This window comes from Eulemur rufifrons, chromosome 16 (genome assembly GCF_041146395.1).
Source record: "Eulemur rufifrons isolate Redbay chromosome 16, OSU_ERuf_1, whole genome shotgun sequence".
NCBI classification, from domain to species: Eukaryota; Metazoa; Chordata; class Mammalia; order Primates; family Lemuridae; genus Eulemur; species Eulemur rufifrons.
This window is the reverse complement of record NC_090998.1, coordinates 90,843,818-90,913,473: the sequence shown is the minus strand read 5'-3', so window position 1 is coordinate 90,913,473 and position 69,656 is coordinate 90,843,818. Positions and strand designations below refer to the sequence as shown.

The following is a 69,656-nucleotide window of genomic DNA, read 5'->3' as shown; positions in this document are numbered from 1 at the left end:
CGGGCGTGGGGGCAGGGCGGTGAAATCAAACTCCAGCGTTATGTGACATACAAGTTCCTTCTTGAGTGCCACATAGGTAATTTGTTATACATCAGAGCTTATAAGCCAGATCGGAGCTCCAGTTCCGTAGCTTTAAGATGAGAGGCTGAGCAGAGAAGAAAGGTGGGGGAAACACCCTCACTCGCTCTGGCCGAGAAGATATTTAGCTCTTAAAAATATAACCACTGATCTTCTAATTGAAATATAAGTGAGTTTTGCTAAGAAAAAAGAGGCCAGAGAGACTGAGACAGCAAGTGATGGAAAGAGATCTCAGACTGGAGCAGGTTGTTTGTTTTAATTGGAGACACAGGGAGAGGCAGTTTGAGGTCATGGTTTGTACACAGTTCTGGACCAAGTGCTCCCTCCAACATGCAGTAATGAAACATAAAGACAGGAGGAAGTTCAGTGCCTGAGAGCGTGGGCGCCTCCCCGAGGCCTCCCCAGGCCTCTGTGTGCTCATCACGAGCACGCAGGAAACAGGAACAGTCTCAGTAAGACCCTGCAGGGATTCGCATTTCTCCAGACACATGTTTTCAGCAGACACTAATAGAGGGAAAGCGGAGAGGTCTGGGCCTGGCATCATCAGAGATGACAGCTCTGGGGCTGTGGTTTTCTGAATTACTTCCAAATGCTTTTGAACTGGGAATTTTTTTTTTTTTTCTTTTTTGAGATAGAGTCTCACTCTGTCGTCCTATCTAGAGTGCAGTGGTTTCATCATAGCTCACAGCAACCTCAAACTCCTGGGCTCAAGCAATCCTCCTGCCTCAGCCTCCTGAGTAGCTGGGACTACAGGCGCATGCCACGAAGCCCAGATAATTTTTCTATTTTTTTAAATTTCAGAATACTACAGGGGTAAACATTTTGGTTACATGTATTGCTTTTGTACAGTTTGCGTCAATGTTATAAGTGTGCCCATCACCCAGTGTGCATTGTACCTGTTAGGTGTGAGTTTACCCAACCCTTCCTCTCCCCTCCCACCTGCTTGATTTCCGTTGAGTTTTACTTCCATATGTGCATATAAGTGTTGATGGATTAGTTGCAGTTTGATAGTGAGTATATGTGGTGTTTGTTTTTCCATTCTTGTGGTACTTCACTTAGAAGAATGGTCTAACATTGCTATTTTTTGTGGGGTTGGGGTCTCACTCTTGCTCAGGCTGGTCTTGAACCTCTGAACTCAAAAAATCCTCCTGCCTCAGCCTCCCAGAGTGCTAGGATTATAGGAGTGAGCCACTGCGCCTGGCCTTGAACTGGGACTTTTTAAAAATCAGGTTTCTTATCCAAAATGATCTACATTTTTTTGTGTGTGTTCTTAGCATAGTAGCTATAACAAGATAGTAAACTTAAGGCCTTTAGTACTCCAGAACTGATTCTCGATAAAATCATCAGTAAGGTCAAGTATGTTCATGGATGCCATGTCCTTAATGGTTATTAGAAGGCATCTTTCAAGATACACTGATTAATTTTGAGGATAACAGCAAGGAAATGCTAGTTGCTGTAACAAATCCTCAAATATCAGTGGCTTAACCCCAAAGACATGTGTTTCTCACCCACATAACTGACCACCAATGTGAATGTTTGTGGATGGGGGGGTCTTTCCTCCACACAGTGATCCAGGGATCCATGCCCCTTCCGTCTGCTGCCTGGGCTACCCCAAGGCTCCATCATTATTGCCTGCCTCTCAGGGGGAAGGGAGGAGGTGGAGAAAGAGTATCTACTTCTTAACTGCCTTGGCAGTATGCAAGGATGACTCAATATTCAAAAATCAATTAGTGCAATCCACCATATCAACAGGCTAAAGAAGAAAATCATATGATCACATCAGTTGATGCAGAAAAAGCTTTTGACAAAATTCAACACCCACTTATGATTAAAAAAAAAAAAACTCTTAGCAGCAAACTGGGAATAGAAGAGAATTTCAACTTGATAAAGAGCAGCTATGAAAAAAAAAATCCACAGCAAATAGGCTGGTCGCAGTGGCTCACGCCTATAATCCTAGCACTCTGGGAGACCGAGGCGGGAGAATCACTTGAGCTCAAGAGTTTGAGACCAGCAAGAGCTAGACCTCTACTAAAAGTCTCTACTAAAAATAGAAAAATAAGCTGGGCATTGTGTAGTGCCCCTGTAGTCCCAGCTACTCGGGAGTTTGAGGCAGGACAATTGCTTGAGCCCCAGAGTTTGAGGTTGCAGTGAGCTATGATGATGCTATGGCACTACCCAGGGTGACAGAGTGAGACTCTGTCTCAAAAAAAAAAAAAAAAAAAATACAGCTAATAATCCGATAAATTTTGATATGTTGTGTTTTCCTTTTCAGTCAGTTCAAAATATTTTCCAATTTCCCTTTTGATTTCTTTTTCAGGTATGTTATTTAATTTCCAAATATTCAGGCATTTTCAGAGATCTTTCTGTTGTCAATTTCTAGTTTAATTCCATTGTAAGAGAGCATACTTGGAATGACTTGAATCCTTTTTAATGTACTGAGACTTGATTAATGGTTCAGAATATTGTCTATCTTGGTAAATGTTCTGTGTGAACTTGAGAAGGATGTATATTCTGTTGTTGGGTAAAGTGTTTTATAAAAGTCAGTTGGTCAAGGTGGTTGATAATGTTATTCAAATCTTCTGTATACTTACTGGTTTTCCGTCTAGTCTATCAATTATTGAAAGCAGGGTAATGAACTCTTCAATTATGATTGTCAACTTATCTATTTCTCTTTGCAGTTCTATAAGTTTTTGCTTCAAACATTTTGAAGCTGTGTTATTAGGTTGCATAAACATTTAGGATTGTTATGTCCTCTTGAAGAATTGACATCTTTATCATTGTTAAATTACCTTCTTTTCCCCTGATAGTATCTTTTGCTATAAAATCTCCAGCTTTTTTTTTTTTTGCATTAGTAATAGCATTGTACATCTTTTTACATCCTTTTACTTTTAACCTATTTTTGTCTTTATATTTGGAGTGTATTTCTTATAGACAGCATACTGGATCTTGCTTTTTAAAATCCAATCTGACAATCTCTGCCTTTAAATTTGGATATTTAGACCATTTATATTTAATATGACGATTGATATGGTAGTTTTAAATCTATCTTTTTGTTACTCATTTTCTATTTGTCCTATCTGTTCTTTGTTTTCCTTTTCCTCTTTTTCTGCGTAATTGAATATTTTTTAATAATTCTCTTATATCTCATTTGAGGGCTTATTAGTTATCTTATTATTTTAACATTGTTTTAGGGTTTATAGTATATAAACATCAATTAATCACAGTCTACCTTTAAGTGATAATATACTACTTCATATAAAGTATAAGAACCTTACAGTAGTGGATTTCCATTTCTCCCCTCCCATCTATTAAAAAAAACCCATGAATTCCAAGCATTACCTACACTTTCAGTCCAGTACTGCAGGGTTTATTCTAGCTTTCCCCCTCTTTGTCTCTCCCTTCTCTGACTCCCGTTATTTTAAATCCCTTGGTCTTTGACACCAATCTCCCCACCATGCAGCTGCCATTCACTGCAAGTGCGGAACCTGATCCCACCCGCCACAGCCTGACTTGGCTCCCTGGTCCCCCAACCTACCTTGTTCAGCTGCACCTAGTAGCTTTTGGTGAAGAAAGGGAGGAAGAGGCCAATACATGTTTTATAAAGCGGGGAAGGAAAGAGAAAGAGACGCAATAGTCTTTGAGAATTTTCTTGTTTTCTAGTATAACAAGGTATTCTCAGTTTGTTTTTCCTATTTTTTTGTTGTTTTTCGGACCTGGAGTCAGTCAAGGAGCCCTGGTTGCTTTTAGGGAAAAACGGTAGTTGAAAACCATGATCTGAGAGCTAAGTAAGTTCTTCGCTACTGGTTGGTTATTAGTTTCTAGGCTCTAGACAGAGCTGGGAACTACTTTTTTTTAAAGAGAAAATGTACAATGAGTTCATACTTGTATTTCCACTAAAATTTAGGATGATAGGGTTTTTACTTATCTTCGATTTTATGTTTACTTTTTTCTCTCATGCTGAAAATCTTGGTTCCTAAGAATATTAACATCATTACTATTTGTTTTATCCATATATAGAATTATATGTAATATATAATATGCATTATATTAGTATATATAATACACATGTTTAATTTATGTTATGTATTTCAGAACAGTATCAATATTCTTCCAAACAATATTATTACCAAAAACAATTAAGATTTCTTTGCCTTTTCTTTTTTAGAGACAGAGTCTCACTCTGTCGGCCAGGCTGGAGGGCAGTGGCGTGGATCACAGCTCACTGTAACCTCAAACTCCCGAGCCCAGGTGATCCTCCCTCTTCTGCCCCCCAAAGTGCTGGGATTGCACTTGTGAGCCACCACACCTGACCTGCCCTTTTTCTTTTTTTTAATCTTTAGGGTATCTCACCTGGGATGTTGGTCAAGTTACTTTCTCTTGAAATAGCTCCCATCTGAGTCGTTGAGCCACTAGCTTTACACACAGCTACATCTATTTGTTTCATTGTGCTTTTGTTTTTTAGGGAATATTTTCATTTCAATTTAGTTTTGGTTTAGAATTAAATAAAACATTTACATGGTTCCAAAGTCAAAATTGAAAAATTGAGAAATCTGGTTCTGTTCCTATCTTCTCCATGCTGTTTCCTCTCTCCCCATCTGAGTGATCTTATTTTTTAGATTTTCTTTTTTTTTTTTTCCAATAGAAACAAATACATTTGCATCCTCGGACCACTTCCCTTCTTAGATGCTGGCACACTGCACACACCTCTCTCCTGCAGACTCTCGCTCTGACGTGCAGCTCTTATGTGACTCCACAAAGTTGCAGAGGACGCAGGCTCACTGTGAAGGGGTCACGTTGAGAGCCTGGTAAATAGGTTTACAGTCTTCCATTTTCTGAGCATTTTGAATCGCCCTCGTGTATACCGAATGGTCATCATTGGTCATTAATTGAGTGTTGCCACGAGCCGGTCATTGTACTATTTTATATACTACATATTGCTGTTCAACAAATTACCCCAAACCCACACCTTGCCTATCGCACAGGTTCTGTGGGCCAGGAGTCCGGGTGCAGCCCAGCAGTTCCTCCGGCTGTGGGTCTCTCACCAGGCTGCAATCCAGGTGTCAGCCAGGGCTGCTGTTCCTTCATGCCTTGGCTGGGGAAGGACCTCCTTCCAGTCCCCACGCGTGTTTTGTCTGCCCTCAGTTCCTTGCCACATGGGCTCTCCGCACGGCCCCTCACAATACAGTACTAGAGTGAGCAAGTGACAGGAGCGAGAGGCCGGCAAGTCTCAGTCTTTGTGACCTAATCTCAGAAGCGCCCCCATGGGTTCTGCCGCACTCTGCACTCTGTTGGGTATCGGCGGGCGGTACGTCCGGCCCACCCACGGGGGGCGGTGTGTCCCAGGAGGCGGGGTCCTGGGAGCTGTTTTGGAAGCGGCCTACTACGCATGCTTTTCCTCACTTACCAATCCTAACAGCCCATGTTACAGATGAGAAAGTGGAAGCACAGAGAGCGGGCAAGTCCCCAGGGTCCCAGAGTGGGCAAGTCCCCGGGGTCGCAGAGCGGGCAAGCGCAGGGCTGGACGTCTACCGGGCAGCCTGGCCTGTGCTCTCAGCCCCAGCAGGGAGTCCTGTGGAGTGACAGGTGGCAGGCGGGGTCCTGGGCGATGCAGCTGGGCCCAGCACATGCTCAAGCGTCCCAGCACTCCCTAGACTGAGTATCAGCACTGCCACATAGGGCCACACTTCACTTACATGAAAACCAAACTTCACACCAAGCACCGTCAAGGGGAAAAGCCATTAGGAAAAGCCAGGTGAGGGCAGAAATGGGCCCCCACTCAGCATGGCTCGGCCTGCCGGCCCTCTGACCTTTGGTGCTGATGTGGCAGTGCCCAGTGCCCGCCTGACATCGGCTCCGTGACGGCACGGCCTGCTGTCCGCCCTGCCCAGGCAGGGCCTGGCCGCAGAAGGCAAATGTTCACGGCAGCTGGTCAGGAGGGTCCCCAACCCTGCCTCAGGCAGCCCCAGAGCCGCACTTCAAAAGCACAGATCTGACCACGTGTTTGGCGACTCCCGCCCCCCCTGGGGCCCAGTCTGAGGTCCCTCCGGCTCCCCAATCTCCCGGCAGCCCCAATTCTTGCCCAGCCTGGGCCTCCCCTGCCCCTCGGCTCTGCTTGACTTCTGCCCACTGGCAGCCCACTCTGCACCCCCCAGGCAGTGGGGGCCCTTGGGGCCCAGACTCTGTCTTATTGAGTTCTATGTCTGTGGGACTGGAGTCCCCAGCGTGGAGCTGAGCTCCCAGAGCATCATCTGGAACAGAGAGTGGAGGGAAGAGGGACATTCGCTACTGTGGGCGGGCAGGGGAGAGTCACCCTCATCCTCTGAAGGTAGACAGAGGCTTGAGGGGTGGAAGAGGCTGTGCTGAAGCCCCCAGGCTGTGAGGCCCCGAAGTGAGGGGACCCGACACAGTCCTGGATTTTTCTGTAGATCTGGAAATAGGCTCTGGGGTACAATGCCTGGCACCCTGAAAAAGAAACGCTCTGCAAATTATTAGTAATGATCCTGTAGATGCTCACAGCACAGGTTCTGCTGTGGAGGAAAGCTGCTTGAATAAAAATATCTCAGAATTCCCCCCACCGGATTATATATCTCAAAATACCTGACTCAGCTTAGCTCTGACTCACGTCTGCATTTTTCTGTGACTTATGTTCAGTCTTGGATTTCCATCTGTCCCTCTGTCAGCATCAGGGTGCAGAGATCAAAGTTGGATGTCATTTTCTGGAGCTGTAATTTCTGAGTTAATCCAAAAAGACAAAACCCTGCCCTTCCAGAGTATACCCTGAAGAGACGCACGGTGTTTAAAATTTTCTATTTACATTAAATTTTCTTTTTTATTCTTCTTCTTCTTCTCCTTTTTTTTTTCTTGAAATGAGGCCTCGCTGTGTTGTCCAGGCTAGACTGGAACTCCTGGGCTCAAGCGACCCTCCTGCCTCAGCCTCTTCTAGCTGGGACTCCAGCTTACATTAAATTCCCAGTTGCAATTGTAGTCACTTTTTTCAAATCTTTTGCAAATCCCTGTCATGTGCCGGATACTGTTCTGGCAGTGAACAAAAGAGACAACAATCCCAGCACGTTCCAGTGGGGGAGACAGACAGACGGACAACCGGTCAATATATGGTGTGTCAGATGGCAACACCTGCTGTGGAGGAAACACAGCAGGAAGGGAGGGGGATGCCAGGTGGGGAGGGGTAGGCTGCAATTTAAACAGTGGCCAGGGATGGTTCTGAGTTGGGGTGAGGGCTGGACCAGAAGGTAAAATGAGGCGTAGACCTGAAAGAGCTGGGAGGCATTCCAGACACAGGGGAGATGCAAGGGCCCTGGGGCAGGGATGTGTGGAAGGTCCCAACACAGTGAGGAGGGCAGTGTGTGAAGGCAGGGCGTGCCTGTGGGCTTGGACTTGGGGTCTGAGGAGCCCACTGGGCCTGGAGGGGAGAGTCTGAATAGGACTCTGGATGGAGCAACCCAGGGTCGGGTGAGGTCTGGGCCAGGGGTGCAGGGTGGAAGCCCCAGCCCTCTCGTGGGATTTACAGCCACAAGAGCAGTTGAGATGGTCACGGGAATGGATGCAGACAGAGAGGAGAAGGGAGTTGGAACTTGTCCTTGTTTAGCAGTTGAGGTGACAGCAACCAGCAAAGGATGCTGAAGAGGAGCAGCCAGGGAGAGAGGAGAGAGCTGGCGGCCAGGACCTGGCACTCCATCGCAGGAGGGAACCCTGTGTTAATGGGGTGGCCCACGGCCAAGTGGGGCTTGGCCTGGGACAGGTGGATGGATTACAACTCAGTTCACAGGACTTTGGCAAGCACACTCCAGGGACAGGAGGAGGTGAAAGCTGACCCAGGAGGGGGAAGTGACCCAGCCAGAGCAGGTAGTCTTTTGAAGGGCTTTGCCAAGTGGAGGATCAGAGAAATGGCATGAATATTGGAAATCGAACTGGGCCAAAGGAGGTTTTTTTGGGGGTTTTGTTGTGATTTTTAAGAAGGGAGAAATTGCAATGTATTTGCACATTTGTACACTGCTGGAAATGACCCAGTGGAGCGGGGAAAGCTGGAATTGGCAAGGAGCAGTGGGGTATGGCACCAGGGTGGAGGCCCAAGGTGGGCACAGTCATTGTAGGAGGCAGGTGACGTGAGGAATCTTACTGAGTTCCGCCTAGATGCCACATTGTTGTGGCCCTGGGGATAGCAGGATGTGAATAAGTGAAAACTCCCTGCTCACACGGAGCTTCTAGTGCAGTGCGGGAGACGGACCCAGCACGAGACAAATAAAGATAATAAAAGCTGGGGCACCGAGTGCCAACGAGGGACAGAGGCAGAGTGGGGAGATGGAGAGTTTGGGGAGGAGGCCCTTTTAGACGGGGGGCCGGGAGAGGCCTCCCTAAGAAGGTAACATTCTAGTAAAGCCGGGCAAAGTTGAGAGCAAGGATGGCACAGACCCAGCTCCGGGCCCGGCAGCACCAGGACTGGGAGAAAAAGCAGCCCCACTCAAGAAGCCTGCAGGGGACACTGAGACAGGCCAGATGCAGTTTCAGCTGACAGGAGCCAGTCACTGGCTGGCCGCTACCGCTCCCTGCCCTGGCCTGGCAGCCTACAGCATGAGGCAGAAACAGTGGCCGCAGCCAGGCCTGGGGAAGTGGCGCCCGGCCACGCGGGCACGGCCACGTCACAGCTTTCACGGTTTATGCTTTGGCACAAAGGTGAATATCACCAGGCTGGGCTCGTCATTAGAAGTCATTTTTTAAATTATTTTTTCTTCTGATTTTAATAGAATTTAAAACAATTTTGTGGGCCCACAGTGCCCCTCACGCGCAGTGCCTGCCGAGCCTAACATGGATGTGGGCCCTGCCTCCGGGGTTGTGTCAGGAAACGCCTGCTTCTTCCCCTGCAGGAGCAGCAGTTGTCTTTCCCCACGGGCACCTGCACACCCCCCCAGGGCCTCCTCCCTGCCCCTCTGCTGGGGAGGACAGCCCAGCACAGGAGCCAACTGTGTGGGTGGCAGCTGATGCTGACTGTCCTGTGTTTTCTGTGATGGTTCATTTTATGCATCAACTTGACTGGGCTGCAGGGTGCCCAGATATTTGGTTAAACGTTACTCTGGGTGTGTCTGCGAGGGTGTTTCTGGATGGGGTGAGCATTTGAATTGAGGTAGACTGAGTCAGGCAGATGGTGCTCCCCAGTGTGGGAGCCGCCTTAGTCTCCTCCTCAAGGACCAGTCAGGCGTGAGAACCCCCCTTGGTGAAGATGCTGCGCCTTCACCTTTAGAAATTCCCTCTGCTGTTACGTGCAGGCAGGACAGAAGTAAAATGATGTTTCATGCAAAGAAACAAGAGGCTATAAGGAGGATTTTCTTGTAAGTCTTATTTTGGCCATTACAATCGATTCGCAATCATTTGGGATTTGATCATCCAGTTTGGGGACCACTGAGGCCTTTTTTGAGATGTTTTGATCCACCTTTTCATTCTTGGCACATCCTGATATTAATGGAAATAGAAGGAAATGAAACTGAAACAGCAGCTTTACCTTCCTCTGTTACCTCCCAAGGAGGCGGCCCGGGTGTCCCTGCGCTGGGGACAGGGCCGAGAGCGGGTCGTGCCTCTGCACGTCTCCCCAACCAAACATCTTAGCAAGTCTGACTTAGGGACCACTAGGAACCTGATTGGGATCAAAAATCCCCCTCCTGGCATTGCCCAAGAGAAGCGGAAACTTGTGTTCACACACAGACCTGTAATGCATGTTAGAGCAGCTTTATTCATAACACCCCAGCCTGGAAACGGCCTGCGTCCTTCACCTGCTCAGTGGGTAAATAACCCCTAGTCCGTCCACACAGTGGAGCACGACTCAGGATTGAGTCACACAGCAGCACGGATGGACCTCGAAAGGGAAGGGAAGAGTCCAGACTCAAAAGGCTCCCAGCCATGTCACTCCCCTTCGGTGACACTCTGGAGAGGCAAAAGGGGAGCAGAGCAGTGGTTGCCAGGGGCAGCACAGGGGAATTTGGGGGCGATGGGATTTCTGCATCTTGGCTGGGGTAGTGGTTTACACAACTCTATGCGCTTGTCAAAACCAAAACAGAGAACTGTACACCAAAAGGAGTGAATTTTACTGTATGTAAATTTAAAAATGTATTTTTTTAAGTAAAAAAAGAAAAATCTCTCATTAGCTCCAAATAAAGGAAGAAGAAACTTGTGATACATTCAATTTTAGTGATGTTAAGACAAATCCAATTTCATCATTTTAAACTTTTTTCATAAAGGGGCCCCTCCCCCAGCGAGGTGAGCGGCGAGGCCCACGTGGCTCTCACCTCAGCGTGGGATCGTGTCCCCACTGCACAGGGGAGGCTCCGACAGGTGAAGTAGCCACTTCCAAGTTGAAAGGAAGGCGAGGGAGCAGAGGTCTGGGCCCGTCTGCAGAGCCCAGAGGGCGTTGTGAGATGACAGGTAAACACTCTCTTCTGTTTCCCAGACTTCTCAGAAAGTCACATGGCTTTACAGTAAAGAGTCACTTTATTTCCCTCCTGCTACTCTTAGCTTGTGAAAGCGTTGCTCCCAGCATGGCTTCACTTGCTCCCCTCCTCTGAAGGAGGGTCCACGGTCTTTCTAACACTCTTGTTTAGTTTCTTTACCCGGTGCACCCATTTTCTGGGGCTGCCATAAAAGAGTAACATGAACTGGGGGGCCTGAGACAAGAGAATTTTATTTCCCCGCCATTCTGGAGGCGGAAGTCCAAACTCAGGGGTCAGCGGGGCTGTGGCTCCTCCGCAGGCCCCGGGGAGGAACCTTCCTTGCCTCCCCGAGCTTGCAGGGGCCACAGCATTCCTTGGCTTATGGCCTCGTTACTCCAGTCTCTACCTCTGCCCTTGCATGATCTCCTTTCCTCTCTGTGTGTGTCCTCTCCTCTTCTTACAAGGACACCGGCCATTGGTCCCTAAAGCCAAGATGATTTTGTCCTAAGTTGAAAGGACCTGATTATATTTGCCAAGACCCTGTTTCCAAATGAGGTTGCATCCACAGGAGTGGTGCGTGGGAGAGGTTAGTACTTGAACGGATCTTTTGGGAACACAGTTCAAACCTCACATCCAGCAAGACTGTCCTAGCAAGGCAGGGCAGGCTGGGCGTGGTGCTCGCGGGTAACCCTGCCACCTCCGCCGTCCTCTGCTGTCACCCTAGACCTGGCAGAGCTGCCCCCAGCTCCCTGCATCGCCTGTCGCCAGTTCTGGGGAGGGTTTGGGGGCGGTGAGCTGGAGCTGCCACTTGGCAGCAGAGAGTGACGAATTCACAGCTCCTAATAAAGCCCGTCACTCCTCCCTCCTTCCCCTGCCCAGCAATGTCCCCAGCGGTGTCCGTGGTGAAACAAACTGACAGGGAGAAGTGGGAGGGAGGGGATTATGGGTTTAGAAAAGTCCTGACAAAAATGCACCTTTTTATGATGGGGGTGGTCCTGCCAGGCCTTGCTGGCCCCACCCCCCACCACCACCCCCAGGCACAGCCTCTTGACCTTCCTGTGGGGACACCTCTCCTCTGGAGGTCATTTAGCTGGGCAGGGTTGTCTCCACCCCCAGCTCTCTGTCCCCACAGCCGGCACCCCTCCTTCCCCCCACAGGCAGCGAAAGATCTCCCCACCGGCCCCTCTCCTGGCTCCGCCCCCTGCCGGGCTCAGGCTGGAGCTGCTGCCCCCTGGGCCAGCTGCCCACAGGCAAAGCGCATCTCCCGCCCTCGGTCTGCAGGGATGACCAGATGCCTTCCGGTGAAAAGGGCAAGATGCTGAGCCTCGGATTTAGGACGCCCTGTTTCTGGAAAAACAAACAAGTGCAGAGTCTCCCGGCTGTGTGCTGTGCTTTGTGTGTTTGCAGAGTGAGAAGAGACAGAAAGGTTACAGGTGAGCCTGCAGGAGTGGACACGTCTCTGCCAGAGGGACTGGGGGTGGGGTGTTTAGCCTTTTCTTTACAGATTTTTGGGTTATTGCACTTTCTGAACTCTGATCCGTGCTCTGACCCCGTGCAACCCTCCCTGGTCCTTGGATTCTGCCCTGTTCCACCTCTCTTTGCCCCTGGGGCTTCAGGGTTTTCATCCTGAGTTCTGGTTCAGGGTCCACTCCCGGCACCCTGAGGTCCCCACATGGGTGCCCTTGGCCGGCCTGTGAACCAGTGACTCGTGAACTTGGGGGAGGCACAGCTTCTCAGATCCCCGGCTCCTTCTCTTCCACGCGGTTCTTGTGAATGAAGCTCAAGGAAGAAGATGGTTGAAAAACTGCTTTGCAAAACTAGGATTCGCTACCAAATGAGAAAGCTTATTACTAGAGACACGGGCGGAACACTCAGCCAGCATCCACTCAGTCTCCCTTACTGTCAGGAAGGCTGGGGCGGCTGCGGATCCCAGGATGGCTGGAACAAGACGCCACCTGCCACCACCTTCTCAGAGGTCTGACCCGCCCCACCCCACCCTTCCTGTCCAACCTCCAGGGGCCACCAGGTGTCCCCCAGTGAGAGCAGGTTGGCCTGCTCCCACTGACCCTCTGCCAAGAGCGTCCGCAGACCCCTCATCCCTCAGGGTGACTCTGGCAGAGCGGAGGGAGTGGGGCGCGGGGGCTGTGGGTGACAAAGGGGCTGGCAGACAGCAGAGTGTCCACCCACTGTCAGGTTCAGGGCCACACTGATATGTGGCCAGGGAGCATCACATAGAATTCTGCAAGATTCAGGACATCCCTCAATCCCACATTTTCAGAAAATGGATGAAAAGCTGATCCAACAGCGCTTTCGCTCAATGCCAGGATGAAGGGGAGCTGGATCCTGCACCTCCAAGTTGAAGGCAAAGTGCGGGCTGGAGTTCTCCGGGGCTGGAGGTGGAGCCTCCTGTCATCCATCCAGCCTGGCAGCGAGTGAAAGGGGACCCCTGGTTTCTCCTCCTGGGAGCGGCTGTCGGCTGCCAAGAGCACGGGGTGTGCAGGGCAGGCTCGGGCCAGACGGCAGGGGCTCTGGAGGCCTGGCTTGGGTACAAGCAGGTGTGGGTTGCAGCCCAAAACCAGGCTCCTGGGGCCATCCCGGCAGAACCCTAAATGACAGAATTCCCCGGACAAAGCTGCCTCATTAGTGAGAACAACCCCGTACATCCCTAGGGCCTCTCTCAGTTCTCAGGGCACTTTCGTTGGGGGTGAAATTCAAACTATTCCCACCTTACTGATGAGGACAGGGAAGCTCAGAGGACCCACAGGACTTGCCCAAGGTCCCACGGTTAGGAAGAGGTGGGTCTGGGCCTTGAACCCAGTTCTCTCGACAACAAGTACAGACTCAGGTTCCTGTGAGGCAGAGGCTACCCACCTGGAATGGGTGTGTCAGAGGCGGGGCCTCCTGCGTGAGAGAAAATACTAGCAGGAGTTTGGCTGCAGCATCCCCTTTAGGCCATTTTATCTGGAACAGGCAAGAAGTGGTCCTCATCTCCACCTGCCTGTACGTGCCTACGTGCCTGCTAAGTCAGTGCCATTCAGCAAAACGAAATTCTTTTTTTTTTTTTTTGCCGCTGAATTGCAATAAGCAATTGCAACATGTTCACACGATCCTATGTTCCTGAAAGGTTTGCAAAGCGGAGACATTTCAACCTCAGTTAAGTCTCTTTCTGTTCAGATTCTCTCCTCCCACCTCCCACCCAGTTGGAGGGTGTGGGACTGGCTGTGGGTGCTTTGGGAGCAGGTGATGTGGAGATGCCGTTAGCTTAGGATCACGGAATGTTTCATGTGGCTCACGATACGTCACGTGTGGCTCGGTTATCGCTGGCTGTCGAGGGTACCGATGGCTTCCAGGAACACTCCCACCCATGAAGGAAGAAGAATGAATCCAATGAACACGATGGAAAAAGATTTAAATTTCTTGCTGATTTGGCATGAAATATTTACATCAACAAAGACAACATAAAACTCAAAGTAGGTCCCTGTGATGGAAGCATCAAAGCCACACTTGGTGACGAGGGAGGGCCAGCCAAGGAGCGTTTAAGGTTCTTCCCCCATGAGAAGACCTGACATGCCCTGAACTGTGACTGCTCCTATGTGAAAGAAATTTGATCGAGGTTCTCTTCTCTCTACAGAATATGGCACTGCAAGACCCTGTTGTACAAAGAGGCGATCAGAGTCGGGAAACGCACGGGCGTGTTACAGACGTGGCCAAGCAGTTAACACAAAACCCTCGGCTGCGTTTCTGAGTTGCTCTGTGTTTGTGGTACTTACCGCACTTTAAAATTTAGAACATGTGACTTGTCATTAGAACGGGAGCTGATATTCACTGCCGTGCCTAATTTTGGTTTTGTAATTGTGTTTCGCTTTTTTTCCAACGACAGCCCCCTTAAAACCTGTAAGCCCCAGACCCCACCAGACCTCGCTGTGTGCCAGTGACCAACTTCCTCTGTGCTTTAAACAGCCGGTTTATGAAGAAGAAAGGGGCTCGGGAGCCAGAGCCACCTGGGTCCGAATCCTGCTTCCCCTCACCTGGGATCTCGGGTGCCGTGATTGTCTCAGCCCCGAGCTCCTCACAGGGGAGCCGTGAGAACACATGTGTAAAGTGCTCTGGAGGCCTCCTGAGTCCTTAACAGATGTCATTTTGTGCTGGTCGGACCCTATCTGGGCACCAGGGGATACAGGCTGGAGGATCCTCCACGGGGAAGGGTCTGGAAGCCACGTGGAGGGGATGAACAGGACCAGGGATGTCGTGGCCTGGAGGAGAGGCTGGGGGGCCGTGAACCCCCACCCTCACCTGCCTGGGAAGACAGACCTGCTCGGGACACGGGGAGAAAGGCCTGGGGCTCAAAACTCCAAGGGGACGATCGTCCATGAGAGCTTCCGGCCAGCGGCGGAAAACGGCGGAAGGGGAGGGCGGGGAGGGGCCGGGGCTGGCGTCTGCAGGGTGGGTCGGGCAGGGGCTTCCTTTCCCCGTTCTCAGCACAAGGCCCAGGGCAGGCCTTGGGGCACCCCTTAACACCTGTGGCACCGAACCGAAGAGAGAACTTGGATCTGGGGCCACCTTCCCTGCTCGAGGTCCCCTGCCTGTGTAGGGCGGAATTCTACCTCTCGGATTCTGACCTCCGCTTCCTACAGGTTTGTGACCAAGGTCTTATTTACCTATTATCGACTGTTTAGAATCAGCTCTGTGTTAAGGCAAAGGGCCCCACGCAGGGCCCCTCTCCCATTTCTCGCAGTGCAGTCGTTCAGCAGATACCTGCGCTTGGCCCGTCCCCGCCTGCCGCAGGTGGGGCAGGGGAGAGGTCGCAGTGAGCTCACCCCAGCCGGGGGTGCAGACACCCACGGCCCACCAGGCAGCACTCGTGAGCCAGGCGGCACTGGGTTCAAACCCCAGAAACCCAGCTCCACCGTCGCAGGCTGTGTGGCCTTAGAACAGTGACTTCCCTTGCCTGATCCTCATCTACGAAATGAAACGCAGACACAGCAGCACCTGCCTGGCGGGGTGGCTGACAGGGTGGACCCAAGCGTCTGGCAAGGACGGGCTTCCTTTCCCATCCATGCCACCTCCTCCCCACCTCCCGTCTGGGGGAGACAGGGCCCTGCCCGGCAGCCAGTGCCAGCCGGATGCCCTGAAGTGGGTCAGGGGAGGCAGGAAGGCTGAGGGTGAGGGGTCAGGGAGAGCCCTGTCCAGGCTCTGGGTGGGTGACAAAGCGCCTCCTGCACCCTCTGAGGTCAGCTGCATCTGGCGAGTACCTGAGTCCCTGTCGCACGGGCAGCTCAGAGATGTCCTCATCCTGTGCTCTGCACTGGCTCATCTTCCCGGAGGTGCTGACACAAAGTCGGCAGATGCTGGGAGGAGAGCAGGGAAAAGGGAAGCCCCAGGAAGGCAGTGACTCAGGCACAGGCTCCCTGCCAGGCAGACGGGAGAAGCCTGGAAACACTTTCCTTCTGCCCCAGAGGAGTTTCCTTCCTGGGGAGTGAAGCCTCACTTGGCTGCGACCTGCTGGAGACACCGTGGTCCTCAGTCTGGCTTCCGCTGAATTTTCCCTTCCTCCTTTTCCATCTCAACCAAGGACAGACTGTGACTATTGTCAATCAGCACATCCCTTGGGCATTTCTGGTCCTAAGAAGTCCACCAGCATCTATCTCCCCAGTGTTGCAGGGCATTTTGTACAGAATGGGCCTCTGGTCCAACCAGCTTGGGAAGCTTCCGCCTGGCAAAGTTCTTGTCTTCCAGAGAGAGCTTTTCCACCTGGAAACCATGTCATGAATGGTGTCAGGCTCCCGGACCGGCCAGAGAGCTACTGAACTTGATGACTGGTGGAAAATCTGTACGTGGAAATGAACAGTAGAAAGTGATACTAGTTAGTTGTAATACCAGTAAAAATGTATTGTTGGTTTATGCGTCTAACTGTGGATGCCGGAGAGGGAAGGTAGTTTTCACCAGGGAGGCCCGGGGGGAGGAGGGAGGCCTCCTCAGTCCAGCTCCCCTGGGCCTCTCCAGCCTCAGCCTCCTGGCCTGGACAGGACACCCTGGCCCCTCCTGCCAGCGCTCTTGTCTCCTCCTGGTAGCTTCTTACAGAGCCTTTATGAATGCCTGGTGTGGCCTCCGTGACAGGCTTGGCCTCGTCTGGGCTGTTGCCCTTTCATGCTGGGTTCATGCTGGGCTGTGACTTAGGTGAGTGGGTGTCAGGCTCTGCCCTGCGTGGTGGGTGCCCGGGACAGGGCCTGAGCCAGAGCAATGCCCTTGAGAGGTTGTTGATTGAGTCAATAAGTGATCTAAAGTTCCTTGTGAATCCTTGAAGGAGACTTCTGGGCCCCTACAAGAATTAGAGGTGCTGGCCCGATTTCTTTGCTGTCCCTGAACCTAGAGCCTTCTGACTCTGACCAGGTCTGCACAGCTAAGCCATTACTGTCCACGCCCCTTGGGGCCTGGGGGAGCTGTCCTAGCTGCTGTGCAAAGGGAAGAGAAAGTGGGAGGCAGAGAGACTGCAGCGGTGAGAGGAGAGGGCAAATGGGAGAGGAAGACAGAGATCTCCTGAGGAATGAGGCCATGTGGGAGGAGAGTCCCCAGAGAAGGCCCTCCCGCTGCTCCCCCTACACCCTGACCCTGGAACCCCAGCTCCAACACCAGCCTCCCTTTCCTGCCCCTCCTCCTGCCCCAGCACCCCCCCTCCCCCCGCCCCCGTGCCCCTGCAGCCCCTCCCAGACCTGCTGCCCTCCACGGATTTCCTCACCCAAAACCACACACCCTTTGGGGCTGCACCCCCATCTTCCCAGGCTCTCTGTGACTCGCCCAAGCTCCTCCTAAAGGGACCTATCAGGAGAGAGGCTGAATAAAGATTTAAGGCAAGGCCGGGCGCAGTGGCTCACGCCTGTTATCTTAGCACTCTGGGAGGCCGAGGCGGGAGGATCGCTCAAGCTCAGGAGTTCGAGACCAGCCTGAGCAAGAGCGAGACCCCCGTCTCTACTAAAAATAGAAAGAAATGATCTGGACAGCTAAAAATATATAGAGAAAAATTAGCTGGGCATGGTGGCGCATGCCTGTAGTCCCAGCTACTCGGGAGGCTGAGGCAGTTGGATTGCTTGAGCCCAGGAGTTTGAGGTTGCTGTGAGCTAGGCTGACGCCATGGCACTCTAGCCGGGGCACAGAGTGAGACTCTGTCTCGAAAAAGAAGGAAAAAAAAAAAAAAAAGATTTAAGGCAGAACAACTACGTTTCTATCAGAGTTGTATTGTTTGCAAAGTGCTCCCAGCTCTGTTACTTCAGCTGTTCTTCACTGAACCCTCATCAGGTGCGCATTTCACCCCCACTTAGTGGGTGATGACGCTGCCCCTGAGAGCTGGAGGAGGCAAGCCTGGGTGCACACTGAGGGGCTTGTCCCCTCTTCCTAGGACACCTGTGACCTTCCAAGGAGGAGGCAGAGGGAGGGAGTGGGAGGGAGGGAAGGTTGGGGAAGGAGGGAGGAGGAAGACAGGTGGGAGGAGAAGAAGGAAGGAGGGGAGGGAGGACAAACCAGTGCTTCCAGCAGTTTCTCAAGTGTGAGAACCAGGGTACTTAACAATGCGGATTGCCGGGCCCCCAAAGCCTCTCGGCTCAAATCTATGGGTGGGTCCAGGCCACACACCTGCTCTGCCCACAGATTAGGGCTCTCTGTCTCTTAGAGCCCTGAGGATGACAGAGCATGGATCAACCTCAGGGGAAGCTGTTTCCTTAACTGGCTGAACTCACACTGGGGAGCCCTGCCCAGAAAGCCCCCAGCTGTGACTGAGAAGGGTGGGACTACTTTGTCTGACCAATAACCAGCTCCAGTGGAGACTGCCCTAGAAGTTATAGAAGCAACTGGTTGGAACAGGTCCTGGCCCCAGGGGTACCCAGGGAAGGGCATTCAAGAGGCGTGTGGGGGTCCTGCAGCCACCACGCCCTGCACCCCGTTCCCACAGCCCCTTCAGTACATGCCTAGTTCTGCCTTCACCCAACGCCCCACTTGCCCCACCCCGCTGCCGCTCAAGCCTGGCCTGATCTTGGTGGGTGTCAACCCCGGGCCAGCCCAGGACCCCTGCAGGGGAGAGAGAAAGGGTCGCGAGAGGAAGCGCTCTCAGATGAGGGCGTTCGCACGTCCGCCACCAGGTGGCGCCATCAGCACGGGCCAGCCCGGGGCTGTCCCGCGTGGCCGGCAAGGGAAGGGGTGGACCTTAGCGCAGGGCTCGGTGGCTCTGCGCCTGCCGCCCCAGGACCTCCAGCGACCAGCCTCTGGGTCGGTGCTTGTCTCTTCCAGGGACGCAGTTGTGCCCAGGGCCTGAGCCTCACAAAGCCTTGGCTTATGGTGGATATGGAATGAATGTTGAAAATGGTGCCACCTTTGTTTTCTGTTTTTCTGGATCTTCGGGATTACGTTCAGCGTGGCGGCGGGAGGGGGGTGGGGGCGGCAGTTGCACAGTTTAGCGCGGAAGATCTTGCCTAACTGTGGGTGTATGCCCAGGAGGAAGGCTCTGGACCCTGGACCCAGGTGTGCCTCTGGTTCCCTTTGTGACCTCCAGCAGGTAACAAACTCTTTTTCTCCATCACCAAATATGAAAAATGAGGTGACAATACCTGCCTTGACTGAAGAATCAGGTGACTTGCAGGACAGTGCAGTCACTGGGGCTCAAGTCCTGGTTCCACGGCCTACTTGCTGCCTGGCCTTGGGCAAGGGGCCGTGTCCTCTGAACTTCACATTCCTCATCTGTACAATGGGGGCATAATAACACCTCCTGCACATGGTTTCTGTGAGCACCGAAGTACAGGAAAGGCATTTAGAACCGTGTCTGGCATGAAGCAAATGCTTAAGAGCCAAATATACCGGGCAGCTCAAGCTGCAGAGGGGGCTTCGGAGATCAGCGGGACCTGCTTCGGGCCCAGGGAGGTTGCAGGGCAGGTGGCCTCCAGGTGGGCTTGCCTGCCTCCAGGTGAGGGTCAGCACCACCCAGTGCAGGGCTGCTGCATGGTAGAAGAAGGACCCCAAAGAAAACCAGGCTGCTCCTGGGAGGGGAGGGCGGCTGCCCTTTTTAATGTGGGGGTGCTGGAAGGAAACAAGGAGCCGATGGGTCAGCCCTGGTATCCTGGGCACTGGGGACCTGGGGAGTGGAACGCTGTTTGTCTCAGCCACTGGGCCAGCTTGGAGGGTGGTTCTGAGAGGTCTCCCCATGCTGGGTGGCTTGGCTCCTCCTGGTGCAGGAGTCTTCGGGAAGGAATTAAGTGACTTCCGCGGCCGGGGCAGGGAGCATCGTGGTTCCCTTCCCACGGCACTTCTGCTTCCTGTGCACCCGCCACCCACAGCACTGCCTGGAGAGGAACCTCGGGGAGCTCAGGACCTCAAGGTGACCGGGCTAGAGGCCCTTCAGCCGCCCACACTTGCTCACTTGGGCATTTGGAAATCCTGGAGATGTTTCCCTCCCTAGACACGAGGGGCCTTGAGGACAAAGCCATGACTTACATTTTGTCCCCACACTGCCCAGCACACAGTAGGCACAGAATAAGTGTGCATGGAACTAAGCTGAAAACAGGGTCCAGCAATTGTGGTCACATTTTGAAAGCTTTAGTCTTAGTGGGGAGGAGGCCCCTGGGACTTCAGGGAACTCCTGTGCTCCCCCATCTCCCCATCCAACTTTCTCCTCCTCCAGGGCTGCCACCTCCTCCATGAAGCCCTCCTGGGCAATCCCCCCAACCGGCCCCTGGGTAATTATGTTCTTCCTCTCTCTCTTTGCACCATACACACTTTTGCCATTGAGGTGGGCTACACTAGCAGTTAGAAATTACTTTAACCTCCTCGTGCCTCAGTTTCCTCATCTGTACATTGGAACCGATTAGGGTTCCTACCTCATAGAGTTGCAATGAGAATTAAATTGGTTAGGAGATTAAAACCCCTTGAGCAGTGTCCAGTGGTCAGTAGCTGCCCCAGGCTGCTCTGTTATTAATGGTGCTGAGATTGCCCAGCTGCCACTCTAGACACTGGCTGGGGTCTTCCACTTCTCCGTCCTCTGTGAGGCCAGAGCCGCTGCAGAGCAGGCTCTCGGCAAAGCGTGGAGGGCGGCCGGGTGCCGGATGCCCGGTTGCAAGCCAGTGGCTGAGGGGTGCTGTCCCCAGCGACCTCGCCTGCAACTCCCAGAGGCTGTGCAGGATCCTGTCTCCTCTGCGCCTCAGCCCTTGGGGCCTCCTCTGCTTACTTACTGGGGGCACAGGAGAGGAAACACGTGAGAGGGGATAGAAAGTTTTGACAAAAATGAGCTTTCTGGATGTGCAGTGGTTTTTCTTCTATCGTCCTGGCTCCTGAGGCCAATCAGGGCCAGACCTGAGGCCTGCCAGCACAGCCTGAGCCTGCGGGCTCCTTGCCAAGGCCTGTCCCCGCCGAGACCCTCAGCCTCTTATCTAGGGGCCTGCCTGGAGAGGGTGTGGCCCCACCCCCAGGTCCAGCTGTCCCGAGGCCTGCCGAGAGCCTACTGTGTACCCACAGTCAGGCACGGCCTCCACGATAGGCCCGGGAGGAGCGGAGCCAGCGCCAGTGTCGGAAGGGCAGGGTCCCAAGTTCCGGGGCAGCTTGGCACTCGGCTGCCTCCCGGTGCCAAGCCGTAGGGAGACTTGTGGAGGCACAGACTGAGCCTTTCGAACGCTCGCTCTGTGCCCTGAGGCATTAACATGAGGTCTATCACAAGGCATCGAGGTGCTTAGACAACCTGCTCCCCCCAGGAGCTGGGGAACAGCGTGAAGCAGATATCTGTGTCTCACTGTGACATACCGACCATGTATCACCGTGATGGGTCAACAGTCAACACCACTGGGGTCCCCATCCCCCTGTCCACCCCCGCCATGTGCTCATCCGTCTTTCTCCCCTGGTGGCTGCCCCTGCTCCTCCCACACTCCTGGCGTCGGTGGGAAACAGCTTCTGGTTTTCACTGTTCATGTGTGAAGTGGCTGAGGGAAAAGCATTTGGGCAAAGATGGAATGTGGACCTCATGGTGCCGTCACTGGGGCTGCAGCCGGGGTGCCTGGACTCACCTCAAGAGGCCGTTGTGGGTGGGAAGAGAGGCTCGCACAGCCGGGAGTTAGAATTCCTGCCCCAAGGACCTGCCCTGGTCTTGGGCAAGTTGCTTTGCCTTTGGGGGCTGTGGTCTTCTTTCTAGCAGGATTGGGACAATCGTATTTATGTCGGGAGCGAATGGCACCAATGGAGAAAGGAGATAAGTTCTCAGCAGCTCAGCCACCTTCCCACCCACCTCCTCCTCAAGCCAGGAGCCTCCCGCCGCAGCCCCTTTCCTCTGTCCCTCCAGACAGCCGGCAGGCAGCTGGCCCCCACCTGATCAGGCCAGTGCTGGGCTCCAGGCTGCACAGGGTGAAAGGCTCCCAGTGCACTGGGGAAAGGGGCCCCGGCAGCAAACAGCAAACCGTCACTGTCCCTGTGTTGGCACCTGCTGGAGGCGAGAACAGGGCTGTGCTGTGCAGCCAGATGGGGAAGCAGTTCATGTGTCTCATGGCGGGGGTGGCGGGATGGGGTGAGCTAAGGTTCAGGGAAGCTGCAGGGAGGAGATGACATTTAAGGTGAGCCGGAAAGGAGGTGTCCCCCGGGCCTCTGCCAGAGACCCACAGTGGTCCTTGCTGGGTGAGTGGTGGGAAGCCTGCCTTTTGGTCCCTGGATGTGTTTGGTCCTCTCTGAGGCTAGGAGCGTGTGGCTCCTGACGCCTCCCCTCCCCTCCCCTCCCCTCCCAAGCACCTCCACCCCCGACCCAGAACCCCTAGTCTTTGGTGAGCACATTATCAAGGGATTCCTGGGATATTTCAGAGGGGAAGTTTGTGTGAACATGGTCGTGGTCATTTGTCTCTGTTTTTTTGTTTGTTTTTTTTTTGAGACAGAGTCTCACTCTGTTGTCTGGGTTACAGTGCCATGGCGTTAACCTAGCTCACAGCAACCTCAAACTCCTGGTTCATGCAATCTTTCTGCCTCAGCCTCCCGAGTAGCTGGGACTACAGGTGCATGCCACCACACCCGGCTAATTTTTTGTTTCTATTTTTAGTTGCTTGGCTAATTTTTTCTATTTTTTAGTAGAGACAGGGGTCTGGCTCTTGCTCAGGCTGGTCTCGAACTCCTGACCTCAACGATCCTTTCACCTCAGCCTCCCAGAGTGCTGGGATTATAGGCGTGAGCCACCACGCCCAGCCGATCAATTGTGGTCGTTTTAAAAAAACTGTTTCAGAAATGGGGAGCTAAACCAGGACCTTCCGTTCCCATGGCAATCCTGTGCCCTCCTCTGCATGGTCCCAATGTCTTGACCGTGGGGCCGAGGAGGGGCAGAACCCCCCAGGGTTTGAAGCAGGGAGGCTTGGGTCCTTGTCCCAGCTCTTCTGGTTCTGTAGTCTGGACAGGTCTGAGGCCAGATTCCTCATCTGGCAGCCACCCCTGCCGAGGGCTGGTCCCAGCACTTGAGCTGAAGGTCCAAGGTGGGGGAGTGGAAATGGCCGCAGGAAGCCTTGAGGAAGCAGAGAGGCCACTAGGGAGGAACTTCCTGGGAACGCAAAGGGGAACCGGGGCTGCGGGCAGCCAGCGTGGGCCGTCCCCTCCGAGAACTAAAGAGGAAGGAGGGACACTGACGGAAAAGAAGGCCCCAGATGGAAAGCCGGCGTCCGTGGCGGTGGGCCCTGCGGGGTCCCCCACGCCCTCCTGGCCTCCCCATGGCCTCCTGGCTCCTCGGCTGGCTCCTGTTGCCCTGGACCCTGTGGCTGGCAGGTAGCGTCTGTCTTGCTTCTTCTCACGTACTCTCTCACTCGAGAACATCAGAGCGGCTTTCATCTGGCCGGTGCGGCTAATTCCCAGGGACCTGTCTCCAGGGATTTGCTGGTTGTCGTTTGAACATTGCAGACTTCACAGGGGAAGCCTCCAGGGACCAAGGAGATGTTTAGCTAATGCCTTGACAAGGTGGCTTTTGAAGGGGCGGAGGACAGCGCTCTCCCCTCGCTGCGTGTTAACAGCCTCGCCCCCGGCACAGCCTGGCCTCCCGGCCCTTAAACAAGGAAGGTGGACATTGCATGGTTGGGTTGGGTGCGGGGTCAGTGGGGAGGGACACCTCACCGCCCAAGGAATCTTACGTGGCTACTGCGGTGGCACCGCCACGCTGAACCTGCCAAGTGGCAGAGCCATCTGCGGCGTTGTTGCTGGCGTTAGCCAGGGAGAGAAGGGGTGGCCAGGGCCAGCCACAGGGCACTGTGCCCTGGGCACAAAACTGTCAGAAAGGGTTGTCCCTCCCATTTCCTAAAACACAACCAGAGGCCAAGCATCTTAGGACGCGAGTATGTCTTTCCAAAGGTGCCTCTTTGCTGGGTCAGGCTCCCTCCGAAGCTCGGTGGCCTGGATCCAGGCAGGCCAGGGGGGATGTGGCCTCTGGGAGAATTTGTCAGGTCAGGGACCCCCAGGAGTGTCCTTCTCCAGGGCTGCCAGCACCGGGGTTCCTCATGCCCAGTAAATTCTTCCAGATTGTCTCTGTCCCTCCTTGGCCTGGGCACCAGCCGACCCTCTTGCAGACCGTCGTAGCCACCCCACTGTGGAGTTGGTGCTTTTGTTTTGTATCCACTTAGACTTAGGAGGCTTCCAGGAGCTGCCCCCACCCCGCTTCTGCTCCACCCCTGGCTCTCCTTTATGCTGTAAACGACAATTATTCTCATTATAATGAGGTAGTCTTTCTTGAGCCTTAACTGGGTACGTGCTGTCCACCCTCACAGCAGCCATGGGGCACCCACTGTCCTCCCCAGCCCCATTTCAAGGACAGGGAAATGGAGGCCAGTGAACTTGCTCAGGGCCGGGCTGGTGAGTCGAGGCCAGGGTCAGCCTCAGCCCCGCCAGGGCCTTTGGGGGCTGTGAGCTCTGGGCGCCTCTTGCCTTTCACTGCAAAGATCATTTTTCACAGAAAAATTTACCCTGGAGAGACAAGAGCTGCACCGCGTGGTGCCTGTGTAGGCTGGGGCCCAGCCCCCGGTGACACTGGCCCTTGTAACCCTCTGTGCCCCCCCAACAGTCTGGTGCAAAGATGACCAGGATACCGGAAGGAAGTGCTGCTTGTTGGTGACATGCATTTGAACTCACACTTAGTCATTTTTAACTTAATTTCCCCCCAATTCCCATCATTTCTCTTTGTGTGGTCCCCCTCCCTAAGAGACACCCAGCACCTCCTGTAACTGAGCGGTAGAAGAGGCTTTGGGGGGGGCAGGGAAAGCTCTTTTGTAACAGTCTCAACTGCAAACAAAAACACCCCCCCACCACCACCATTGCAACAAACCTCATACAAAAGAGAAACTCTGCTTTTTCTCAAGAGACCAAAACACCCGCATGGTCTCCTAGAACAGTGGTCCCCAGCCCTTTAGGCACCAGGGGCTGGTGTCATGGAAGACAATTTTTCCACTGACGGGGGAGGTGGAGCCGTGGGATGGAGCTCAGGCAGTGATGCACGGCCCAGTTCCAGACAGGACACAGACGGGTACTGGGCCTTGGCCCGGGGTTGGGGACCACAGTCCTAGGAGGCACTGGGGCAGCAGACAGCCCGCCCCAAAGGCCCTCGGTCCTGCCCCTCCAGCCCCCTTCATCTATCTGTTGCTCCACACCTCTCCCCTGCCTCCCTGGCACCGCAGTTTGAGGGTGTGGGGGAAGGAACCCTGCTTCTCCCACATCTTCCAAAGCACCCCTGACTTCAACCACCAGCCTGGTGCAACCAGCTCCACCACCTGCCAGTTCCCACCCAGCAGGGTGTCCACAGCAGGGGTCCTCGGCGTCCTCACTGAAACCCAGGGTGGCTGAGTCTGCATGGTTTCCCTGAACATGAGAGGATGTGGGGTTAAGAGGACAGGCCACAGTGTTCAGCCTGAGTTTCAATCTGAGCCCTGCCACTGACCCCAGGACCCGTATCACTGTGTCTCAATCGCCGCGTCTGTTAAGCGGGTACGATAATAGTGCTGTCCTGGGCACCAAGAGCCCGGTATGTGGGTAGTGCTCATGAATGCCAGCCACCGGCCAGCCTGGCAGGCTTGGAGACTTGAGATGTGGTCGGTGAGCCCAAAGGCTCCTTCCTGGTGGTCTCCAGCCCACCCTGGGAGGCCTCTCGGGACTTCTCTTGCTCCCAGCCCCCTCCTCCCGGGTGTGAGCGTCCTGACCTGTCTGCACACGGCTTTTCCCAAGGGCTCCCGCTGCCACTGGTGATCTCCTCCCAGGTGGATCGTGGGAGCCGGAAGCTCAGCTTTCCCCGGAGCGGCTGCTCCTGCTTCAGCCCTGCCTCCACGGGTCTCTGTCACCTCCAAGGACTTTGGGGCCAGACAGACCTGAGTCCAAGGCCTGCCTTCTTCTCATGACTGCTGTGTGACTTCAGGCAATTTACTTAACCTTTCTGAGCCTAGTGTCCTCAACAAATGTCAGTCCCTTCTCTCCTTTTGGCCTTTTGGGAAAGCTGGGCTTTATTTATTTCTCAAAGAGACGTTGAGGAGGACCAGTTCTAGGCACCCAGGGACCCCAGAGCTGAGCAAACCAGTCAGCCAGGTGGTGACTGCGAGACAGCCAGCGAACGTGACCTGAGGCGGGAAGTTACCAAGGCAGGTTTGCCTCCCCTCCTATTTGCTCTGGACCCAGGTGTCACCGGCCCTTTTTCGTCCAAAAGATGTTCAGGACTCTGCCTTTTCCAGGCTGAGGCTTCCTGTCTCCCTTCCCGCCGCTCCGGAACTCTAGCAGGAGCGGCCTCTGCTTTTCATCTTTGTCTAATCCCAGCGAAAAGCTCTGGGCCGCCGCGGGCAGGCGGGAGAGGCCCCGCTCCCTGGAGGTGGGCAGGGGAGTGCGGGAAGGGCTGTCTGCAGCGGAGGACGGAGCGGCGGGTGGGCAGCCACACAGCAGGAACAAAGGCTGGAAGGCCAAACGGCAGGGCAGAGGGAGGGCCGGAGAGGTTCCGCCGGGCAGGAGGGGAGAGTCTCTCGCAGAGCGGTGCGTGGCTCCTGAATGCCAGTCAGGCAGGGGTCCGACGCCCTCCCAACAGGTCCTGTCCCGCGGCTTTCTCCTTTGTGATTGTGAAGCATCATACGCGTACAGAAAAGTGCCGTGCCGTACAATACATGCTGTAAAACAGCGTCCTGTGTGACTGCCGCCCAGGTCAAGAAAGAGAACATTCTAGTGCCCCAGAGGCCCTTGTACCTCCCCAAACACCCCTCCCTCCCCTCCGAGGTTGGAACCACCACCCTGACTTTTAGGGCGATCACTTCCTGGCATTTCTTTATAGTTTTATCATTAGTACACATCACTGAGCCACATAGACTAGTTTTGCCTGCTTTTCAACTTTGTGTGATTGGAACGATGCTGTGCGTGTTCCTTTATGACCCTCTTCTTTCATTTAACATCGTGTTTTTAAAGCTACATCCCGTGGATGGGGTGGCTGGCGTTTGTTTTCATGGCTGCAGAGCAAGGATCACAAACCGCGGCCCGTGGGCCACTCCAGCCCGCTGCTGCTGCTTGCCTCGCCTGCCAGTTATGAATGGGCTTTATATTTTTAAGTGGTTGAAAAAATCAAACGGGACTGTGCAGACTCACGTGGCTTCTGATGCTTGAGTCCCAGCACGGTGCCCGGCACCCAGCAGCGGCTCAGGAAATAGTAACAATAACAGGAGGAATTAAGCTCCTTGGGCCCAGCCAGCCCCAGCGAGTTCTGAGCAGGGTGGGGACATGATGCCACCAGGAAGGGCACCTGGGGGAAGCGACAGAAGGGCTACAAGGGCCGGGTGGTCTCCTGGTGCCAGGTGGGGCTGAGCCCATGGTCCTCTCGGGCAGGGGTGGAGGATGGAGCCCCTCGCCCCGTATCGTGTGAGTGCGAGAGGGGACGCTGCCTGCAGGGGAAACACGGACCCTCCCTGTGGATCTAGGCGAGGCCTCAGCGCAGTGGGAATAGGAGTGGCAGGCCCTGGGGTGGGGGCTGAAGCCAGAGAAGCGGGGCACACACCAGGTGAGCCTGGTGAGAGGGAGGGGACGAGGCGGGTGTGAGACTGGCAGGCAGAGCTCTGGCTGCCCCGAGAGGATGGCCTGACCAGCCTGGATTGGAGTCCCAGGAGACTTTGGCCAAGTCCCCCGAGCACCCCGAGCTTCCACATGCTCACCCTGCTGTGTGCTCAGCCTCCTCCAGTCAGGCCTCCTGCCAGCAGCAACAGGAAGGCATGTCCGGCACCACCAATGGCCGCAGGGCCTGGCGCCTGGGACTCCCGAGGGAGGGTCTGTGAGGGTTTGGCCCTGGGAACAGGGCTCGAGGGCACGGTGATTGCTGGGACTCAGTGCTCACCTGCCCAGGTGGGGTGTGTTCCTCCTGCCCACCAGGCTCCTCTGGGCCCAGCTGCTCCCCCCCCTACACACCCCGCCTCTGCCCCCAGGACTTAGGATCTCACAGGCCAAGGGGCTCACTGTGGCCTCCCCAGACCTCCTGCAGGCCGTGGTCACTCACTGTCCCTGGACACACTCAGGCCAGAGCCCAGAACAGGAGCTCCTGAGGGACAAGGCCAGGCCCAAGTCATCTCTCTGAGGCCACATCCAGCCAGGCCAGGCACAGAGGAGGGCTGCAGGGCCACAGCCGGAAGGACCCTGGCCCAGGGTGCCACGGGGAGTCATGGCTGGGACTAGCAAATGCCTGGCTTCCAAGGGTCTATTTGATGAGTTGCTATGTCTGGGGGCTTCATCCTAGAGGCGGGGGTGTGCGGGGTGCCTGGAAGAGCCAGAAGAGGTGGATGGTCGGCTGGGCTGGGTTTCTGGCCCCTCCCGCCCTGGGGCTGCAAGGGCTGTGGTGGGGAAATGGACAGAGGGCAGGGCCAGGAGCCAGGGATGCTTTGGGGCTCTGGGCCAGATCTGTGCTGCTGCTGGGCGGGGGAGGGGGCATCCGCTGCAGCCCAAGCCAAGGGCAGGGGCAGCCTCCCTCAGGTGGGCTGGTGTCACACAGTGTGTGGGCACTGGCTGGCAGTACTGGCCTTAGGGTCAAAGGGCACATTTCCAAAGGCCACTTGGCAATGCATACCAAAACTGGAAACGTGAATACTCTTGGAATCAGCAATCCCCTTCTCAGACTTCGTCCTAAGGAGCCAGGGGACAGGGGGTCCACAGAGCACAACCACAAATGGCCTCACTGCCATCACTGGCCCCTTGATAGGGTGCATTTAGATGAGACCCTCTCCAGCCCTGGGCTGCCCTTTCCTGCCCGGCACCTGCCCCCCACGGGCACACCCCCTGTGAGCCTTGCTGGATGCCGGGTGATGTCAGTTCTGCACCCCCTGCCTTTGCTCTCACTGCCCCCTCAGCCTGGAGGGTGTCCTCTCATTTGCCCACCTGGTGACATCCGAACTGTCTGTCAGGGTCAAACTCAGGCTGCCTCCTCTGTGGAGCCCCTCTGGCCCCTCTCCCAGCCCCTGACCCACCCGATCACCACGCCCCTCCCCCAGGTGTTCACCTCAGAGGTGTGTGGGGCGTGACTGAGCTCACCTGGCACAGGTGAGGCTATGGGCACCCGGCCTTAAGAGGCAAGCCGTGTGGGAAAGGCCAGAGAGAGGGCAGCTGAGAAGGTGCAGGCGCAGCAGACCTCCTCGGTGGCAGCAGAGCCAGCCGGGGGACAGCACTGAGGTGGGGGGCGGGAAGGAGGGGCTGGGGGCTGGGCGAGCTTGCGGCCCAGAGGGTGCAGGATCAGGATCGTCAGGGAGGTAGCGATTCAAGAGAAGTCAGGATAAAAGTGCGCTGGCGAGTCATCCACGGGAAGGAGTTAGTGTGTTGACAACCAGAAGCATTTATATTTTAAAAGGAGGCTGAGGCGGGAGGGGGATGAATCCCACAGAATGAATCACTAATGCCGGGGAAGGCTTTAGGCAGCTGAGGGAGACTGTTTGGAATTCTATAGTATTTCTGTCCTCGTTCTAGAATGCAAATATGATGTCACTTCCCAGTTTAAAAGCCCACAGAGGACCAGGTGCGGTGGCTCACACCTGTAATCCCAGCATTTGGGGAGGATTGCTTGAGCCCAGGAGTTCGAGGTTACAGTGAGCAATGATCACACCACCGCACTCCGGCCTGGGTGACAGAGCGAGATCCTGTCTCTAAAATAATAATAATAATAAATAAAAGCCCACAGAGGCTCCACCTCCCACCTCTGGGGCATCCCTGGTGCTCCCTCCCAGACGCAAACCCTTTCAACTCCCCCACGGTTCTTGAGTCCCTCCAACTCAGTGCCCTGTTTCAAGACTTCCAGAAGCTTCCCTCAAGAACTTTCCTGTGCTTAAAACCCCTCTCCAGGGCCCTCCCCCAACCTGTGTGCCTCCTGCTCTTCCTTCCAGGTTCAGCTTGGTAAGGAGATGGGAGGGAAAGGTACCAAAATGCTCACAGCTGCGGTGTTGGTGGCAGACCTGACGAGTTCAGCTTTCTTGATCTTTTACTGTGATTTATGGAATTTCTTCAGTCCACAGCCTTCACTTCCGTGATGGGGCATGTGGGGGGACCTGAAGAATTATAATTTAAAGAATAAACGATGACCCCGCACAAGGTGGCCTCCCCAGGAAGCCCCCGCCCCTCCCAGGGTGGGCCGGGCCCTTCCTCCAGGCTCCTGCAGCCCCGGGGTCTTCCCTCACCCCGAGTTTTCAGCCCGGCCTGGCCTCTCTGGCAGAGCTTTGGGTGGGCACAAAATGCTCCCTGCAGGGTGTCTGTTCCCCTGGCTCCACTGCACCCACCCCCGTTCAGAGATGAGAGGCAGAAGCCCCACCCCACCCTCTGGCCCTACCCCCCATCCTGATGCCCTCTTCGAGGGTAGCGGTGGGTGAGAAGGAGGAGGTCCCCTGCTGCCCTGGGCCACTCTCAGTCGAGCCCCACCATCTGAGCGACTTGTCTTTCAAAAGGGGAAAAGTGAGGCAACTGCTATGAACACCTTTGACAGTCTGCGCTTGGCTGTGTCCCCGCATGGCCACTGTGCACCCTGGGTCTGGGGTCTAGCGGCATGAGAACAGGACTTGGACAGGCTGTGGAAGTGCTCCAAGGCAAGCCACATCCGTGTGCGTGTTTGTAATCCGGAGGTGTTGAAGGATGTGACAGCCAGTCTGATGGCGCTGTTCAGAGGGCGTTGGTGCTAAGCGCCGTCATACTCTCTGTTCAGAGGCTGCCTTCCAACACCTGCCGCCCACCGCCCGCCTCTCCTTTACCAGCCACTTGGCCACACACCGTCACATTTGATGCCTGTGTCCCATTTGTCTGTGGCGTCCTGGGATTCAGGCTCAGGCGAATGGCCGGGGTCTGTGATGAACCAACAGCCCCGGATCCGTCTCCCCAGCAGACTTTCAAATGGGTCTTGAAAACTGGCCCAGCTCGGAGAGACGCTGGAATTAAATTGGAGGGCAAACTCCATGCCTGAAATACAGACCGTGGGAACTGCTTTCTTCCGTAGCTGGGGAATCAAAAGTGTTTTCCTTTAAAATCGACCTAGGTCGGAAGGGATACCTTTGATCAGCACATCTAGGCCCTCACACCCTTGGCTGACCGTGCTGATGCCGCAGACAGGACTGAGTTCCAGGCATGGGGGCAGCGGGGCCGGGCCCTGGCCCAGAAGTGGTGGGTGACAGGAGCCTCAAGGAGGCCAGGGCAGCTAGGGGAGATGGGGAGGGACAGGGGAAACAGGGGGTGGGGGCAGGTCTGGGGTGTGAGCGTTTTCGGTAAGGGCACACCACGTTTGTTCCACACACGCGTTCGTTTCCTGCGAGAGTTCGCTGCTGCAGCAAGAGAGGATGCTGCCTGGCCCTTTTTGGACACCGGGTTGGCCTGGTCACAGGGCCAGTCTGTAAAGGGTTCATGGGGTCACTTATGTCTGTTTTGGGGGCCACAGGCTCTGTGTGGGCTGAGATGACACTCACAGTCCCCTGAACGCTGCAGGGGTTCCTGACTGCCATCGTCCCCAGACCCCCATGTTGCTGGCCATGTCTGCCTACTAGGCCCAAATTTAAAGAAATGGCCTCTGAAATTTTTTACACTCCATTTAAAAGAGTGTGTTTCTTTCCTTTGACAAGCTTCTTTGCTTGCTTCGAGGTTTTACATTGTAGCACAGAGCAGTGGGGAAGAGCGTGGGGTGACAGCCTTACCACAGCTGTACCGTCGGGCAAACCTCCTTCCTTCTCTGAGCCTCAGTTTTGTCGTCTGGAAGAGGGGACCGTGCCCAGGGGCCTTAGCTCTTCTAAGGTCTTCACGGCGGGTGCCGGAGAGTCTGTGCTGTGCAGGGGGCACCAGGCACCCAGGGGCGGCTCAGGGAGAAAACAAGTGGGACAGAGGGTGACCCTGAAGCCGGGAGAGGGAGTGGCAGGAGCAGCTCGGGCACAGGAGCGTGGGCCGGGGGCAGCTGAGCCCGGCTGGGCAGGGGCTGGGAGGAAGGGCTGGACCCTCTGGGCCAGGGACTTTCAGTGTTTTTAACAGTGGCCCCGAGTCAAGAGAGGCATGCTTTAGCATGACCTGTCTTAACCCAACTGTATGAATATAACTGAAACCAGAAGGTCGCAAACAGTGCCCTTGCTACGCGTGAAATGCTCCATGTTCTGTGTTTTAATTGCTTGTCTTAACCCTGTAAATTGATTCCAGGCTCCTTCCTGGGCTTCCTCCAGCCGGGAGTCTCCCCCACCCCAGCTCAGGCAGGGCAGGAGCGGGATGAGTGATGGGAGCTGCTGAGCTGGGGGGTGGGGGGCGCAGTCTGATCCTGAACGCTGGTGACCTGGAGGGGAGCTGCTGGGGTGGGCATTCACACACCTGGGGTCAAGGTCCCTGCCTGCCAATCGCTGCCCCCCCGGGACTCAGCAGGGGTCCCCCGGCCAGGGGTGGGAGGGCAGGAACTCCACCCAGCTCTCAAACCCTAAGTTCAAGCGGCCACAGATTCAAAAGAAGAACCGGAAAAGGAAGGACTGAGGCGCCAGCGGGTGGTAGCGTCTTTCCCAACACGGTGGCGGAACATGCACGGTGGGGAGACGAGCAGCCCAGAGCCCAGCACACACCACACCCAGGCAGGGGAGCCTCTTGGGCCAGGCCCCTGGGGTCCTGTCACGCCTGGGCCACCACCACCAGGGCGTGTGTGCCCTGCGCTTAAGCAGACAGAAGGGTAGGGCTGGCTTTTGCCTTTGCAAACTCACAGAGAGGACTATCTGACTTCCTTGCCTCCTCCTTGTCCCCTAGGGCAAGGCAGCCTGGCCCTGTGGCAAACATGCTGAATTCCTGGTCCCATTTAATCCCACTACAACCCTGTAACATTGGCATTGTTGCTCTCCCTGTGTTGCAGGGGAGACACGGAGGTTCAGAGAAGTAAAGCCACCTGCCCAAGGTTGCACAGCCTGTAAGAGGCAGAGCCAGGATCCGAATCCAGGCCTGCTGCCTCCAGACCTGGGCTTCTCCCACTGGCCCCCTGAAAATGCCATCTCCTGCAAAATGGGGTGGGCAGGCTTGGCAGGGGTAGTCTGTGCTGCCCAGTTGGGGACATCTGCTCTAGTGGTCATGTGGGGGTGGGGAGGGGCAGGGGAGGATTGGAGACTACAAAAGAAACAGCCAAGCCCTTGGGCGGGGTGGGGCAGGGCCCTCCCGGACACCCCAGCCTTCCCCCCCTTTTGGCAGCTGCATGAGCCAAGCCAGGAGGTGCCCAGCCAGCTCACTGGCCTGGCTCACCTTGTCTCACGGGGGACCCACTGCCTTTGCAGAACAAGGGACAAAGTGTGATACAGCTGCAGCCATCATGGGGTGTAAGACAGCAGCCACAGTGCCCTCTCTCAGAAGACACACCTCACGCTCTGGGAGGGTCTCACTGTAGCCCCCCGAAGCCTGGGGTGAGAAGCGGGCACCCCCAGGGCAGGCCCCTGCAGTTCTCTCCGAGCCCCTCTTCACCCACCCTCTCTGCCCGCCGTGGCCTCCGTGTGATCTTGGAGCCATGCAGCCACTTGTCAGCCATCTGACTGTGAAAATCTGTGACGTCCACCAGGGGTCTGACAAATCTGTTTTTAGTGTCTGATGGCTACTGTGCCTGATGCCACCATGAATACCCCCACCATATCTGATGGCCACTTCTCAGCCTGGGTGCTGGCTGTTCTTCCTCAGCACAGTCAGACTAACCTGGGTTCAAACCCTGCCCCACTACTGATGACTTCTGTAGCCTTGGGCCTCTGAGACCTTCTGTTTCTTTGTCTACAGAATGGGGTTGCAATAGTTGTCTTGTAGGATTGTTGTGGTATTTAATTGACCTAGGACCTGTTACACCCAGCCAGGGCACATTTCTGTACCTTTTCCTTCCCTTCCTGTGTGCTCCTGCTTCCAGGTCACCAACATGCCACCGTCTGCCCAGACAGGCCCAGTGGCTCCCAGCGCCAGCCCTCCCCCAGGCTCCCTCTGCTCCACACCACCCTTCCCTGTTAGACTAGGGGTGCTGCCAGGGCACCTAACTGGTACCCCTGAAATGTTTGTGGGAGGCAAAATGAATGATGGCTTGAAAGAATTTGAGGACTTGGAAATGCCTATGAACCTGTCTGCACCGGCTGGGGGCAGGACCCCACAGCCTGCGCGCCAGAAGGGGCCTCCTGGAGGCACATGTCCAGGATAGGGGGTGGGAGCCAGGCAGCTGCTGTGGCCCAGGCTCTGGGGTGCTGACAGCCCAGTGGCAGCTCAGGACCGGAGAGGCGATTAGCTCCACTACCAGGCCAGGACCCAAAGGCTCGGCTGCAACCGCAGACCTTTCCTCCCCGGGTTTCTGGCCTGCTGTCTCCAGATCGGCTGTTGCCATTGATTGCGCTGGTCAGAGATGCTTCCTCTCTTCACCGTTTGGTGACAACGGTTTCACCAGAGGTCTGAGGTTCTCGCTCCAAAGCCTCTCCTGGCCGGGGCAGACCTGAGCCAGGACCACGCATTTTCATGACCCTGACCTGCTGACCTTAAAATAACAATCCCAGAAGGCTGTAGAGCCATAGATGTTCTATTTTTATAGATTTCCCCAGAATCGTAAAGATCAGCTTAACTGCAGTAGCAACTTCCATCATCCTCTAAAAGGACACCTCAAATGGGGAGAATTCTTTAAGACGGTTGGACAGATATCTTCCTGGCAGGACAAAGAGGAAGGTGGCTTTTTTGTACTGACAGTGTGTCCATCCTCCGTGACACTGTGAGGAGGAGCACAGGGCCCGGAGAGGGGGAGTGCCCCTGGCACGGCCACCGCCCTTGGTGGTGTCGGTCAGGTTCCAACCCTGCCCCCCACAAGCAAACGCCAGCGGCGCCCTTGCCCCAGCTGCCTTGCAGGGTCACTGCGAGAACCAAACAGGAGGATGCAGATAAAAGTTGGCCAACGGCTCCCAAGCCGAGTCTGGGGAACCAGGTAGGAGTTGGCCGGGTGAGGTCAGGGGGCCGCAGGGCAGGTGCACAGTGTGGGAAGCAGCCTGTGGGTGCAGGGTGGGGTCCCGGGTGCAGCCGGCGGAGCTCTCAGTCATTTACAGTTCATCCCACCCCTCTGCCTCTTGTCCTTCCGGCCCAAGGACCCTGGGGGATCAGGCAACACCTGCACCTGGGCACCCCTACCCTGCCCCTGCCGCTTCTCAGATAAACCTCTGCCCTGAATCAATGCTCCTTGTTTTATGACAAAATTGATATATTGTTATTGTTAAACAACAACAATCCTGAGAAAGAGTCCAGAGCTACAAAGTACGGTGTAAGATCCCCTCCCACTCTGCCCGCCAGAGGGGAGCCCTGGGGTGGGGCCTGGCGCCAGCTCGGCGAACATTCCACCAGTGAGCGGCTGTTGTGGTATCTATCACAACAGAGCCGACCCACCGTGGCAGCCAGTCGATTCCCTGGGACTGCGAGTGCCTTTAGTTCTTCGAGGGAGGGGGTGTCTCTTTAATGGCTCAACACCAAGTTCAAAACATCTGTGTGGCCGGGGCTTCAAGGGATTAACTGGCACGAAGAGCCACCTCTGTCCCTCCCTCTGCATCTTCCAGAAGGCCTGGCCTCCCCTGGGGACCCCCTTCCCGGGGCTCAGACTCAGAGCTGAGCTGAAGAGATCTGGGAAGAGGCCAGCCTGGCCCCTCGCCAGCCCCACACCACAGGCAGGAGGCCCACGCCTGACTTTCCCCAACAAAATAAATCTTGTGGCTCCCTCTGAGCGGCTCAAACGCCGATCTTCTCCCGATTAACAACCCGGCCTGCGTGTTCTTGGCTGCCTGCTGCCGACCTCAATTTAGAACTGTCTGCTGTTCGGCTGCTGGAGAAGGAAGGGCCCTGAGGGACAGGAATACTGAGGCCGGGGCCGCGTGCAGCTCAAGTCTGGGGGTGCTCCTGACCCCGGCCCAGAGTCTGAGAGCATCCCAGAGGCCTGCGGGGGGTCAGATGCCCAGCCAGGCAGGGCTGCTGCTAGGACACCGGGTTCAAACTGTTTTCCAAGAGCCTCTGGGTGAGGGGAGGGGAAGGGGGGTCCAGCAGAACTGCTTCGTCATGGTCATTGAGCATCCCGGTCACAGCCAACGGAGCACCCTGCAGTGTTGGAAAAACTGCTCTCAGGGATGTTGCGTGTTATATGACATGAAAGCTTGACAAATCCTCTCCCAGCTCGGATTCCGGGAAAGTTTTGTCCCTTCTGCTGCCTGCGCACCTCCTCCTTTGGCACCAGAGAACCGTGGGCAGACCTGCCTCCCTCCCTGTCTACTTGCTGCCGGGAAGCACTTGCGTTTCTTTATTTTGCTTTCCTGCCTCCTCGTTCTGTACTTCTCATCCTTTACCCGCTTTCTGTCTTCCCAGACCTGTGCTTTGATCCAGTGCGGACGCTTGGCCTTTGGGAAGGATCGGAGCTGGGGGCATGGGCTCCAGCGTCTCCGGGCCGGGCAGGGTGGGAGCTCCACTCCATACCTGCCGAGGGCTGGGAGCGAGGGGCTCACCGCCCTGACCTGAGACTCTTCCTCTTTGTAAAACGGGCCTCGGGGTGTATTAAGAGAGGTGAAGCTGTGTGTGTCAAGTGCCTGGCACAACATCTGTGCATGGTGCATACATGAGAAGTGGGAGCTGCCTCTGCACCCAGTGAGTGTACAGGAAGCGTGAGTCGCACCTGCACACAGCGAGTACACGGGAAGTCGGAGCTGCACCTGCACAGGTGAGCTCAGGGGAGGTGCAAGCCTCAGTCCTCACCGGCAAGCAGGTGGAATCGAGGCAGCCCCCAGTGACCTGTTACTCTCTCCCTCTGCTTCCCCTACAGGAGGACAGTCAGTGACCCACACTGGTCTCCCCATTGTGGTCTCCCTGGCCAACAGGGCCGTCTCCTTCAGCTGCAGAATCACCTACCCATACACCCCAGAATTCAAAGACTTCACAGTCCACTACTTTCACCAAAATCTCTCTGGCCAGAGGAGCCCCGAGGGGCAGACTAGCTGCAGACCTGGCCTGGGCACAGAGAACCAGACCTCCACCTTGGAGTGCCACGTCACCCTCAGGCTGCAGAGCTCATCAGCCACTGGCACCTACTACTGCTCTGTCCACTGGCCACGCCTCACAGTGAACGGCAATGGCACCTTCATCCTGGTCAGAGGTGAGGCTCCCTCTGTGGCTCTTCCCAGGGCAGAGAACCCAGAGTTTTCAACTGGCAGAGTTTGGGGCACAGGATCTGAAGTGGGGGTGGCTTGCGGGGTCTTCCCACTTCTGCAAAGCTGCAAGAGCATCCTCAGGGAGCCCCCGCCTTGCAGGAGTGCCTTTGTGTGGGAAGGGCAGGGGCTGGCATGTGATCTTCCCCTAGCCACCTCTGGCAGGTGACCTGAGAGAGGTCACTTGGCCCCTTGGTCTCAACGTCCCATCGGCACAGTGTGGGGGGCAGAGTGTTGGGCTTCTGCAGACTTGGACATGTGCACGTTCGTATTTGTGGGGGCCTCGGGTACGGGAGCACTCGGATCATGTGCATCTTTCCAGGGACAGACTTTCAGTTTTCATCACACTGTCAAAGGCGTGATGACCCCAAAAGTTAAGAACAAGCCCATCCTCAAAGCCATGATTCTCTGACCCGCTCTGCGATTCCCACTGGAAGGGGCTGGGGGCTTTGGAACGCACAGATCTGGGTTTGAATCCCATCCTGCTGCTTGCCCGGATGTAACCTTGGCCCTGGTCCTCGTGGCGATGCTCTGCCTTTTGATGCCTTTTATGAGAAGGGATGAGATGGTGCATGCAAGGGCTGATGCCTGGCAATGGGAGGTGCTTGGTAATGGCACCGAGGTGCCCGGCCTGTGGCTGGCACTCCAGGAGTCTTTGCCAGCCAGATGGATGGATGGGGATGGCTGAGGGAGGGAGGGCACAGGAGGAGGGCTATGCCCTTACCTGCCCAGCACAGCTCTCTGTCAGTCCCAGCACAAACCCTCCCCACCTACCCGTACCACCATGTCACAGAGGGAAAAGAAAAGGCCTCAAGAGGTGAAATGACTTGTCCGGGGTCCCACAGGCAGCCCTCAGGGAGGCCAGTTCACTGAGGCAGGGACACTAAAGGAACAAGCGGTGTGGTCCTTGTCCTCAAAGAGAATCAAGGCAGTAAACATAAAAAGGCAGCTTTGCAGAACAGGTGGGCCAGCGAGGACCTGAGGTGGGGCTCTGGGGGGCCTCGTGGGGTAGTGTCGTAGATGGGGTCCTGGCGGAAGGAGAACACAGGGGTTTGGGCGTCTGGGGGTTGGTGGAGTGGGGTGTGCCCCAGCTTCTCCCGGTGACTCACCCCTCTGCTCGCTGCCCCCTCTCCTAGACACGGGGTACCGAGAGCCCCCCCATGGCCCCCAGAAGGCCCTGCTCTTTGGCTTCACCGGCCTCCTGACTGTCCTCAGCATCCTGGGCACAGCTCTGCTGCTCTGGAGAAAGGTACGGGGTGAACGCACACGGCACCGCGCCCCTCCCCGCACGGCTTGGCTTGGGAAGGCCCCTGGGGCAGAGGGGCTGCGCACAGGTGTCCCTCGCGGCCCCTTGCACCAGGGGCCGAGAGCACATCTATGATCTCAGCACTCTGGGGGGCCGACTGGAAGGATAGCTTGAGGCTGGGAGTTTGAGACCAGCCTGGACAACAAAAGATAAGAAAATTAGCCAGGCGTGGTGGCTCGCACCTGTAGTCCCAGATACTCTGGAGAGGCTCTCCCTGCCTCTTAAAAAAAAAGAAAGGATCGTGGAGGGTCTCCCCACACAGTGCCCAGAATGAAGGAGGGCAGGAGGCTGTGACATCATGGCCAGCAGGGAACAGCAGGAGCTGCGGGGGCCCGTGTGGCAGGTGTGGCCCGCGCTCACAGAGAGTGGACAGAGGGAGGGAGATGAGGCCGGCTGAGAGCACTGGAAGGACTCTAGCTCTTCCTCTGAGTGAGGAGAGGGAAAGGGACAGGATGTCACTTGGTTTCCAGTGGGCCCTCAGCTGGGCGAGGGAGACCCTGTGAGGAGCCCAGGCAGAGGTGCGGGGCCTGGGAGCAGGTGGGTGAGGCAGAGGCTGCAGGTGGTGCCGACAGGACACGGAGGGGCGGCACGGTTCGCAGCATGCAGAGCTCGCTGTTTGTGGCTTTGCTCTGCTCCGTTGGGGAGGGCCTGCGGGCTGTGGCCTGGAAGGGGTGAGGAAGCCACAAGGTCTGAGCCACACAGCCTGGCTTGGCAGGCCTGGGACTTCAACCCAGCCTCAGTTTCCCATCCTTGTCTTAAGGCTGGAGACATAATTGCTCTTCCAGAGAAGGCTCCAGGTGCTAGAGCTGGGCCCCTTTTCACCCCAAGAGCCTTGGGGGGGCTGCATTTCCTGCCTTCTGTGATCCGGTCCCTGAGAAAGGGCCTCCATGCTGGTTCTTCTCCTGGCCCGGACCGCGCCCTCGGGACGCAGCAGGGGCGGGTGTGACCCTGGCCTGACTCATCCTGATTTGGTCTCGCTCTGCTGATGAGCTGCAAAGTGAGCCCGCAGGTGCTGGGCACCAGTGTGCAGTCCCGGGAGGGCCCTGTCCCCTTGGCAGGTCCTTGTCCCCACCTCTGGCCCAGCCACAGGGGCGAGCTAAGCAGCAAGGAAGACCCAAGAAGGGGAGGAAAATGCTTCCCTCAGCCTCCAGGACTCCAGAGTTAGGACAGAGACCACCGGCTGCTGGGCCACCTCCTCCCTCGACCAACAGGGCCTGTGCCGGCTCTCTCCCTGCCGCACCCCCACTCCTGCCCTCAATACACTTCCTCCCTCCCTCTCCCCTGCCTTTCCCATGGCGATGGCAAGTAGGATAGCTCTTGATTTGTTCACGACTCAGCGAACGTCCACTGAGCAGCCACCAGGCGCTGGAAACGGGGCCAGGCCTGGAGCTTGGGCAGGGACGCAGAAACTGGGCTTCAGGCACGGGTGGTGAGGGACTCACCCCGACGTGGACCCTCAGCCCCAGGCTTACACGAGTGACCTGCACAAGTGCCCTCCATAGGCACAAGGCACAACCTGGACCCTGAGCCCCCTGCCTTGCTGAGTGACCCCAGTGCCCACCCTGCAGAGATAGGATTGTAGTGAGGGGATCTCAGTGGCGGTGAGGGAGGGGCAAGCCTCGGAGCCATGGCCTTGGCCACAGTCCCAGCCCCCTCTCTCCCCGAGCAGCCTCAGAGCCACTGCCTTCCTCCTCCTCCTCCCCTCACCTCCCTGCCCACACTTCTAGGAACGTCTGTGGAACATCTAGCATGTGTCAGGCACTGGGCCAAGTGCCAGGCAGCGCGGCAGGCCAGCCCTCTGGTCACGTTTGGACCCTCTCTGAGCCTCAGTTTCCTCCTCCAGAAATGGGGATTAGGATGGCCCTCCACTGGGGGTGGGGGCCAGGGTGGAAGGAGCACTTTTGAGGCACCAGTTGGGTGCCTGACACACAGTAGGAGCTCCCCACTGCCCCGACCCTGCACAGGGCAGGACGGGCTGATGTGAGGCCTGGACTTAAAGGGAGAGAGAAGTCGGAAGGCCACAAGCAACTGCTGCGCTTGCGTTGCTAAGGCAGCTCCGGGAGCTCCAGGGCACTGGATCCCAATCCACGATGTGGACTGTGGGGCTGCTGCCAGATGGCCTAGGGGTGGGAGGACCGGAGGAAGAGGTTCCCTCCAGGCACAGAGGACTCTGGGAGCATCTGCAGTGGCAATTGATAAATGAATCAAAGCCAGAAGCTACCGAGGCAGAAGCAGCAGAGGGTGGACCCCGACCCACAGTCAGCTGCTCCAGGGCAGTGAAGATGGGGCAGAGCCCGAGACCCCACTGGGCCGAGTCTGGAGAAAGGGCACTGTCTCCCCGAGGCCTACAAAGGCCAGGCAGGGAGGGCACCGAGTCACACCCCCAGGGACACTGAGAGCCAGAGAGTGGCAAGAATGGAAGCTTTGGGGGGCGCTGCCTGGAGGGGCGGGGGCAACAGGGATGGTGGGCAAGGACCCAGGGAGGGACAACCACAGTGGCACGATCAGCCCTTCCTGCAGGCTCTTTTTGGGTTTTCTTGGTTTTGTTTTTTCTTTTAAGGACAGAGTCTCACTCTATGGCCCCGGCTGGAGTGCAGCGGTGCAATGGCAGCTCACTGCAGCCTCCAACTCCTGGCCTCGCGCGATCCTTTCGCCTCGGCCACCCAAAGTGCTGGCATTACAGGTGTGAGCCTCCGTGCTGGGCCAACCGCAGGCTCTTTGACAGGAATTTAGCAGAGGCCCACCAGGACTTTGACCTCTCTGTTCCCTGCCCCTAGGATGCCTCCCAGAGATCTTCGTCCTGTCTTTCTAGACCCAGGTCCAATGTCCCCTCCTCAGAGAGGCCCTCCCCGGCCCCCTGGCTTTCTCCTCTACCACCCTCCCTGCCTCCATCCGTGTCACCCCATAGGTCCCCTGACTGCACTCCCTTTCCTCCCAAGCTCTGTGGGGCAGCTGCACCTCGGCTTGCTCCCTGCTGCGGCCCCCCCGCCGCTAGCACAGGGCGCTGCACACAGGCCTTCCTGCAGTTTGCAGGGCCCTATCACACTCAGCATTAGATGTGTTCATCATTCCTTAAACAGACACTACCTGAGCACCCACTATGGGCCAGGCCCTGTACCGAAGGCCAGGGACACAGAGGAACACAGTGAAGTCTCCCAGGCTGGGGAGGACATCGCTGTTAAACTCATGGCATGTTAAGAGAACAGGGGTTGTGGAAGGGGCAGAAGTGCAATGTGAGTCTGCGACACTCGGAGCACCAGGACAGGTCGCTGTCTTGAGAGGCAGTGATTACCGTGATTGCCACCATGGGAGCAGGTCCAGGCAGTCTGCCAGAGCATCTGACCTGTCCTCACCCTCTCATGGCATCTGACATACAGCCGCCTCCCCGCCCCGCACATTCCTTCCCTCCGTTCTGTTCCCCAGACACGACGGTGCTGCCCAGACCCCTCCCACGCTCCAGACCCTGGTCCACTGTGTGCCCGACGGCTCCACGTGGGGCCTAAGGGGGCCCTTCTGTCTCACCCCTACATCCGCCCCCTGAGCAAGTCCCACCCCCATCTGTCCAGGATCCAGCCCCGTCCCCCTGTCCCCACCATCCCCGGCTCAGGGCTCTGTCATCCTTCTCCCGGAATAGTGTCTCTGCTTCCACACCTGCCTCCTGCCCCTGCTGCCACACCCTGGCCTCGGTTTCACGCTGTCTCCCCCTCAAAAAAGTGCAGCCCCCGCAGGGCAGGGACTTGCTGTCCCCGTGCCTGGGGGAGCCTGGCGCATAGTAAGTGCTGTAGGAGGAATGAAGGAACAAATGCACGAGGGGACCTGGAAGATGAGTCGGAGGTGGCCGGGGCACCATTCTTGCCCTCATTGTACAGAGGACGAATCTGAGGCCTAACAGGTGCCCCCCTCCCCCGCCCCCCAGCTGCAGACGGCGGCACCCTGGTGTGCAGGCGGTGCGTCCGGCCCAAGCCTGTGACTCCCCACCACCTACTGGTGCGGAGCGACTTGGGCACACAGAGCTGGGCACAGCGGGAGGAGCACACTGGTTATTCATTTGAAAAATGCAAGTATCGACCACCTGGGACAGGGTGCTCAGATGGGCAGGGCTGGCTCCAAGGGGCAGAGCACCCCCCGCCCCTGTAACAAAATGACACCTGTCTTGAGTTTTCAAGGGAAAACTCTGCTCCATGGGACCCCTTGCCCCAGCTCAGGCCTCCTCAGCTGCCCCCTAAGGCCCCCACCCACTCCCAGAGGTCTCCAGCCCCCTGTCCCTGCCAGCCCCAACCCTCAGTCCACTCCACACCTGTGGCAGCGGTGGGAGCCTTATAAAATGCGAACCTGACCACTTCCCTGACCTGGCGGCCCCCACTGCCCTCGGAGCGAAGACACCGTGGCCTTTTGTGGTCCTGCCTGTGCCAGCCTCCCGGCTCACCTCCTTCCCTTTCCATCTGACAGTCCTTGACACACTGTGCTACTCCTGCCCCCGAGCTATTCCATGCACTGTTCCCAATGCCTGGGATGCTTTCTCAGAGTCAGAGAGCTTGGAAATGCCTCTCTTGTCTTTAGGAAAGGCAGCCCTGAGAAGTCCGCTCCAGCCCTCTGCAGACTTGAGGCTCCTTCCCAAGGCCCTGCAATGGCATTTACCTCTTGGTGACCCCACCAGTCTCACCAAGAGAGCCACGAGGCCAGGCCTGGGTCTCACTCACCACGGTCCACAGTACCCAGCCCAGGCCCAGCACGTAGGGGGCCGGCGAGGGTTGTTCACAGGGACCTGCAGCTCCCAGGACCATGTTTTTCTAGCCTGTGTGGCCCAGACCCAAAGAGCTGTCCCAGGTCAGCCTTCCGGGACAGCCACTGCCCAGGAGCTCCCCCTCAGCTTGGCAGTGCTCAGGCCGGCCGGCTCAGCGAGGGGAGACACCAGGACCCGGCTGTCTTAACAAGAGGGGGCATTGAGGTGCCCTGGGGGGGAGGCCACAGCCCCTGACCACGACCGTCAAGAAGCAGGTGGTGCCGGGGAGGTGACACTGGGTCTGAGGGTGGGGCATCTGGGGTGATCCAAGGGCAGCCACCTACTAGCTGGGGGCAATTCCACACCCACCTTCTGAGGTCTTTATGAGAATTAAATGAAAACATGGACAAGTCCCAGGGTCTTTGTAAACTGCGAAGTGCTACACAGACGCCAGCCCCTTTAACTGTGTCCGTGAGACCTACACGTTCTAACAGAACAGAAGAGCAAAAACTCCAGCTAGTGTCTGGTCAGTATCTTGGTGAAACAGAGGCCTGGGTTCAAATCCTGCCTCTGCCGCTTCCTGGCTGCGTGGCCTCGACAAGTCACCTGCCCTCTCTGAGCCCGAGCTTCCTCGTGTGCAGGGCAGAGGCGTCCCATAGGCCTGCAGGTCTGCTGAGGGCTGCGTGAGATGAGGCAGGTCAGGTGCTGGGAGCCCGACCTGGCCCCTGCCTGGGCGGTGACTGTGCCGTGGCTGGGATGACTCTGGCTTCTGCCTGAGAGTTAAGTGGCTCTCAAGAGCTAATCCCAGAGTAAATGGGCTGGGGATTGGCAGTCAGCCAGGGTTTTTAATTAGCTCCTGCCTCGAGCAGCGGCTGCTGTTGCTCCACTGTTGGCAGTGCGGTGCCCGCGATGGGGGGAGGTCCGGGCCGCCTCCCCTGCCTCGGAAGGAGCCGCCCGCACAGCCCGGCAGGCGCGTCCAGCCTCCACAGCCACCGCTAGCAGCGGCCAGTGTGAGCTTTCTAGAGCCCAGCTCCGATTGCAGCACCTCCTACTAAAGCCCTCAGATGTAACACACACACCTCCGCCAGCCACACTCTCCTTGGCCACGCTGACCATCTTTAAGTGCCTCAAGATCTCCAGGCCTCTGCACAGGCTGTTCCCTCTGCCTGGAACTCCCTCCTCCCGGTCTTGCTAAGTGAATGCTCAGCCTTCAGATTCCACCTGCAACACCCTCCCTGCCCGGCGAGGGCTGCTTTCCTCCTTGCGTGCCGGAGGCCAGGTCGGCACACCGCCTTTCCATATCGTCGTCCGTCGTCCATCTCGCCCCTGGAGCTAGACTCCAGGAGGGCAGGGCCAGCGGCATCCTCTCCTCGCTGCCTGGCTAACGGGTACTTGACAAGTGTGTATCGGTTGACTGAGAGCCTCCTAAGTGCCACTGCAGTACCGAGCTCCTACCGCCTCATCCCCTCCTTGGATCCTTGCAATAATCTTGCCAAAGGAGGGTTATTGCTGAAGAAATCGAGCCCAGAGCCAGTGAGGGTGGGCGGGGGTGCGTCCCGGCCCAAGCCTGGTGACAGTGGGACTGGACGCTGGGCCTGGCTGGTGCCTGCTCAGGGCCCACTCACAGCAGTCGGCTCCGTCACTGGGTCCCTGCCACGCTGGCCCCAGGCCCCGCAGCTCCCGCCTGTCCTGAGCCAGGCGCTATGTCCATGGACGCGGCCTGTGTGGGTTTTGTTCATTTCCTGTGTCTCCAGGTGCACGAGTGAGTGGTTTGATGTAGGTCTTGAAGACATTTGTCACATTTCCCAGGAGAGGGTGGGTGGAAGGTGCTGAGTGATTAATTTCTGTGTGGCCTCCTAACAATCTGCTTTCTCCTGGTGGGGACTGTGAGGGGAGGAAGGCAGGGGCCGCTGCTCCCCACCCCTGACTTTTTTTTTCTCCCTCCAGAAATGGATGCAGGTCCCAGGGAAGCAGCCCAGCAAGCAGTGCCCGGATCCCAGATCTGCCAGCGGCCCCACGCAGCCCCCAGCTGAGTCCGTCTACACGGTGAGTCCTGGGGCCCGGTGCCGGCTCTGATGCTGTGGCTTGGTCTTGTACCAGCCGTGTGACCTCTCTGAGCCTCAGGTTCCTCATCTGTAAACATGGGGACAGTAGTCCTACCTTGTGGGATGTCTATGCATGTGAAAAGAGGTTACACTTGCGGGGTCCCTGGAAGGTATACCAATGTTGGGGGCCACCCCGTCCCCCTCCTTGGCACAGCCCTTCACTTCTGGAACAAGAGGTAGCGAGGCCAGAAGACGGGGAGGAATTGCAAAAATTCCTTCATCTGACCACTGATGGTGACCACCTCGCCAACTTCCTCCTCCTTTTATTGCACAAACAACATCACAGCAACAACAACCCAAAATCACAAAAAGAGGAAAAGGTCAGGCGCCGTCCCACGCCTCAACACATCAATGATTTCGATTACTCACTCTTTTCCCACCACACACGGACCTTGCTTTATATTGTTCCAATGGCAGCAGAGACACGGGCTGGGACCCTGTTTGTTCCACACCCTGTTGTGTCCCAAGCATTCTCCCCAGCAGTCTTCATAATTATGTGAGGGGTGGTTGCAGTGCATGGGGCCGAGAGGGCTCGGCCACCCTGGCCTGCCCAGCCCGCCAGCGAGGCCACTCTGCCCCATGCCTGGGGCCAAGGAGGGCGAGGAATACTCTATTTCAGTTATGTTCCTTTTAGTTCTACAAGTAACATACGCTTATTGTAGAGAAAGTGAAAAATGCCACCCAGTGTCAGCTGGGCTCTCAATCCCAGGAGGGCCACCTGGGGAGAGTAACACCCTGTGGCAGGTGCACGTTCTCAGGCTGCCTCCGGCCCTAGGATTCTGCCTGTACCTGCTGCCGCTGTTCCTGTCCCCACCGCTGTGACTCACGCATGAACTCAGCTCCTTCCTCTGAGGCCCCAAAACCACACACAGAAGTTCAGAATCTGGCCATGTCTGCTGACGATGGGGGCGGGGGCAGTGAGACGGAGGGAATGTCACTACAAGGCAGCGCCGACAGCTCCAAGCGGAACATGACAGTTCTCGAAGGGCCTTCAGCCCCTCCACCCCAGGGAATTTCCACCAGCCGCTGCTTTGCACGTGGCTCCGACTTCCCCATGTGCTGTCTTCCCGCCCCGCACCCGCACTCCGCGTGGTGTTTTCTCTAGGAGGAAGTCTGGTGTCAGCTGTTAAATGAAAACATTTCTCTCTCTCTCTCTCTCTCTCTCTCCCCTTCTCCCTCTCTTTCTTACTCTCCACACACACACACACACACACACACACACACAGTGTGTGGGATATATATAAAAGAAGAAAATAACCAGCATCCTAATTCCGTCTTCTTCCAGGATAAATACTGGTAACATTGATTTCTATACTTTCCTGGCTTTTTTCTATAAATACACACAAGGAGACCTGCACACACACTCACTGCATACTTAAAAAAAACAAAACTGGAGTGGTACAGCTGCTTTTGTCCTGACCGTCTCAGGGCCATCCTTCCCAGGAACGCACCTCCTTCTGTGAGGGCATTTTGATGGAAGAGCTCTTTGCAACGGAGCTTTTTCCTCACCTGCGTCTGGAATCCTCCGAGACTCAGGCCGACTCCTCTGGAGCGTAGTGAAGAGACTGAGCCGCCTGCAGGGTTACGAGGTGGCTGGGAGAGGTTTGAGGACCAGAAAGGAGATGAGATGGGAGGCCACAGGGCTTTGCTAAGCCCCTGAGACAAGGGTCTACTGGCTGGGGTTGGACCTGGGCAGGGAAGAATGACATTAACTACAATAATGATGCTACCAGGAGCCATTTGTGGTCCATCTACCATGTGCCAGGAACTGCACTAGGACGTCACACCTGTTATCTCACAGATCCTCTCAATAAGGCTTTTGGGTACAGGTGTCCCCATTCCTCCCCCTTCTTTTTTTTGAGACAGAGTCTCACTCTGTTGCCCGGGCTAGAGTGCTGTGGCGTCAGCCTAGCTCACAGCAACCTCAAACTTCTGGGCTTAAGCGATCCTCCTGCCTCAGCCTCCCAAGTAGCTGGGACTACAGACATGTGCCACCATGCCCGGCTAATTTTTTCTATATATTTTTTTAGTTGTCCAGCTAATTTCTTTCTATTTTTTATGGTAGAGACAGGGTCTCGCTCTTGCTCAGGCTGGTATAGAACTCCTGAGCTCAAACAATCCACCCACCTCGGCCTCCCAGAGTGCTAGGATTACAGGCTTGAGCCACCACACCTGGCCCCCATTTTCATTTTATTTTCTAAATGTCTACTGCTGGTATGTAGAATATGGTTGATTTTTGTATATTGGCTTTATATAGAGTGTCGTTGTTGAATTCACTCATTAATTCTGATAGTTTCTCTGTTAATGCCTTTGGATTTTCTATGCACCCAGTCATGTCATCTATGAATAATGGAAGTTTCACTTCTTCCTTCCAAGACTCACATCTTTGAGTTCTGTTTTTCCTGCTTTATCTCACGGCTGAAGACCTCTACTATGATGGGCAGCAGGAGTGGGGACAGGAGGCATCCTTGTCTTGTTCCTAACCTCCAGAAAGGTTTTATATGTTCTTCCTTCTTTGGATGGACACTTGGATAGTTTCCTATCTTTCTTCTTTTCTAATTTATGCATTTAAGGCTATGAACTTCCCTTTAAGTATGGCTTTAGCTGCATCCCACAAGTTTTGATATGTCCTATTTTCATTATCTTTCAGTTTCAAAGCTCCATTGAGAATTCTTCCTTACCCCACTGGTTATTTAAATGAATGTGTTTTGCTTAATGATTGGTTATTTTCTGGTTATGTTCTGTTTTTTATTTCAAGCTAATTCCACTGTAATCAAAAAATATATTCTGCATGACTTTAATCCTTTTAAATCTTTTGAGACTTGCTTTATGGCTCAGGTTATATTCTATGTGCACTTGAAAAGAACTTGTATCATGCCTGTTTGAATGAGTGTTCTACATATGTCAGTTAGGTCAAGTTTGTTGATTGTGTTGTTAAAATATTCCATATCCGTTTTGATCCTTATTGATTTTTTTCATCTATTTTATCAGTTGTTAAGAGAAGTTAAAATCTACCAGTATGATCATGTATTTGTCCATTTCTCCTTTTCATTATGTTAATTCTTGCTTTTTATTCATGTGGAAAAGTGCTCATGATCTATTATGACATGAAAAAAAACCCTGCATTATTTCAAACTGTACTTAAAAACTTGACCTGTTAAGAGCATGGATTTGGGGTGGGTCAGACACTCTAGAGATCGAAGCCTTGTTCTTTTGCTCACTGGTTCTGCTACTTAAACTTTCTTTCTGAGTGTTGGTTCCATAATCTGCAAACTGGGGTTAACAAGACAATATTGCATTCACAGCTTACAAACATGCTATGGTTTTTCCCATCTTAAATTCCTCACCTTGAGCCCTCATCCGCCTCCAGCTACCTGCCCCTTCCCTGCAACTCCTTATAACAGAACTCCAGAATTGTCACACCCTCACCTCCAGTTTCTCTCCCTCTCCTTTCCGACCGTCTCTGTCAGGCTTGCAGCCCTCTCTCCACCAGGACTCTCCTTCCCAGGGTCACACTGATGCCACATTGTTGCGCCCGATGGGCAGTTCTCTGTCCTCACCTCCCTTGATGAATCAGCAGCGTCTGACTCTGCTGAGCGCTCCCTCCTCCTCGACACACCTTCTTCACTCGCTTCCAACACTGTCCACTCTCCTGATCCTCCTTGACTCACGCCTCCCCAGTGCCCTCACTGGTTCCTCCTCGGGACCAGAGGAGCCCCGACCTCTGCACATTGGAACAGGCATTGGAGCCTGGTCCTGGGACCCCTTCTGTTTTATCTCCACTGCAGCCCTGGGTGATCTCATTCAGCCTCAAGGTCCTGAAGACTGTCTGTATCCTGACCCCTCTGAAATTTATATCTCTAGCCCAGACCTGTGCTCTGAACAGCGGAGTCAACTCTGCTCGCAGGTCAAAGCGGCATCGCTTTCAAGCCAAACCCCGATTCTTTGCCCACCTAAGTGCCTCCTCCCATGGTCGCCCTCCATCCTCCCAGCTGCTCGGGCTGAAAACGCTTGGGTCGTCCTTTCCTTTTCTCCTTCAGTCACTGCCCATCTCTGATCCACTAGCGAGTCTTGCTTCAGAACGTGTCTGGAATCTGACCCTCCTCACTGCCCAGTGCTAGCACTGGTGGGAGCCACTCCCGCGTCTTACCTGGAGTCCTGCAGGGGGTCCCCAGGCAGCCGGCCTCTTTCCATCCTTGCCCCCACGGTCTCTGTGCCACCAGGCAGCACTCAGAGTGATCCTGTTAAACCATCAACAGATCGTGCCCTGTGCTCAGAGCCTTGGTGAGCCCAGGTCCTCTGAGAAGCAGACAGAAGACGGGATTAAGTGAGCAGTGATTTTATTAGAAACCCGTGAGAGAAGATGGGGGACTGGGGAATGCTAGGAGGGCAGTCCCACTGCGCGCAGGTCTGATCCTGCGGGAAGGAAGGCTGAGGGTCTGCACCCTGGACCGGCACACCGTGACGTGAGTCGCATGTGAGTGGGGCTGCAGGGATGCCCACGGCAGAGGCACTTGGCCTCCGTGCAAACGCAGCGATGGCTTTCAGAGCCCAGCTGGCGATTCCCAGCCCTTGGTGGATTCCGATCCTTGGAGGTGGAGTCTGCGGAGCAATTCTCTGGACCACCACAGTCCTGCCCAGGTTCCCGTCTCGCTCAGGGTCAAAGCCAGCACCCTCATGTGCTCTGTCTGCACAAGAGCACACCAGGCAGGCCCCTGCCACAGGGCCTTTGTGCTGGTGCTCGCTCAGCCCTCTGCTCACACGGGATCTTCCCTCACCTCCCTCTTAAAACTGCCGCCTCCCACTCCCCCTTCCACCCCAACCCCGTCTTCCTTCTGTGTCTCTCCAGCGCCTCTGGCTACCTTTTACTTCGGGGCTTATTGTCCATCTCCAGGCTCCTCCCCACCCCACAGCAGCCCACTGCATACAGTAGGTGCCCCGTGGTCAACTGCTGTATAGATGGGCAGAAGACCGTTCTTGCCTTCCAGGATGTCTAGGGTTCCATAGGGCCCAGCACAGGGCAGAGGGGACGGAAGGGACACCCTGTGGGAAATCTAGAGCATCAGCATTGTGGTTTGCACCCTCCCTCCGGCAGCTCTGCTCCCACGCCAGCCTGGTCCAGTGGGTGTCCTCACTCCCACCCTCCAGTCCCTTCTGCTCCTGATCCTCACTGCAGCCCGAGGGACTTTTCTAACACAGGACTCTGATTCAGGGTCAAAAGAGCCTTTGGCGGTTCCCCACTGCCAATGCCTCGGCCTGGAGCTGGGGTGCTCCTTCTCCACTGGGGGCTCCTTTCTGAACAACACCCCAGATCTCACCATCACCCCAGCGTCCAGGACCCTCAGATCAGGTTCAGGCCCAGGACAGCTGACCTGGGCTCTGGCCTCAGCCCCCACCTGGAGGAAGGCCTTGGCACTGACTTCACACTTCTGCCGGCTCATCACCTTTCAGGCCAGCACTGTTGACCGAGGTGCAGAGAGAAGAAAAGGGCCTGGAGAGCCTGGGTCCCAGACAAACAGCCCAGCCCAGCCCAGCCTGAATACAGCACAGCAGGGGCCGGCACAGCGGCACAGCCCTATGGGCCAATTAGGAGGCCTGTGCAGTCTTCTCCCGGCAGGCACACCTAAGGGAGGCTGTCCCTGTCATCACCACGGAGGGCCAGGAGGAGCTGGTTCAGAGGTTCTGAGGGTGTCCTGTTGACAAGGCTGCACACTGCATTTCACAGTCTGATGATCGGGTCACACCCTGAATACAAATGCAGCCCAGCAGGTCAGGACTTGTCAAAGACTTCACTCAGCAGCTGCTAATTGGTGGCCACCTCCACAGCAGCCCTGCCCTCAGCCGCATGGCTGCTCCTGCCCTGCCTGCTGTACAGCCGCCCCTTGCCCACCCGCCGTGTGGGTTAGAGGCCTGCAGGGTTCCAGGGCAGAGTCCTCTTCTCGGGCTCTGAATCCCCTGAGCTCTCTGGGCTCATGTGTGCCAGGCAGCCCATCTGAGCTGGGCAGAAAGGAGAGAGGACCATCCGTGGGACCCCAGATCTGCTTCCCTGCCGAGATGCCAGCAGAGAGGCTGTTTCCCTCCCTTCTCTCTGTGATCAGAAACGTCCAGCTCGGAGGGATCCAGCTTGGGGGGGCTGTCAGATCCACCCGAACTTGGAGGAGTGCAGGCCTAGGTGGACAGAGGGTGGGGGCCAAAGTGCTGCCAAGGAGCATCCCCCACCCCCCGTGCCAGGCTGGGGGGCAGCTGATGGTCTGGGTGTGCATGAAGACCACACAGGCCTTGGAAGTTTCTTCCACCGGAAATGGGGCTTCTCCCTGGGGGGACCCTGCCCCCTTTCCTACTGGGAGGCAGGGTGGAAGCCCCTCTCCCAAGACCCACCCTGTTTCTGGCTCAGAGACCCCTTGAACTTGTCCCTGGGGCCACTCGATCATCCCTGTGGCTGATGCCCTTGAAGTGAGGGTCTCCCAAGCGCCAAATGGTTTATTACACAGATTTTCATGCCTGGCTGCCTCTTGGCGCCTCCCTCCCCCTCCTCCCTCCCCTCCCACCTCCCCGCCCTCCTCCTGCCTCTGAGCACCACCTGTCTCTCCAGCCTGCCTCGGCAACCCCTGCTTGCCTGTTGCCAGGGAAACTGCCTCCTTGGCAACCAGCCGGCATCCATATGACACGTTCACTTGCACACGGGAAGGAAAGGCTTTGCTCTTGCTTAGGCTGTTTGTGGGCTGTGCTCCGGAGCCCAGCGGGTTCTGAGGGAGGGTCCGGGCTGTGACCACAGAGGGGTGGGGGGGAGCAGACATCACGCCTCCTTCGATGATCACTCAACAGTGGCTTATTAAGCACCTACTATTTGCCTATGTGCAGGGCCCTTCAGGTACAATATCTCATTTAATCATGCATTGAGCCTGCAAGATAGGTATGATGATTCCCGTTTTACAGATGGGAAAACTGAGACACAGAGAGGGTTTTGTTTGTTTGTTTGTTTGTTTGTTTGTTTTTAAGGGGTTGCCTATTGCTGACACGAGTCAGAGCCAAATCTAGTCTTGTCTGACTTCCAAGCCCCAGTTCTTCCTACCACCTTCAGGTCTCTGGTCAGGCCCCTCGTCGCTGGGCCTAGAGTGAGTGCGGCCCAAGGACACACCCGAGCAGGCGAAGAGCCCCTCACCACAGCCCATTTGGTGCCGCTCCTGTTGTGCCAAGCACAGCTGTAGGGCCAGGAACCAGAGACAAACCAGGCACAGTCTCTGCCCTCGAGGGGCTTCCAGTCTGGTCGGGGGCTGGTGGGGAGCGGGCTCTGACCTGACCCCGGGCAGAGAGCAGTAGAGGCCACGGTCTCCACCCAGCACGCCACCCCCTTGGCTGTCTTGGGAGGGGCATGGGCAGCGCTGGGGCTGTGGTCTCAGAGTGCGCAGTGGGAGCCTGGGACCTCCGAGGAGGAGCACTGGGGAATTATGGGAGCCCAGGTGGCCCGGGATGGGTAGCTGAGGGGGATGAAAGGAAAATGACAGGCAGGTGGAGGGGGAGAGGGGGTGCTGAGAGCCAGGGCTAGGCTCCGGATTCCTCCAGCAGGGCACAGCCTTGAAGGGCGAGGACTGTGACCTCAGCGGGTGCCCAGGTCAGCCATGAGCACAGGCTGGGGTGGGGATCAGGGAGACCTACAGGATGAGGGTGGGTGGGTAGGTGGGACCCTCACAGGGACTTGGGCTTTGAACCAGGGGAATGAGTGCAGATATAGGAGGGCGTCCTATTGGAGCAGTGGCCACAGGTGTCATGCAGGCACTGCTGGCTGTCGGGCCCTGGAGGACCTAAGGACAGGCAGGGACGGCAGGACTATGCCTGGGCCCTTCTTGCCGGCCAGGTGGAACCCTGGATAGAGCCTGCTGCGTGGAACACAGGCTCTGCTAGAGTCCTCCACGGAGGCGGCAGGAAGCAGAGAAGAGTCAGCCCTGTACAGGCAGGGATGGGGGCAGGGGGCTGAGGAAGCGGATGCAGTCGAAAAGGTGTGGCCATGCATGTGGCCTACAGGACTCCGCCCTCCCCTGGCCTCTCCCAGTGGGGTGCGTGACAGTGTGGGAGGCCACCATGGGGCCTGGGGACTGCCCCGGCCTACCTGCCTCTGACCCTGGCACCCTGTCTCCTGCAGGCCCTGCAGCGCCGAGAGACCGAGGTCTACGCGTGCCTCGAGAGTGAGGATGGCAGCCCGCACGCCGCCCCGAGCCCGCCCTCCCAGGTATGCGGGGGCTGGGGCTACAAGCCCCGGGCCTGGGGACACCAAGTCTGGCTTCTCATTCCATCTGGCCCTCTCATCATCTGCGAAGTGGGGTTAAATAGAATATGGAAACCAGCCACCTGCTGCTGAATCTCAGCCCTCTCTCAGGCAACCGGCTGCTGGTCAGGAGGACTGGTGGGTGTGAATTCCTCTCCAGCCCTTGGCAGCTGTGCAGCCCTGGCCAAGGTACCTGACTTCGCTGTGCCTGAGTCACCTTGTCTGTAAACTGAGGAGTCTAACGGTACCCACCTCATAGATAGAAGGTTGTGCTGAGAGGGCTGCCCAGGACCCTGTAGGTGCCCGTGCATATGAGCAATCGTAACTACCACTGGGCACAGTGTCTACACTGGCCCATCAGGCAAGGGGTGTTAGGCTTCTAGCTGCCCCCAGGCTGGGGTTAGCTAAAGTCAGGAGCTGGCATGTGAGCTGGTGCCGGCTCGCTGGCCTGGTCAGGGCTCTGTTACTGCCATGCCAGGACCTTAGGCGTATTATTTAGTCACACTTTCTCTCTTAAAACCTCAGTTTGCTCAACTGTAAAGTAGATGAGCGGTGTTTTCCTGCAATACCAACTACTCCAAATTCAAATTAGTTCCAAGGTGAATTGCATCCGCTGCACCAGAGCTTTGAACAGTACAAAGTCGAGGTGTTGTTAACTGGTACAGAATTCACGGGCACCTTGGAGGTGTTGTCAGGGAGTGCAGGGGGCTGGTGCTTGGCCTTCTCTGGCCCAGGCTGGCACTATTTGTTGAATCTCCTACTCTCAAAGCCCTTTCTATATGCAGTGCTGAACTAGGCCCTGACTGGAAGCAGGGCTTCCCCACCCTGGGACCCCCAAGGATGTCTGGGCCATCTCAGGCAGAGACGGCCGTGTGCCAGGCCCTGGGGTGCTAGACAGGAGAATGAGGCAAGTTCCTGCCCTCTGGGAGCCTCAGACTACAGGAACAGGGTCCCCAACACCATGACACACACAGACATCTGTAGCCCTATTTTGAGGGATGGACTCTGGGGAAGGACCGGTCCAGGGCTGGGGGGCAAGGAGGGGTCCCTGCTACTCTAAGATGAGCCCCCCATAGACAGAGTGAGTAGCAGGCAGTCAGGGAACAGGTGGGGGGCATCCCAGGCAGAGGGAAGAGCGTGCAGGGCAGTGAAGGGGAGGCGGGCACGGCTGGAGGGCGGGGTGGGGGGCGCGGCGCGGGCAGCATGGTGGGAGAGGAGTCTGGCAAGGGCGGAGCAACACCCCCAAAAGCTACACAGGAGGCGATCTGTTGCCTCTGCCTAAAAGTAAATTAGTGCAAGTTCATTCTTTTCCTACCTAATATTCTCTCTCTCTCTTGTTTTTTTCCATCCAGGAGAAACGGTGTAGACTTGAGGACGACAGTGAATTGAACCTGGTCTATGAAAACCTCTAGGATGGCTCCGCTGCCCGAGGACCTATTCCTGGATCAGAGGCTGGGCCAGTCTTCCCCCGTCCGAAGGACTTGATCTGACCCAGGAGTAAGGCCCCAGGGGCACCCCTTCCCTCACCCTCGCATTCAAGGCCCTTGCTACCCCATTCAAGGACCTCGGCCAGCCGCACTCCCCCCGCCTGTGCCCGGGCCTTTGCCCAGGCTGTTCCCTCCACCTCGTGGGCCCCTCCTCTCCTGGCCAGCCGACAATGTGCTACTCAGTCTCCCAGGGCTCGCTTGGACGCCACCCATTCCCGGAGCCCTCTGCGCCCCCTCATGCCCCACAGAGGGGTGCATGCGGCTCCCTTGGTGCCAGCCTGCTCCAAGAAGGGCCCCTGTCTGGTGGAGTGGAGAGCGGAGAATGACTTTTCAGCTGGGCCAAAGGCATGCGGCAGCCACCAGCGGGGAGCAGGGGGTGGCGTAGGAGGCATGGGGTGTGGGCAAGAAGGATGAACCTCGCAGAGGGTGGGACGAGGCTTAGGGACAGATCGGGAGGCCGAGGACGTGGCTGATGGTGGTCGGCAGGCTAGGCACCAGCAGCAGGGAGGGTCCGGGTGCATGCGGGTGAGGAGACCTGGTGTGTTTGGGGCAGGGCAGAGGGATGGGGGCCAAAAAGGAGCTGAGCAAACGGCTCGGCCCCCATGGGCCTGGCCTCTGTGCTCGCTGTGTCCCTGCTCCTGGCCCTCTGCTCCCTGGGCCTTCCCCACGGGGCCTCAGCTGCCCTTCCTTCCACCCCAAGGCCCAGGCCCCCAAAGTCCTCTCATCTGGCCTATCCGGACACCACCACCTGTGGCCCCTCCAGTCCTCCTCTGTCTCTATCTGCCTTAGGCCCCATCCCTGGCCCCCTGTGGACTGAAGCCCCAGGGCCCCAAGCCACCTCTCTTCGGTGTTTAGCTGTGTGGCTCGGTGACCACAGGCAGAGGGCGGGTCCCCCCATGTAGGCCCCCCATGGAGGGTGGCTCCTCAGCGCCTGGCCCTGAGCCATTTCTGCTGCTCTCAGCACCCACCCGCCCTCATTTCCCCTCATGGGGCAGCCCTGCAGTGTCACTGGAAACCCATCCCCAGGCAGCAGGGGTCAGTGTGGCCCAGCTCTCTGCTCTGCTCCCCCCTCTCCCCTGCATCCTGCCCTGGGCTTTCCCACTGTTGGTTCATTTGTGAATTAGGAAGGTGAATCCCCTCTCCCCACCTCTTGGGCTGCTCCAGAGATCCCTCTGCTAGGGGGCACCAGGCGTCCCTGGGCCCACAGGACGGCCAGTGGCCTTCCGGCTTGGTTCTGAGCCCGCCTTCAAGCACACAGCAAGGAGGGCTCTTAGTGAGATTGCCAGGCTGTGGTGAGGCCCAGCCTTCCAGGAAGCTTGGTTTTAATGAACTCCATGCTGCTCAGGAAGGCGAAACTGCTGTGCACAGCTGCTCCCCAGCTCCTGACTCCAGCAGCCTTAGGTGGGGGCCAGGGCTGGGTTGAGGGGCACAGTGCAGTGGGCCTCCCCTGGGGAAGGTGAAGCCAGCAAGCCCAAGAGGGGCCACCTCCCAAGGCCTTCTGGCCCTCTCTGCCTTCAGCCCCTGGACCCTAGACCCTCTGCTGGGACTGAGCCTTTTCCAGGAGCAGTGAGGGGGCCTGGTGGGGACGTCGCTGCCGTGCCCTGGCCCGGGCCCCAGCGTCTCTGCACGGAGCAGCTGAGGGATCCGGACAAGACCACGCCTGGTCTTGCCCCTCCTCCACCCAATACCTTGCATGGTTCCCACCACACTTGGAATAAAGTCGCAGCTCCTCCTTGTGGCCTATGAGACCCTCGGGCACTGACCCATCACCCCTCTGGTGGACATTGCTGGAGTCCACCAGGTGCTGAGGTCTTGGGTGAGGGAGGGAGAGGCAGGAAGGAGGAGGAGGGTGTAGGGTGGAAGGCGGGGCCCTAAGAGGGCTGCGACACAAGGGAGGGTAGAGGAAGAATGTTCTGGGACTCCCAGTGGGCAGCAAAGAAGACTGAGCACCTGTTGCCAGCCCCTGCAGGGACGAGCTGGCACAGGGCGAGGAGTGGCAGATAAATTCAGGGTAGGGGTGCAGGGGGCAGAGGGAAGGAGGAGGAGCAGAGGGGCCGGAGAGGACCGTGAACATGAGCTCCCTGAGGGCTCTGCATGGGTGGGGCAGAGAAGACAGAGGACCTGCCCTTGGGCGCCAGCTCCACTTGCCAGCAGCAAGTCACTGCCCACCTGAGCCTTGGCTTCCAGTGACAATCAAGACCGCTCAGTGTCTCTCAGAGAGGACAGATGGGGACTCCCTGGCCCACATGGAGGCTCAGTGGGTGTGCGTTTCCTTCAAGATTCATCCTGCAGGAGAAACAGGCTGCCGGGGCAGTGGGAAGGGTGTCTGCTAAGTGAGGGGCAGGCGTCCCTGGGAGGTGGGGACCTGGGCAGGCTCTGCAGCTACCCCCACAAGAACCGCCTGGGAAGCAGCATGCTCAGGTGGGCAGGTAGGGGCTGCCCAGGGCTGGGGCAGGGGCAGGGCAAGCAGACGGGTGAGGGAGGGGCTCTGGACCTGGGACGGGAGAGACTGAGAGAGCTGGGAGGGGCGGGGGAAGGGGAGCCTAGGAGTTTCAAGAAGGGGCAGGTGTGAGCTGTCCTGCGGGGAAGCTCTGCAGGACCTTCCCCCAGGGTCCAGGGCAGGAGGGCTGGGGGTGCTTCCCTGTGCCTGGCCTGGCCCTGCCCTGATGGGATTTCCACCCACACCCCACCCACCCTGCACTGCTCGGTCTCAGCACCACCCCCTTCAGAGCCTCAGGGCATCTGACACCCTCGGGCTCCCAGGCTCCTGGCCTGCCTCTCCCGGGCAGCTTCCGCTCCCTCTGGCTCCTGCTCCTTCCAGCACTTGCTTGAGAAAAGCTTCCCGGGGAAACCAAGCCCAGGAACTTGAAGTGGGAGCGAGAAGTGGGGGCCCCTCCTCAGCAAAAATTTCCAGAGGATTCTGGCAGCAGTTTCCATGGGAACACGTGCTGGTTATAACACCAGCCTTGGTGGGGCAGGGTTCCCTTTCCCGCCAGGACGGGGCTGCGCTCACAAACCTGAAGGCTAGTTACAGGCGAAACCTGCCTCCCCCCCTTTTTTTTAAAAACACATTCTAATTTAAAGGCCATGCTCCATTCTAAGGATGCCTCTGGGATTTCAGTGATGGATTTTTATGTAGTTCAATAGTTTTCTTGGCAGACAGCTCAGCCAGGAGAGGTGGGCGGTTGCCTCAGCCCAGCCAGGCTGAGTGGTGTCTCTCTGTCCCTCCAGAATGCCAGGGGATGTCATTTGCCCACCCGAGGGGCTTCCCCAACCCTGAATTCAGACTTCAAGAGTTGAGGACGTGGGCATGAGGGTGGAAGACACCCCCCTTCCTTGACCTATGGTCATATTTATGGCCCCTGAGCCTTGCCTGAGTGTGGGTCGGGCCATCCTCTCTGTGCTGGGTGATAGCATGTGTTTTTGTGTGTGTATGCAGGTGACATATGCAGGTGACAGAGGCATATGTTATGGTAAAGCATTAAAACTCCAGCAAAGTAAAATTCCCTGTGATGCACCTGCCACCTCCCAGCCTCCCTCCCAATCCCCCCCCACCAGAGGTAACCGACTGGGTCATCCGGGAGTGTTTTCTTTGCTGCTGTTTGCATTGCATCTGTGTACATACGTGCAAACATGGAAAATACACGGTGTCTGTGTGGGCTCCGCACAGCTCGCATGGAGCCGTTCTGTAGGTGTTGTTTGCACTCGCTTTGTGCACGCGGCCCCACGTGGTGGGGATCTGCCTGAGACAACACACTGGAGCTGCCAGACTCTAATTACAGGGAAGGATTCTGCAGAAGGGATGGATCCTAATTTAATCAGGCCCCTATCGAAGGCCTTTTCAGTTGTTTACGATTTTTCAGCCTCACATAAGGTGCTGCAGGGAACATTCTTGTAAGTGCCTCCTTGGACACATCTGCAAAACTTTCTCTGCAGGAAATGACTAAAAGGGATTCCTGGGGCCCAGGGTGTGGAAATTCACTGTTTTAACAGACGCTGCCAGATCTGAGGCACTGAGGCGGTACTGGTTTCTGTTCCTGCGACTCTATCTAGAGTATCTCGTTTAATCCGGAAAACAGCTCTGCGAAGTGGGGGGCTGATATCCCGGTTTTACCAAGGCAGAAGCTACCCTTCAGAAGGGCTGGCAGGCTACAGGTCACACAGCCTAGAAGGGACGACACCCTCCACAGGCCAGGGGAGGGAAGTGCGGGGGAGGCAGAAAGAGCCATCAAGGGACTTGATGTCCCCAGAACTAGGGAAGTCCATGGAAGGACAAAACTCCTTCAGAGACAGCCTGTCAGCCTCACATTACTCATATCCAATTTCTCAAAATTGTGTGTGTGTGTTTGTGGGGGGGGGTCCTCCTGCCTCCCTGTGGTCTGTCTCCTTGGGGAAATGGAGGCAGGTCAGCAGAGGCTGCGGGGGCGGGCCTGGCTCCTGGCAGCCTGGACGTTCCCAGGCACAGCATGCCTGGAGTTGTGAGCTGCCTCTTAGAAGCTTTATAATCCGGGATAATGCTGCTGTAATTGGCCTTGTTTTGCTTTTACAATCCTCTCATTACCTGAAAACCTACTTTACAAACGGCTATATCTGGGGTGGGTTTTATTTTACCACTTTGTGGACCTTGAAGGGCCAAGGAGCGTGGGCTCTTCCTCTCTCCCATCGCATGCCCCATCCCCACTCCCCAGCGACTCTGGCTGACCTGGCCTCGCTCAAGACACAGCCCTGCACCTGCCTCCCCACCCTGGGCCTGGGCTGAGCTGGGGACTGCTCTCCTCCCCGGAATCCCCATCTCGCCCACCCATCAGAGCCTCCCTCCAACCCCACCTCCTCCCAGCCCTTCCCAGTCTCTGCACCAAACTGAGCTGTCTATAGCACAGACCTGGCCCTTTCACCCTCCGCTCAAATCCCTGCGCTACCCTACAGTTGTGGTCAATTTGTTGCAATAAGGGGGCCAAGATCATTCAGTGGAGAAAGAATAGTCTTTTCAACAAATGGCGCTGGGAGAACTGGACCTCCACACCCTGAGGATGAAGCTGGACCCTGACCTCACACCCTGTACCAAACCTCACCGTGGCTTCCAGAGTCCACAGGATCGAGGTTTGACCCCTTAGCCTTGCACTCAGGGCTTTGCCACCCCTTCATTCTTTCAACATTTGTCCTGCTCTGACTACGTGCCAGGCCCCTTGCTGGGGCTGGAATAAGAGACAGAGGATGCTTCTGTCTTCGCAGAGTCCACAGCTCATTTCTGACCAGCTCCAGCTGGCCCAAAGTCACCCCACGCCCATCCATGCTCCCATCATGGCTGCTGCTCCCCAAGATGCTGAACTCCCCACCTCTGAGCCTGTGCTCCTCCCATTCTCTCTGCCAAGGCCCTGCACCTTTGCCTGAGGAGTTCCTGCTTGAATGCCACCTCCTCCATGAAGTTTTCCAGAAACTCCCTTCCCGACCAAGCAGTTTCTTCAATCCTTTTCCTGCTCTTTCCTTCCCTGAATCAATTCCTCTCCCCAGGAAGCCCTGGGCTTCCCAGCAGGCAGACACCTTATTTGCCTCTCTTTGTCCATGCCTAACTCCTGGCAGGGGCTCAGGAGCCATTTGTTACAAGAAATAAATGAATCTTTTCGTTTCCTGGTAATTCAGGAAAGGAAATTCAGTGCCTGTTCTTGCTGAAAAACAGAGAATATTTTTTTTTCAATTTCCAGGAAGTGATTTCTAATTAGTATGTGACCCATTTTACGTATGTAGAAATTGAGACAGACATGCTTTTGCACCCGCAGCACCAGGAGAGGCAAGGCACCGAAAAGTGCAGGTCCTGGAAGGCCAGCACCCCCCATCTAATGGGGACAGGGTGGCTTTGTGCCGAGCTGTTGGAGGCCAGGCCACGCAAGGGAAAAGCCAGCTGTCCTCCCGCCCCCATTCAACTCCTGGCTGCCAAGGCTGTCAAGAGGCCCCGATGACACATGCCTGCAGACTGCGCATCAGGGGCCGTGAGCCTGTTAGGGTGGTTCTGCTAATTGATCCTAGAAGCTCCTGTCACTACCAGGGGACACCTTGGCAAGCTCAGCAATGTCCTGACCGCTGTCTCTGGCCTCACCAGATGGCCTCCCTTCCTGCCTCAGCTGCGTCTAGGCTCAGCCTGACACCCCCGACCATTCAAGGCCTGGGGCCCTCCCAGTAGCCAGCAGAACTGGCCAGCCCAGCTGGGGGGTTGGGGGGTGGGAGCACTGGAGACCCCCCCTTGTGGGTCCCTCATGTTCCAGCCTGGTCACAGCCATCCCAGGAGTGGCTGGGTTGGTGGAGGAGGCTCAGGGCTGCTCAGTCAGGACTCAGCCTCAAATGCCCCCCACCTTCCTCCAGTGGCCCCACAGCCTACTGCCTCCTATGGGTGGGGAACCCCGATGTGCCACATGACTGGAGTGCAGCCAGGAGAACTGCTGGCCTCCCTCATCCGTTAGGACGGTCTATGTGGCCAAGTCCTGGGGACGGGGGGGGGGGGGGGGGTGACACTGGAGCCAAGTGCAGGCCCAGGAATAAAAAGGGTAATCGTGGTGATGCAAAGAGAGCCGTGAGCCCTGAGCCCTTGCAGCCCAGCCCCCCATCGCCCTGTGCGGTGGAGTATCCCTCTCAGGGGACAACGAAAGGAAAGGAAGCTGTGAGGGGCTGAGGAGGAAGCTGACCCCAGGCCACTCTGGCCCCCGAGGCTCTGCTCTCCCCACCACGTGTCAGGGCCCAGGGTGCCGCTGTCTTCTTTCTGCATACAAGCCTAGGGTGTGAGATCGTGGAGAGCATCAGCGTGCGCCATCTAAAACTGCCCTGCTTTAGGGAACTGCTAATGGCTACGGGGCTTCTTTAGGGGGCAATAGAAATGTTGTGGAATTAGATAGCGGTGATGGTTGTTCAACCTTGTGAATGTGCTAAAAACTACTGAACTGTACCCTTTAAGAGGGTGAATTTTATGATATGTGAATTACATTTCAATAATATAAACCAAAAACAAACAAAAAGCTGCCCTATTTAAACACTTTCTGTGTCCCTTGTTCTTTACCCCTAGGACAGAGCGTGTGTGCTCACACACACTCACTCACTTCCCTGGGCCCCGGCCCAGCGCCCTCCACCCCAGCCTGCCCCTCCTCCCTCCCTCCTTCAGAAGGGCCCTTCTGTGTCCTCTTCCAACTTCCAGGTTCTGCACACGAAGCTCCCTCTGCCTAATAGCTAGTGAAATGCTTACTGAGTTCTTATCTGGATACAAGCGTGGATCCCATTTTACAGGTGAGGTAACTGAGCCTCAGAGAGACGTAGCAACTTGCGCAAGGCCACCTAGCTGGCTAGCTGGCGGATGGTGCAGCTGCGATGAAGCCCTAGCAGTGGCTTCAGAACCGGTGATCTGAACCACTTTGCTCGGTGGCCTTCTGTGGTAGGCTGCATAATGCCCCCCAAGATGTCCACATCCTAATCCCTGGAACCTGTAAATGTTACCTTATATGGCGGAGACTTTGCAGATGTGATTAGGAATCTTGAGATGGGGAGATTATCCTGGATCATTATAATCACAACTGTCCTCACAAGAGGGATGCAGAGGGAGATAACTAAGGGGGGCAGTGGCCATGTGACGATGGAAGCAGAGAAAGGATTTGAAGGTGCCGCGCCGCTGGCTTGGAGATGAGAGAGGGGCCACAGCCAGGGCATTTAGCTCTAGAAGCAGGAAAGGGCAAGGAAGTGGATACTCCTCTAAGCGTCCGGAGGGAATGTGGCCCCGCAAACACCTTGGTTTCTGCCTATTGAGACTGATTTTGGATGTCTGGTCTCCGGACCTGTAAGAGAAAAAAATGTGTGTTGTTTTAAGTCACCAAATCTGTGGGAATTGGTTACAGCAGCTGTAGAAAATGAATACACTTTCCCTCCTAGGAGAGCCTATGTAGCCTCCCAGGCTGAGCCTCTGTGCTCACCCTGACCTGGGGCCTCTTCTCTTGCTCCCAGCACTGAGCTTACCAGGCTGGTGTCATCCTCCAGTTGCACCAGCTCTGGGGCAGAGTGGAGGAGGAAACTGAGGCTTGGAGCAGGGAGGAGAATGCCCCACATCACTCAGCTGGCAAAAGGCAGAGATGACCAGGGCACCCAAGCTGAAGGACTCTTGAGAGGAGAGGCCACACCTGGTGCCACTGCCCCTGGGTATCAAGGCAGCACCCACCTAGGCCCGCATGGAATCGCACCATTCCTGGTGGGCTTGGCTTTAGGGAAACCTGATAGCAAATTTCAAACCAATAAGAGCAAATAAATGAGGGGTGATTACCGACAATAGGAGAGGATGCGCGGCGGGGTGCCTCCAAATGGCATCTCCCCAGCACGTCGTAAGTGCTTTATAGGTCATTAGCTACTTGACAGAGAGAGCCTGACACTTAAAGCAAAGAATTTGGAGCCTCTACCAGGGAAAACCAATCAGAAATGAAGATAGAGCATCGGTAGTGTTAAGATGTACTGGGTGGGCAAACGGGATTCGATTTACACATAACTTTAAGGCCCTCTCCATTGTGTAAAGTGAGGCACGCTGGTATTTGAGGCCATTTATAAATCCCAAATGAGAGTTTAGGAAAACTTAACCTCCCCTGCCATTTTGTTGTTGTTGTTAATGAAATATTTAAAAGACGTGGAAAAGCACACAGACAAGCTTAAACATCTAAGCCCACCACCCGACTCTGTCAAATAAAACATTACAGCCAAGGTTGAAGCACCCACTTTTTTAAAAAAAAATGTTACTTGTTTTTTCTTCCTGCCTGTTCAAATCCTTTCTGTCCTCTGGCTCCACCTTGTCAAGGAGACCTAAGCTGACCAACCACCCCTGCCCAAGACATTGCTCCTTCCTCTGAAATCAGAGTGCAATTACTGCCTCTTTAATTAACTTGGCAATTAATCACCAGCTGCTTGTGAAACAGCTTTTATTGTCCTTGTCTATCTCGGACGTGGTGAGGGTGAGGACCAGGAGTGCCGGGGGAGGGGGGGACGGGCTGGCAGGGGCCTCCTCGGGCACGAGGCTAGGGCAGGGTCAGCTAGAAAGGAGGCCTGAGAAGGCCTGTTACTCAGAGGGTGGGCTCCATCCTGCCTCTGTTTAAGCAGCTGCCAGGAACCAGGATCCAAGATGAGCTGTGGAAACCCAGGAGAGCAGTGGGCAGCCAGGAGGTGGATCCACGCTGGGTGGCCTCAGGGTCTCTGCTCTCGGTGTTCCCCTCTAATCAGAATGTTCTTTCTTCCCTGAGCTTTGTAGAATTGTGTCCCCCAAAATGATATGTTGAAGTCCTAACCATGGATACCTGTGCATGTGATCTGATTTGGAAATAGGGTCTTTGCAGATGTAATCAAGTTAAGATGAGGTCATACTGGGTTAGTATAGATGTCACTCTAAGAAGGCCATGTGAAGACACAGACACAGGAAGAGCTGTGTCAAGCTGGCTCCTCTGCATGCCTGAATCTGGCTGCCCACTGTACCTGAGACAGGACAGCATTTTTCTCGTTGATTAACCCTCCCCGTGTCCAACTCCAGGAGCAGTTCCTACACCCTCCTTTGTTAGAGGAACCCTCTCCTTCATCCCATCTCAGACACCATCTCTCTCAATCAAAAGACCCACCTGGGGAGTTCCCAAGGCCTCCTTGCAAGAGAACAGCATCTCTGCTCCAGTCAGTTTGCTTAATGATACTCCCCATGGATCCCCCAGGAAAATCCACCCCACATGCCCCCAGACTGTCAGGTGGGCAATGTAGTGCTTCTAATTTTTTCTTCTTCTGATTTGGGGTGGGGGGTGGGGGGTCGGGGAGGAGGAATTCCCAGGAAGGGAGAGGGCCTAGCAGGTTACCAGGAATTTAATGTGGAGGCAGGGGCTACCTCATTCATACTGCCAAGCGCAGCACTGGGTACAGCACGTTCACTGAAATAACGTCTTCTGCTCTAATCCAACACTTCCTTTTGATAGGTGGGAAACGGAGGCTGTGACACCGCGCAGGGCAGTGCCGTGTGGAAGAGACCTTTGGTCCAGTGATGGATGCGTGTCCCAGCATCGGCTCAACCATTCATTCCCAGTCCCCGCATTTCTCTGCACCTTGGTTTCTCTCTCCCTGGTGGGGAATAGTAATACCATCTCCTACGGATGTTGCCAGTATTAAAGGTAGTTGCAAAAATCTGTATGCATATTTTCTATTAATTCATTCAGCTCGTGAATTAACGTTTTAAGCGCCTACTGTGTGCTAGGCCCTGGGGACGCAGTGGTGAGCAGCACAAACCCGGTGTCCCTACCTTAAGGTGTTATTTGGTGGAGAAGGACAAGAAAATGCAGTTACCCCTAGGGGTGGTGTTATCATGGGGAGCACAGAAGCACAGAGGGGAAAGCTGCAGAGTTCAGAAGGGCCCAAGAGAGCAGCTGCCGCCGCAGGAAAGAAAAGGCAAAGAATGAAATCCGCAAGCCCCCACCCCCACTGTCTGAGCCCCTTCTTCGTCCCAGCCAATCAGGCGTCAGCAACGCCGGCCGGCCGACCAATCAGGAGCCGGAACAGGAGCCCTAGTCGCAGGCCACGCTCTCCCCCGGGAGCGGGGCCGGAGCCGGCGCGCCCCGCCCCGCCCCGCCCCGGCCCGGCCCCGCCCCCGCCCCCCCCCCTCCCCGCAGCGACTGGCGCTGCCGGCTGCGAGCCCCGTGGCCAGCGGCCGGCCGCTGGGGCCGAGCATTGTCCTAAGAGCCAAAAAAAGGGAGAAGGGGGTCGGGGGGACAGCCACGTGGCCGCAGGAGGATTTACAACATTTTCTTTCGCCAGCTACAATATTGCAAAAGATGTGAAAGAGACAGCACGGCCAGGACGAGAGCGCGAGGGCGCCGGAAGGTAAGCAGCCCCCAGCCGGCTCCGCCGGGACTTGGGACACCGGGAGGAGATCGCGGGCATCACCCCAACCCTGAGCGGCCGTCGCGGGGTCTGCGTCCAGGTCCGCGCTCTAAAGGGTCTCGTGAGCTTTGGGTGGTGCAGACGCGGCCCCTGAGCTGAAGGCATCTCCGGTGGCCCGGGGGCTGCCGCGGCGGTGTGGACCAGCGCAGGCGGTCCGGCCGAGGCGCCTCCGGAATCCAGAGGTAGTCGAGACTGATCCTCAAGGCTGAGTTTGGCAGTCCGAGTAACTCGCTGCTGGTGATCCTGTGGAGACGCGGACCAATGACTGAGGCACCCTCCAGCGACCCGGGGACAGATGAGGCTGTGTAGACACGCGCTGTGGTCGAGGAGCCTCAGAACCGCGAGCAGGTGTAGACGCGGGCGGGTTCCAGGCACGGAAAGTTTGCTGGCCTGCGCTGAGCCCGCTGGCTGGGAGGAAGGGTCTCGCGCAGACCGACTCGCCTGCAAGGGGCGAGGCGCACCCCTGCGGGCGGGCATGGGACTCACCTGTCGCGCTCAGCCGCCTCCCCGGGCGCCTTAGGGGTAACTCCAGACCCTGGCTGCTGTGATTTGTGTACTCACTTCCTCCGGAGCGGCAGAAGCTGCGGCTGAGTAGGAGAGGGAGTTGGGCAGGCAGTAAATGACCCGAGTCCTAGAGCAAGACCAGAGGGATTCATTCGCTTTGAGATTTTTTTCTTTTTGAGACACAGTCTTGCTCTGTTGCCCAGGCTAGAGTGCCGTGGCGTCAGCCTAGCTCACAGCAACCTCAAACTCCTGGGCTCAAGCGATCCTCCTGCCCCAGCAGGGACTACAGGCGCATGCCATGACTCCTGGCTAATTTTTCTGTTTTTAGTAGAGACGGGTCTCACTATTGCTCAGGCTGTTCTCAAACTCCTGAGATCAAGTGATCCACCCTCCTCAGCCTCCCAGAGTGCTGGGATTACAGGGGTGATTTTTTTTTTTTTTTTTTTTTTTTTGAGACAGGGTCTTGCTCTGTGGCAGGGCTGGAGTGCAGTGGCCTCATCATAGCTCCCTGCAACCTCAAACTCCTGGTCTCCAGCCATCCTCCTGTCTCAGCCACACCCCGGTAGCTAGGACTACAGGTGCACACCACCACACCTGGCTAATTTTTCTATTTTTTGTAGAGACGGGTCAGTATATTGCTCAGGCTGGTCTGGAACTCCTGGCCTCAAGATTCTCCTGCCTCTGCCTCCCAAAGTGCTGGGATTACAGGTGTGAACCACCATGCCTGGCCCCATTTGGAGTCTTTTAGAGCAGTTCAAGCACCCACTCTGCCCCCTGGCTCCGGAGGAGACTTAGGTGTCTCCATCTCACCTGTGAGGAATCTGAGGGTCCGAGAGGCCAACCTGGTGTCCTATCACACGCTGGTAATCAGAGGAGGGGACTCAAACCCTGTTTTTCCTGGCTCCTTTTCTCCTTCCACTTCCGCCTTAATGAGGAGAAGGGGTGCCGGGCATGGGGGGCGGTGCAGATGGAACCTGGCCATGGGGTGCAGAGAGGCCAGGACCCCTGGATCTGGGACCCCTGGATCTGCTTCCCACTCCCCCTCTGTGGCTCCTGGTGGTCCCACAGCACTGAGTGAGGCAATGAACGGAGGAGTGAAGGTGGTGGCAGAGAGAGGCCTGGGCAGGTGATGCTGGTGCGCACCTACCTCATTCCCAGGGGTGTTGTGCCTGGGGCAGATCAGGTGGGGTAGGATATTCATGTGACACTCTCTCCTGTGGCCAGGCTCTGCCACAGGGGAAGGGGGCAGAAGGGTGCCCGTTGACTGGAGGAGATACCCACATCTCGGGTGGTTCTTGGGAAGGCTCAGTCTCATCTCCTATCACCCTCTGTGCCCTTTGCTCCATTCCTCTCCCACACCCTCCCATCTCTCTGACTCCTCCTGCCACAGGGCCTTTTGCATATGTTATTTATTCTTTTGATCAAGAAAAAGTCACCACACACCTATTCTGTGCCAGGCGTGGGCAATTGGGCAGTGATTGAGGCAGGCCCAGTCTCCACCCTCTCAGGGCTTCCGGAGCAGTGCAGAGACATAGGGGGCGCTGCATGGGGAGGGGAAGCAACCTCAGGTGAAGGCCTCTCTGTGGACGTGCAGTGTGCCAGAGGGGTAACGCTCCTCCTCCCCAAGCCGCCTCTGACTCTCTGACTTGACATTTCCACCAGGACAACTCTCCTAGCCTGGGACCACTCCCTCCATGGAATTTTGTATCAATTGGTTAATGTTTGTCCCCGCTCATTGATTATAAGTGCCTTGAGGGCAGGACTCTAATCTCTTCTGGGTGGACGTAGGCAAAGCCAATAAAGGATGGGTAGGATTTCCCCAGAAAAACAGGAGCTGCTCTGCCAGGTCAGGAGTCCAGATGGCAGAAACTTTTCTTTCCCCTTCCCTGGCCTGAGTCCTGGGCTCTACAGCCCATTTGCTGTTCACAGAAACAAAGTACTTATAAAAGGAACCAGTGGGCCTTGTGCAGGGAGAGACCCCGCCCTGATGGGCCACTGCAGCGCCGGGTTGGCCCGCTGAAGGCTCGCGGTGGGTGTCTGTCCTGGTCTCTGAGCTCAGACTGCCTGCCCCCTTTCTCCTGTCCTAGCTCTTGGAGGCTTGGTTTCCTTCAGGTGCTGCTCTGGGAGAAGGTGGTGGCCAGTAGGGCCCCCAGGGTGTCCAGGGTACAGGGCCACAGTGACTGCCTTGCCTCCCCCCATCCTGGGTGGGCAGGACTGACCCTGGGCAGCACCTCTCTTACTCAGAGTTAGGCCTCTGGGCCGAAGTAGCTGCTCAGCTGACCCACAGCTCATTCAAACTCAGCTGGAAAGTAGGAGTCTGGCTCAGAGGGGCGACGCTTATTTTTTATTTTTCCGTAGTTTCTACACACCTCGAGTTTCTCCCTCCCCTGGCTCCATCAGACCCATGTGCCTGGCACCTTCCTGTGGCAGGTTATGCTCTCACAGATGCCCGACAAAGCTTCTATTGCGTCGCCCAGCCCCCCACCGTCCCACTTCAGGGGACTGAGCTGCCGCTGCGTGCTGCTAGAGAGACGGTCTACATGCTGTATTAAGGCTCTGGCAGGGATGGAATAAAAGTGGCCTCCCCACCCACTCACCCTGCCAGCCAGCCCTCCTGCCTGGAATGGCTTTAAAAAAATTAATTTGCAGTGATTTACTCCCTTCTGTTCTGTGGGGATCACCGGTGTTTTAAATATGTATTTAAATCAGATTCACTGCTTTCAGCTAAACTTCAACTGCCTCCCCGCACCGAGCAGAAAGAGCACTGGATTCAGAATCAGGTGACTCAGAAGTTCAGAACCAGTTCTGCTAATGATGAGCTGTGTGACCTTGGGCAAATTACTTAACCTCTCTGCATCTTCATTGGCTTCTCTGGAAACTGAGGTTAATGATAATCCCTCCCTCGCAGGGTGTTTTGAGAATTAAATTAGATAATGTTCAGGAAAGACCTGTGCGATGCCAGACGGGTGTTTTCTGTTCCCCAGTACTGGCTGTTCTGCTAATTAGCCTGGTGACCTTGGGCAGGCCACTCAGCCACCCCTGGCCTCAATTTCCTCATCTGTAAATGCACAAGGCTTGTGAGATGAGGGCCCAGAGCCCCCTGCCCCCAGCCCTGAGCCTCCACTCACCTCGGGGCCTCTGCCAGACTTTGTCCCCTCGACCACCCCTTTTCCTTTTTGCTTGTTGTCTGAGCACTGGGTTTTAATT

General features: G+C 56.2%; 1 protein-coding gene across 1 annotated transcript; it reads left to right on the top strand.

The window, feature by feature from the left end:
- The first annotated feature begins 18,468 nt into the window (after positions 1-18,468).
- Positions 18,469-61,444, top strand: NFAM1 (NFAT activating protein with ITAM motif 1). The gene is made up of 8 exons (XM_069491268.1): positions 18,469-18,770; positions 20,960-21,120; positions 21,820-22,041; positions 36,760-37,089; positions 38,278-38,390; positions 45,118-45,216; positions 53,416-53,502; positions 54,891-61,444. Exons 1-8 carry the CDS (start codon positions 18,469-18,471, stop codon positions 54,948-54,950), a joined length of 1,374 nt encoding a protein of 457 aa, XP_069347369.1. The 3' UTR covers positions 54,951-61,444.
- The last annotated feature ends 8,212 nt before the right edge of the window (positions 61,445-69,656 follow it).

What these genes read in the sequence shown, in the direction of transcription:
- NFAM1 (XM_069491268.1), top strand. Translation starts at nt 18,469, where the DNA reads ATGCCTAGTTCTGCCTTCACCCAACGCCCCACTTGCCCCACCCCGCTG. An exon ending in CTGCCTCCCGGTGCCAAGCC is followed by an intron (nt 21,121 to 21,819) that starts GTAGGGAGACTT and finishes CTGTCCCTCCAG; the next exon opens with ACAGCCGGCAGGCAGCTGGC. An exon ending in CCCCGAGCCCGCCCTCCCAG is followed by an intron (nt 53,503 to 54,890) that starts GTATGCGGGGGC and finishes TTTTCCATCCAG; the next exon opens with GAGAAACGGTGTAGACTTGA.